We start from the raw sequence: 72089 nt of genomic DNA, 5'->3' as shown, positions 1-72089 counted from the left end.
ATGGGTATACAGATACCAAAATTATTTTAATTATGTTTCATAGTCTGCTTTAGTTAAAATTAATTTATGCATATTTCTAAATCATTACATATGATCTTTGGAAGGAGAAGAGTGGCTTGGCTGGGCACAGTGATGATCCACATGTTAATATAGGTGATACCAGGTAGTAAAGAGAAATGCTCAGAAAATGATGATTTATCTCCAACACTGCAATGCATACCTGCAGGAACTTAAAGGGAAAAGAACAACCATCTTTCCAACAAAGACTAGTTTACTGAAATTGACTTGAGATGACTCTGCACAAAGTTTGCACAATGAAGCAAAATCCAAATTGCTTCTGAGAGGCATGCACTTGCTCTTGGTAAAATTGATCTTAAAACATTATTTTTAATGCTGCCAATATCCCATTGTTCGGATATAACATAGTTTATTTAAATAATTCCTAGCCCTGGCTGGTGTAGCTCAGTGGATTGAGCACGGACCTTCAAACCGAAAGATCGCGGTTCGATTTTCAGTCAGGGCACATGCCTGGGTTGCAGGCCAATTCCAAGCAGGGGATGCACAAGACGCAACCATACATTGATATTTCTCTCCCTCTCTCCTTCCCTTCCCCTCTAAAGATAAATAAATAAATAAATAAGTAATGATAATTTAAAAAATTCCTAATATATGGGTACTTAAGTTGATTCTAAATGTATGTTATTAAATGATGTTGCAGTGAGCCTCCTTTTTAAAATTATTTTATTGTGGTTCAATTACAGTTGTCTGTATTTTCTCCCCACCCCTCCCCCATCCCCTTCAAACACACCTCCATCCCTTGCTTCCACCCTCCCCCTTGGTTTTGTCAATTTGTTCTTTATAGTAGTTCCTGAACACCCTTTTCCCCTCTGTCTCCTCCCTCTTCCCCTCTGGCTACTGTCAGATTGTTCTTAATTTCAATGTCTCTAGTTATATTTTGTGTGCTTTTCTCTTTTGTTGATTATGTTCCAGTTAAAAGTGAGATCATAGGGTGTTTGTCCCTCACCACCTGGCTTATGTGACTTCGCAAAATGCTCTCCAGTTCCATCCATTTTGTCAGGAAGGGTAGGAGCTGCTTTTTCTCTGCTTCAGAGAATTCCGTTGTGTAAATGTACCACAGTTTTTAGACCCACTCACTTACTGATGGGCACTTAGGCTGTTCTCAGCACTTGGTTATTATAAATTGTGCAGCTATGAACATTGGAGTGCATAGTGAACCTCCTTTTAAATGTGTCATTCTTTACATCATGGATTATTTCTTCACAATAATTTCCAATCTGTGAATTTGCTAGATCATAGTATATAAAGTTTTTTAAGAGTATTCACATATATTGCCAAGTTTTTCTCAAGATGATTGATGATTTATTTTTTTTATTTTTTTATTTTTTTTCAATTTTTTTATTTAATTATTTTTCAAGTACAGTTTTCTGTCTATTACTCCCATCCCGTCCCACCCCCCATCCTCCACCCTCCCTCCCATTTCCACCCTTCTCAGTTGTTGTCCATGTATCTTTTATATAGGTTCCTCTAAATCCCTCCCTTATTTCCCCTGAAATTCCCTCCCCTCTCCCCTCTGGTCACTGTCAGCCTGTTCTCTATTTCAGTGTCTTTGGTTATATTTTGCTTGCTTGTTTGCTTTGTTGTTTAGCTTCCTGTTAGAGGTGAGATCATATGGTATTTGTCCTTCAACACCTGGCTTATTTCACTCAGCATAATGCTTTCCAGTTCCATCCATGTTGTTGCAAAAGGTAGGAGTTCCTTCTTTCTTTCTGCAGCATAAAATTCCATTGTGTATATGTACCATAGTTTTTTGATCCATTCATTTATTGACGGGCACCTAGGTTGCTTCCAACTCTTGGCTATTGTAAATTGTGCTGCTATGAACATATTTTTTAAAGATTTTATTTATTTAACTTTAGAGGGGAAGGGAAGGGGAGAAGGAGAGAAATATCAATGTATGGTTGCCTTTTGTGAGTCCCCTGCTGGGAACTGGCCTGCAACCCAGGCATGTGCCCTGACTGGGAATCAAGCAGCAATCGTGTGGTTTACAGGCCCACGCTCAATCCACTGAGCTGCACCAGCCAGGGCTCAAGATGATTAATGGTTTATAATCCATTATCAATGTATATAAGTGCCAATTTCACAATATTCTTTCCAGAACTAACTATATATTAAAAATCACTTTGTAGTTTAATAAGAGAAAAACTGTATGCTGTTATTGAATAGGATTTTGGATTATTTGGAGGGTAAATATTTTTTAAAGATTAATTCAAAATGTTCATAAATTGTCTGTTTATGCAGCCTTTTAAATTTTCTTCTAAAATGCCTGATGTTTTCTAATTTACATGCTTGTGATATTTATATATTAAAGATATTAACATTTTTCTGTCATTTAATTATTTATTTCCCCAAGTTGTCATTTTTATTTTGTCATTCATTATCTTTCTAAATTGTGTTTAGTCATATCTACCAATTGTTAAAATTTTTCTTGCATGTATTTTTTTAAAGATTTTATTTATTTATCTTTACATGGAAAGGAAAGGAGAGAGGGAGAGAAATATCAATGTATGGTTGCCTCTCGTGCCTCCCCTGATGGGAACTGGCCTGCAACCCAGGCATGTTCCCTGACTGGGAATCGAACCTCAGTTATTTGGTCCGCAGGCCCACGCTCAATCCACTGAGCTAAACCAGCCAGGGACAGAAAATAAATTCTTATTATTTTTCTCTTTAATATACTTTATTGATTATGCCATTACAGTTGTCCCATTTTCCCCTTCATTCTCCTCCACCCTGCACACCCCTCCCCGACTACCTCCCCCTTTAGTTTATGTCCACGTGTCACAATATCTTTAGATTCTATATTTCCCATACTATTCTTGCCCTCCTCTATCTATTTTCTACCTACCATCTATGCTACTTATTCTCTGTACCTTCTCCCCCCTTCTTCTCCTCCCACTTCCCTGTTGCTAACCCTCCATGTGATCTCCATTTCTGTGGCTCTGATCATGATCTAGCTGTCCTCTTAGTTTGCTTTTATTTTAGGTGTGGTTGTTAATAACTGAGTTTGCTGTCCTTTCACTGTTCATATTTTTTCTTATTTTTATCTTATTCTCCCCAATGCCCCACACATCCCTGATTCCCACCCTGGAACCTACCCCCTTTGGCTTTGTCTATGTGTCCTTTATACATGCTCCTTTATGACCCTTTCTCTATTATCTCTCTCCACCCTCCTCTCTGGTAACTGTCAGTTGGTTCTTTACTTCAATGTCTCTGGTTATATTTTGCTTTCTTGTTTGTTTTGTTGATGAGGTTCCACTTAGAGGTAAGATAAAAAAAAACTGCTATGCATTTATGTCATGGAATACTATGCAGCAGAAAGAAAAAATGAGCTTCTACTCTTTGCAACAGCATGGATGGAACCGGAAAACATTATGCTAAGTGAAATTAATCCAGGCTGTGAAGGAGAAATACCATATTTTTAAGTTGTAGTTAATTTTATTTTTTCATCCCCCCCATAACTTCCTCTTCTTTCACCCACTGCCCTACCTCCCTCTAATCACCACACTCTTGTCCATGTTCATGAATTCTTTCTCTCTTTTATTTTCTTTTTATTTAATTCCTCCATCTCCCAAGTTTGGAAAATAAACTATTAAGTAATATAAATAATAAAGTTGAAAATTTACAGTTCCTTGAAGTTTTAAAGCAAATCGGCCATAAAACCATTTGGTCAAGAGGTATTTTTCAGGTAATTGCTTTAAACTTTTCATCTGTTATGGTTATTTGTTAATTTTGAGCTTTTTATTTTGAAATAAATTTTAACAATTTATATTTTATTATAGAAATAGGCCCATTTCATCCAGAGACTCAATTTTATTAGTATGAGTCTTAACTTAGTGTTGGTCTTATTTATTTATTATTTGCTTTGTTTATGAGGATACATTCCTTTTTTCACTTTAAATAATTTTATTTTTTCTTTTTTTAAATATATTTTATTGATTATGCCATTACAGTTTTCGCATTTCTCCACTTCATTCCCCTCCACCTTGCACACACCCTCCCCTCCATTCCTCTCCTTTAGTTAATGTCCATGTGTCATAAGTCCTTTAGCTTCTACATTTCCCATACCCTTCTTGCCCTCCCCCTGTTCATTTTGTACCTACCCTCTATGCTACTTATTCTCTGTACCTTCTCCCCTCTTCTCCTCCTCTCACTCCCCTGTTGCTAACCCTCCATGTGATCTCCATTTCTATGGTTCTGCTCCTGATCTAGCTGTCTGCTTAATTTTCTTTTGTTTTAGGTGTGGTTGTTAATAAATGTGAGTTTGTATCCTTTCATTGTTCATATTTTTTATCTTATTTTTGTTAGATAAGTCCCTTTAACACTTCATATAAGAAGGGCTTGGTGGTGATGAGCTCATTGAACTTGACCTTATCTGGGAAGCACTTTATCTGCCCTTCCATTCTAAATGAAAGCTTTGCTGAATAAAGCAATCTTGGATGTAGGTCTTTGGATTTCATGACTTGGAATACATCTTTCCAGCCCCTTCTTGCCTGTAAGGTCTCTTTTGAGAAATCAGCTGACAGCCTGATGGGCACTCCTTTGTAGGTGACTGTCCCCTTCTCTCTTGCTGCTTCTAGGATTCTCTCCTTCATTTTAATCTTGGCTTATGGAATTATGATGTGCCTTGCTGTGTTTCTCCTTGGGTCCAACTTCTTTGGGACTCTCTGAGCTTCCTGGACTTCCTGGAAGTCTATTTCCTTCACCAGATTGGGGATTTTCTCCTTCATTATTTGTTCAAATAAGTTTTCCACTTGTTGCTCTTCCTCTTCTCTTTCTGGCACCTTATAATTCAAACATTGGAACGTTTAAAGATGTCCTAGAGATTCCTAAGCCTCTCCTCGTTATTTTGAATTCTTATTTCTTCATTCTTTTCTGCTTGGAAGTTTCTTTCTTCCTTCTGGTCCACTCTATTCATTTGATTCCCAGTTTCCTTTTCATCACTATCAGTTCCCTGTGCATTTTGCTTCATTTCACTTAGTGTAGCCTTCATTTTTCATCTAATTTCAACTAAAATCAACCAGCTCTGTGAGCATCGTGGTCACCAGTGTTTTGAACTGTGCGTCTGATAGGTTGGTTCTCTCTTTCTTGTTTAGATGTATTGGTCCTGGGGCTTTGAGTTGTTCTTCTGCTTGAGCCATAATATTTTAGTCAGGTCTTGTGTATTACCTACGAGGGGTGGAGGCTTAGGTATTCACCAGGGCGGGTTATGCCGGTTGCTGGGTGGTGACTGGGGGTAGGGTCAGAGAGGGGGAAATGGTGTTTGTTCTGCTCTTTCTGGGATTTCAGTCCACTCTGCAGCTTCCCACAAGAAAATTTGGCCCTTCTGTTGCTGGTTCCTGGTTGGGTGGGCTTGTGTATTTTCTAGGACCCTATGGGTCTCTCCAACAAACTCTCCTATGAGGATAGAAGCCTCTCCCCCAGCATATCAACCTCCAGAAGGTTTTTCAATCAGTGCTTTTAGGCTTTATTTCCCGGTGCTGGGCCCTGCATTGCATGGTCTGTCTCACCATCTATTTTTCCACCTGGTTTATGTGCAAGTGAATGTGTGACCGCAGTCAGCCAGCCGCCTTGCATCCTCACTGGGTCTGCCCATTGCCACACTATGCCTGGGATCTGCCAGCCACTGCCTGTGCACCTGCATTGGTCCAGCAGCCACCACTTTTCTCTGCTGAGACACCTCTCTGGTAGCCTTCGACTCTGGCCCTCTTAAGGGTCTGGATGAATGGTACCTTGTTGTCAGACTTAGGTAGAGTTCAATTTTTCTGTATGTTTTGGTTGTGTTTTTGTTTCTAAATCTTTGTTGTCCTTAAATTTGGTTGTGCGAGAAGGTACAGTATTTCCACATATCCCTCTGTCTTGGCCAAAAGTCCGGTCTTATTTATTAAAAAAATAATTGAAAGAGAGCTCTGGCTGCTGTGGTTCAGTGTATTGAGTGCCAGCCTGTGAAACAAATGGTCACTGATTAGATTCCCAGTTAGGGCACATGTAAGGGTTGTGGGCAAGGTCCCCAGTACTGGACATATAAGAGGCAACCACGCATTGATGTTTCTCTCCCTCCCTTCCCCACTCTATAAACATAAGTAAGTGAAATACTTTAAAAATAAAAGAAAACAATGGAGAGAGAGTTTTGTCTCATTTTATTAGTCTTTTCATAAACTACTGAGAGATTTTGAGGTATATGATGTAAAAGAATGACAGCAGAAGAGGATAGTTTGAAATAAATGAGCTAAGTACCTTTATAAGTTAGGTTGACATGAAAGACTTTATGAAGTAAAAATGGTTTGAAAATTATTTTTTGTGATAACTAATGCACTTGGGAGGGGAAAACCTTTGAGTATTATCTTTAAGAAACTAGATTTCAGGAGGCTATTACCAATAAGGTACCTTATGGAAATTTAGGTAAATTATTATCAATTGGTTGGATTATTAATTATATTCTTATGGCCAAAGAACAATGCTTACCATAACCAAGGTCCTCAGTAGAGAAAGAATGTAATTGATGGTGTGATTTTTTAAACATTAATGCTATTGCAAATAATGACATCTTTTGAAAAACAAATACCTCATCTTAACAACTAACTTTTATTGAAAAATCACATTTTAAAAAATACGAAAAATACACAAAATAACATTTAGAAAAAACTGTAAGATAAGCTTCATTTTTTAGTAATCCTGGACCAAAATATTAATTATTAACCTATTATTATTGTGTTTTATTATTGTTAAAGTACTGCTGTCTCCAGTTTCCCCACACCACTCCCCACCACCCCAGCCATCCTCACTTCCCACCCTTGATCCCACCCCTTTTGGCTTTGTCCATTTGTCCTTTACATTTTCCTGACAACCCTTCCCCCCCAGAATTCCTTTTATTCTCTCCCACCTTCCCTCTGGTTATTGTCAGTTTGTTCTTAATTTCAATGACTCTGGTTATATTTTGCTTGTTTGTTTGTTTTTCTGATTAGCTTCCACTTACTGGTAAGATCATATGGTACTTGTCTTTCACTACCTGACTTATTTCACTTAGCATAATGGCCTCCATATTCATCCATGCTGTCTTGAAGGGTAGGATTATCTTCTTTCCGCTGTGTAGTATACCATTGTGTAAGTGCACCACATTATTTTTTTGATCCACTCATTCACTGATGGGCACTTAGGTTGTCTCCAGAACTTGGATATTGTAAATTGTGCCACTATGAACATTGAGTAAATAGGTCCTTTTGAATTGGTATTTCAGAATCCTTAGGGTATAATCCCAACAGTAGCATTGCTGGGTCTAAAGGCAGTTCCATTTTAAGTTTTATGATGAAATTCTATAGTGTTTTCTGTAGTGGCTGCACCGTTCTTCATTCCAGCCAACAGTGCAGTATGGTTCCCTTTTCTCCACAACCTCCCCAGCATTTGTTTGTTGATTTGTTTGTGATGGCCATTCTCACTGGTTTGAAGTATATCTCATTGTGGTTTTCATTTGCATCTCTCTGATGGCTAGTGATGCTGAGGCATCTTTTCATGTTTCTGATCTTCTGTATCTCCTATTTGGAGAAGTGCCTGTTCAAGTCCTTCACCCAGTTTTTTGATTGGGCTGTTTGTCTTCATGGATTTGAGTTGTGTGAGTTCTTTGCATATTTTGGAGATCAAACCCTTTTACAAATCTTCAAAATCTAGTGTTTGTTTACACTGATTCTGAAGTGTTATTTGCCATCTCTAAGGAATCTAAAATCCAACAACATTTAGAAGGCCAAGCATTTGCAAGAATTTATGGAACTTCCCTACTCTAGGCCAAGGATGGTATATAGAGGCCCATCCACTAAGCAAATATTTGCTGAGCACCCATGATGTTCCAGACACTATACTAGCACTGCAAACAAAAGAGATAAACAGCCATGCCTGGCATGGTTCAATTGGTTGGAGTGTCCTTCTATAGCTGAAAGGTTACAGGTTTGATTCCCAGTCAGGGCACATACTTAGAGTATGGGTTGCAGTCCTGGTATGAGCATGTACAATCCCCAGTCAGCGTGCCTACAGGAGGCAACCAATCAAGGCAACCAATTTGTTCTTCTTTTGCATCATTGTTTCTTTTTCTACCTTCCTTTCTCCTTTCCTGTCTCTGTGAAAGCAATGAAAAAAATGTCCTCAGGTAAGGATAAAAAAAAGAAGAGAGAGAGATCAGCTAAACAGACAAGATCCCTGATCTTCTGAAACTCATATTTTTAGAAATATTTTATTGATTGATTTTTAGACAGAAGGGGAAGGAAGGAGAAAGAGGGAGAGAAACATTAATGTGTGGTTGCCTACTGGGGACCTGAGCCACAATCCAGGCATGCGCCCTAGACTGGGAATCAAACCAGTGACTCTTTGGTTTGTGAAGGCTGGTGCTCAATCCATTGAGACACAAAAAACAGGGCTGAAACTTATGTTCTGATTTAACAAAACAAAATTTTATTTTTATTATTTATTTTTTCCTGAGAAGGGCTTTCTAGAACACCAGTTTAAAGATGTAGAGAGTGGTGATATGATCATCCAGGTTTTATTTTAATAAGACCAGTTTCAAAGATCTGAGGCAGTTTGAACAAAGGCTTCTTTTGGGAAAAATAAGTAAGAGGAGCAAGTATAAACTAAGCTTGTTTCATTACAGGAGAAAAATGAAATAAGTTGAAATGTAGTACAAGAGATAAGAAAAATATGCATACACCTGATACTAATGTAGTAATGTATGTCAAGTATAACTGAAAAATAAAAATAATTTTAAAAATAAAAATAAGTTACTATTAAAAATAAATGAAATAAGTGCTCACTTTGACAGCACATATACTAAAATTGGAGCAATACAGAGAAGATTAGCATGGCCCCCGTGCAAGGATGACGTGCAAATTCATGAAGCATTCCACATTTTTGATAATGGGACAGAAGGTGAAGGGTCATCACGGAATATGTATAAATGACCTGTGGAAAAACCAAAGGGGGTAGAATTAAGGGTGGGAGGTGGGGTTTGGTAGGGTGGGGAGAGCAATGGGGGGAAATGGAGATAATTATACTTGAATAACCATAAAACATTAAAAAAATAAAATAAGAAAAAACATGTACCACTTTCCTAAAACTTATTCATGTTATCAAATTAAACCTAGCCATATATATTTGTACATATATATATATATATATATATATATATATATATAATTTATATATAGATATACACACATATATAATTTATTTGTACACACACATATAATTTATATACATATATAATTTATATATGTGCACATATAATCTCTCTATATATAATTTTTATATATGTAAATTATTAAATGAGAAGTTTGTAGTTTAACCAGTTGGAGATCATTTAATAATTTTATTTATAGTAATTATTGAGCTCCCGTTCTGTGCCAGGTATTATACTAGGGATACTATGGAAAATAAAACATACTAATTCCCTGTCCTCCATCCTGGGATAAAAATGAAGTATATAGAGCATAACAATGGAAGTACAGGGGTCTATAAGGGTAGATATTAGAGAGTTCAAGTAGTTTTAAGGGTAAGGGAAGCAAACTTTTTAAAGAAAGTAACACTTTATTTGAGGTTTGAAGAATGTGTTAGGAAGGTAAGGAGACTGGGGAAAGACTGTTTTAAGATGATGGAATAGCATATGTGAAGGCCTAATCTAAGGGAAACGACATGACACACTTCAGGAATAGTTAAGAAAATAAAAGTATTGGAGGAGTTAAGGACAAAAGAGACATTTTTAATGGAGTATAGAATTATAGGAGTAACATGAAGTGTTGCTTTAGATACCCCTTCCCCTGTTAATGAACCTTGGATGATGTGATTGGAATGCATCCATAGCTACCTGTCTTAAATTAAACTTCAGTGTCCTTGATTCTGGATCCCAACTCTTAATATCAACATACATTAATCTATTCTAAACTTAGAAATTTAGGGGAGATCCAAGTCATTGTCAAAATGTATTAATTCATCAACAAATTCAAGAACGTCTACTCCAACACAGGCACTCTTCTAAGTATTAAGGATATAGCTGAGAATAAGACAGCAAGGCCCCACTTTCACTAGGCTATATTGTAGTGAGAAGAGACAGACATTAAAAACAAGATAATTCTAGGTGGAGATAAATTATATGAAAAAGAACTAATATGATAAAGAGTGATTGTCAGTAATTGGGTAGGATTTAATAAGCCTAAGCATGCCATTAGATTGAGTAATCAAGGAAGGCCTCTCGATAATGACAATATTTGAGTTGTGGACTGGGTAAAAAGAACCACATTATCCAAGATCAGAATACGTACTATTCTCAGTAGCAAGAAAGGGCCCTTACAAGAGAATGAATTTTATGTGTCTGAGGGGCAGAAGAGTGAAATTGGCTGGGTTTTAGTGAGCAAAGGATAAAAGTATAGGAGGAGATGAAGTTGGAAAGGTATGCAGGGATCAGATCATCTAAGGTTCATTTTAAGTATTTGTGGATTTGTTTTAAGTATGATGCAAACCCAGAACAACTCAACTCTTTTCTTAATTTTTTCAGTTACAGTTGATGTTCAATATTATTTTATATTAATTTCATCTGTAAAACATAGTGGTTAGAACTATCCTTAAATTTCCAGTCTATATCTACCTAAAAATTGTCATCCACTCTTACCTGGAAGTTTTTGTATTAATAGGAATACAAGGAATCAGTAATAGGAAACATAAGTCTGTATATCTACATCCAATCAAACCAAGGTCTCTAGGAACAACAAAGAGACCAATAATAGCCAGTTCAAGGTCAATTTGCAATAGTGACATGTGTACTTGGGTCTGAAATGAGCTTATGCTGACTTCATGTAAATTCAAAGGGCTATTAGAGAGCAACTGCACACACATGTAATCTACAAATTTGGATCCATGTTTTGAAAGGTGCAACAGGCTCCATTTCAGGTAATCCTTTAGATACAGGGTTGTCTAACCTGCAGTCTGTGGGCTACATATAGTCCAGGATGGCTGTGAATGTGGCCCAACACAATTATAAATTTACTTAAAACATTAAGAGATTTATTTTTGTGATTATGTGTCACGATCTATTTAGTGTATGGCTCAAGACAATTCTTCTTCCAGTGTAGTGCACATGCCATAGGTTATACACCCATGCTAGAATAATCATCAGTCGAGTCATAGGGCATTTAATTGTCTAACAAATGACGTAATTTCACACTGGTCAGAAATCACTCTTTAAATTGTTTTCAGAATTTTGATTACAGAGTTTTAACTGTCCAACTTCCAGCATTTAGAAAAAGAAGATTGCCTATATGCAGCATAGCAAAGTAAAATATACCAAAAACAATCATTACATAAAAACTTACCATATTTCTTGACTATAAGATGCACTTCCCCCTGAAATTTGCTAGAAAAATGGGGATGTGTCTTATAGTCTGAATGTAGCTTACTTGGCTCTCTGTGGAGGGGCAGCAGATATGTTATTTATGTTATTAAATATTTTATCACATTTTTGCTTCAAAATTTTTCCTATTTTCCTCCATTATAACCTAGGTGTGTCTTATGGTCTGGTGCATCCTTACGGTCCAAAAAAATTTAGTACTTTACTTCTGATACAAGGAAAAGAAAAAACTTTTCCCCTTTGGAGAAAATTATTTTGTGGCCATGAGCATATGTAGTAAATAATTTTCTTTTTCTAATTTTTAACACTTTAATACAGACCAGCATGTCTGGTGCATTTCAACTCTCTCAATGCCAAACCTAGGGGAAGGGACTGCTTCAGTTTCTCAGCCTTCTCTTTGTCTGCAATGACCAAGGTATAAAGGTATTTGCTTCACTGGACTTTAAACTTCACACTGTCTTTATTTTTCTTGATCTTGCAGATTTGGCATCCTTGCCTAATTCTGAGCAGGGAGTCCTTGATTTCTCCAGTTTTTAGAGGTATGGCTAAGAGGTAGAGAGCAAATAATTTTCTTTGTTGAGAATAATAATAGATTAACTAAGCCAATGCAAAATAGGCAAAAAATCAGAAATTCCTGCGACTAGAATTGTCCTTGCCCTTGCTTACTTTCCTCAGAAAGTTAGCTTCTGTTTAGACAGTCATTTAAATTTGCCTATTCTTACTTGTCTTGATCCTTTCCTTTAAAAAATCATTTTTTCCTGTGACTGTCAAACCTTTGCATTCTGTCAGTCTAAATTAGTGTATTGTTAATACTTCCTTTGAAAGATGGCAACAAAGACCACCACTAAATATATGACAGGAGTTATATAAATTGGGGATAGTGATAGTATTCCCCAATACAACTAAGTTTCATTCATTACCTGGTTACTGGTTAGCAGGCACTTTCCCAGCACATCATTTGGAAATCTTTGGAACTGTTTAAACTAGAAATTATTAGTTTTGCTAATAAAATGTGCACATATTGAGTGCTCAACAAACATTTGAGTATGTCATCACAAGCATGTCTAATCAAATAATTAAGCAAGTGAGGTTTACCAGTGTTAACTTATCCAAATTTGCATAATTACTAAGCAGTGGAGCTTTAATTTGAGCTCAAGTCTAATTCCAAAACACATGCTATCTCTATCACTACTTACTAAATAAATGAATAAATGAATGAAAAATAATTCAATAAGAGAAGTCTTCCATTAGAAAGAAAGCATTTTGTTAGGTAATGTTCGGGGCTGTATTGGATAAACTTAACCATTTAATTTATCACAAAGTATACAAACTACAAGTCTTGAATTCTAAAAAATTTCTGCTCATAACTAGATTTCTGTCAAAAATTAATGTATATGTTCCTCATTTTTATATTCTATCATTGTTTAGTAATTAATTTCGGAATAACAATAAAAGGTGTGCCAAAAAGGTACTAAGAAATCAGAAAATGCTTTTAAAATATGCCTTCAGCCACTAATACAAAAGATGGGGAAGTTTTTTCCCCTAATTTTACATTTCAAATTATGCAGACATTTCTACAAATATATATTCATACTGCACATCTTCAACTGTAATGTATTTAATTAGACTGGCAGTTGAAATTTTGCAAATTTAATTAGCTCCGAGTATCTTTAAATTCATGTTTTTATGTTCTGTCAAGAGTTCAAAGAATTTGGGGATAGTAAGAGAGAAGATATGATCATAAGAGACAATAACACAAAAACAAGCTTATCTGGTGGGGTTTGGATAGGGTTTCATTAGAGTTAATGTCCTTCACAGCAGGAGTCTGTCCAGGAGCAAAGGTGAAGGAGTCTCTACTCAGAAAGAGGAGGATAAGGAAACCACTTGAAGGAGAAGAGGATAAGAGAAATGACTTAGATATCTAGGTGATGTAGTTCAGCAGCAAGGCTGGGAATCTCTGGGGGCTCCAAAGGGCCACAGCAGCCTAGGGTCTTATAACAATAAATCTTTATCTTATCGATGAGCCACTAGCTAATATGGGGTGAGGTTTCACAGCATATGTAAAGCAGGGAGGCCATAAATGGCTAAAATATGCTTTGGGGGCCTATTTTAAAAGTAATTGGATATGTACAAATTGAATTTAGTGCCATCAGGCTTTTGAGTTAATGAGTTTAAGACTTCAGTGAAAAAATAAACAACCTAGGGAACAATAAACATGAAGGAAAACTTTGGCTCACTTTTAAAAATAATAACAATCAGAACCAATGAGCAAAACATTGAATATCTTTGTATAAAATATATAACCACTATTCAAGAGTTTTTATTATTTCAATATTCCTACACATATACATATACATAGGTGAATATTTAGATAGTAGAGACAGATATAATCATGTTTCCAATGCCTTCAAACTAAATTTAAAAACAAGTCCATAATTTAAATTAAGGGCACATTTAATGCACTGAACATTTTTGGTAATTTGGAAAGAAAAATAATTGTTTCAATCAGGCGATAAGGAACCATGCAAGTACACAGTTTCAAAGAAAATGGTTTTGACATAACTATGTACACTCATTTTATTTTAAAGATAAACATATGAGAGTGGCCCAGACACGGAATTATTTTTAAAAAATACATATTTATTCTTACATGTTTAAACTTCAGTCACCTTCAAAGTACTCTTCAATTGATGTAATACACCTACTGAGATGTTTTCCATCACTCAAAAACAGTTTTGGACTCATCCATACTGATGGATTTTACGGGCTTCTGCCATTTTTTGTTCCATTTGTTGTACATTGGCAAAATATTTCCCTTTCAGGACGTTTTTTATTGTTGTCCAATTACAGTTATCTACATTTCCCCCCAATTACTATCCCCTACACTACTGAGCCACAACTCCCACATGCAACCTTCCCCACCTCTGTTGTGTTTGTCCATGGATCCCTTATACATGTTCCTTGACTTGACCCTTCCCCTTATTTCTCCCATATCCCCTTCCCCCTTCCCAGTGGTCACTGTCAGTTTGTTCTTTATCTTCATGTCTCTGGTTCTATTTTGCTCACTTTTTTGTTTTGTTGATTATATTCAACTTACAGGTGAGATCATATGGTACTTGTCTTTCACGGCCTGGCTTATTTCATTTAGCATAAAGCTCTCAAGTTCCATCTATGCTGTCAGGAAGGGCAGGAGATCCTTCTTTCTTTCTGCTGCATAGTATTCCATTGTGTAAATGCACCACAGTTCTTTAATGCACTCATTTATCGATGGGCACTTAGGCTTTTTCCAGCACTTGCCTATTTCAAATAGCACTGCTATGAACATTGGTGTGTGTAGGTTCTTTAAAAGTGGTGTTTCAGAATTCTGAGGGTATAATCCCAGAGGAATTACCAAGTCAAAAAGTAGTTCCATTTTTAGTTTTCTGAGGAAATTCCATGCTGTTTTTCACAGTGGCTGCACCAGTCTGCATTCTCACCAACAGTGTACTAGGGTTCCCTTTTCTCTACAACTTCTCCAGCACTTGTTGTGTGTTGATTTGTTTATGATGGCCATTCTGACCAATGTGAAGTGGTCACTTATTGTGGTTTTACTTTGCATCTCTCTGATGGCTAGTGATGCTGAGCATCCTTTCATATGTCTATAACCCCTCTCTATGTCCTCCTTGGAGATGTGTCTGTTCAGTTCCTTTGCTCATTTTATCAAATTGAATTGTTTGTCTTCTTTCTGTGGAGTTGTGTAAGTTCTTTTTTATATTTTGGACATCAAATTCTTGTTCAAGAAATCATTGATAAATATATTTCCCCATACAATCGGTTCCCTTTTCATTTTGCTGATGTCTTCTTTAGCCGTGCAGAAGTTTTTATTTATTTATTTAGATGAAGTTCCATTTGTTTATCCTTTCCTTTATATGCCTCCCTCTAGGGACATATCAGTGAAAATTTTGCTGGGTGGAATATCTGAAAATGTCTTTCCTATGTTCTTCTCTAGGACTTTTATGGTGTCATGACTTATTTTTAAGTATTTTATTCATTTTGAGTTTATTTTTGTATACAGTGTAAGCTGTTGGTGGAGTTTCATTTTTTTGCACGTAGCTGGTGAGCTCTCCCAACACCAGTTTTTGAAGACATTATTTTTACTTCATTTTGTGGAGTAATGGTCAAATATTTTTACCTTTTGGAGTAATATTTTATGGTCAAATATCAATTGACCATAGAGACATGGGTTGATTTTTGGGACCTCTATTATGTTACACTTATCTATGTGGTTGTTCTTATGTCATTACCAGACTGTTTTTTTCTACTTATATACCTTTAAATTTTTTTCTTTTAAGATTATTTTCTATAATGTATTCATTTGTAAATTGTATTTATTTATTTTTTAAACAGAGAAGAAAGGAAGTAGAGAGGAAGAGAAACACCAATATGTGTTTGCCTCTCAAACACTCCCTACTGGGGACCTGGCTGGCAACCCAGGTGTGTGCCCTGATTGGGAACTGAACCATGACCCATTGGTGTGCTCATGACCTGAGCTCAATCCACTGACCTACATGAGCCAGGGCTCATTTTTTAACATTGTTGTTTAACTTCAGTTACTCCATTTTGCCCCCACTACTCTCCCCCAACTCACCCACCCAAACTCCCACACTCAATCCCACTCGCCCTTTGGCTTTGTCCATGGGTCCTTTATACATGTCCCTTAATGATCCTAGAGGCCTTGTAATATGGTTTGATGTCAGATATTGTGATTCCTCCTACCTGTTCTTTTTTCTCAAAATTGTTGAGAATATTTGGGGTCATTAATTGTTTCATATACATTTTGAAGTGTTTGATCTAGGTCGGTGAAATATGCCATTGATACTTTAATAGGTATTGCATTGAATCTGTACATTGCTTTGGGTAGCATGGACATTTTGATGATATTAATTCTTCCAATCTATGAATACGGTATATGCTTCCATTTATTTGAGTCTTCCTTCATTTCTCTCTTCAGGGTTGTGTAGTTTTCTAACGATAGTTCTTTTACATCCTTGGCTGGGTTTATTCCTAGGCACTTTATTTTTCTTGTTGGTAGAGCAAATGGAATATTTTCCTAATTTTGGTTTCTGATGTTTTATTGTTGGTTTATAAAAATGCCTTTTATTTTTTAATATTGACCTTACATCTCTCTGTTTTGCTAAGTTCACTTATTAGGTAAAATAGGTTTTTTTGGGGGGGGGATGGAGCTACATGGTTTTCTATGTACACTATCATGTCTTTTGCAAGCAATGACAGTTTTTCTTCCCCTTTTCCAATTTGGATGCTTTTTATTTCTTGTTCTTTTTAGAGCCCTGTGGCTAGAGATCCCAATAATATTTTGAAGTGGTGAAAACAGACACCCTTCTCTTGTCCCTGATTTTAGTGGGAAAAATTTTCATTTTTGCCCATTGAATAAGATGTTGGCTGTATGCTTTTTTATGTATGGCCTTTATTATGTTGAGGTATGCACCCTTTATTCCCACAGACTATCTTTATCTATTTTAGGGATTAGAGTGATGGTGGCTTCATCAAAAGAGTTTTGGGGTCTTCTGTCTTCTTGGATTTTTTGGTGTAGTATCAGAAGTATAGGGGTTAGCTCTTCCTTAAATGTTTTGTGAAATTTTCATGTGAAACCATCCAATCCAGGGCTTTTGTGTGCCAGGATATTTTTTTATTACTGCTTCAATTTCACTAGCTGTTATTGGTCTTTTTGGATTTTATTTTCTTCTTGATGAAATTTTTGAAGATTATATGCTTTTAAAAATGTGTTCATGTCATCCAGGTTTTCAAATTTCTTAGCATATGGTTGTGCATAGTAATTTCCTGCAATCCTTTGTACTTCTGTGGTATCAGTTTTAATTTCTCCCCTTTCATTTCTGATTTTATTTGTTTGGGTTCTATTTTTTCTTGATGAGTCTGTTTAAAGCCTTGTCAATTTTGTTTATCTTTTCAATGAATCAACTTCTGAATTTATAAATCCTTTGTATTATTCCTTTATTCTCTATGTCATTTAATTCTGCTCTGATCTTGATCATTTCCTTCCTTGCACTTGGGCTAGGCTTTGTTTCTTGTTGTTCCTCCAGTTTTTGTATATGTAGGGTTAAATTGTTTATTTGAAATGTTTCTATCATTTTTAGGAAAGTCTGTATAGGATTGAACTTCCCTCTCAGGACTGCTTTTGTTCTATGTCATACATTTTGAACTGTTGTGTATTCACTTTTATTTGTTTTCAGAAACATTTTGATTTCTTCTTTGGTCTCATCATCAACCCATTCATTATTTAATTGAATGCTATACAATCTTCATATATTTGAGTGCTTTTTTAATTTTTTTCTTGAGGTCAGCTTGTAGTTTCAGGCCTTGTGGTCTGAGAAAAAGCTTGATATGATTTCTATTTTCTTGAATTTTTTGAGGCATGTTTTGTGTCCTATCATGTGGTCTATCTTTAAAAATGTTCCGTGTGCATTTGGAAAGAATGGGTATTTTGCTTCTTCGGGGTGAAAATTTCTACATATATTCATTAAGTCCATTTGATGTAGTGTATCTTTCAGTGCCACAATATCCTTGTTGATATTTTGTTTGGAAGAGCTGTCCATCGTTGGAAATGGCATGTTAAGATTCCCTAGTATAAGTGCATTGCTGTCTATGGCTTTAAACTGGAGGTTGAAATCCTCCAGTATTTTCCTTATATATTTTTGTGCTCTTATGTTGGATGCACAGGTGTTTACAATGGTTATGTTTTTTTTTTCTTTTTTCTTTTGCCTTTTTTCCAAGTAGCTGATGGGCAGAGGTCTGTTAACACATCTTCTGTTATCAGATGCCCTCCTACAACCTACCAATATGAGGATGTGTCCACCTGACTTGGGTGCTCAGAAGGCAGCTGTGTTCAGATAGTCTTAAAGAAGCTGCCCAGCTCTGTCCTAGCTCCTTCTGATGAAATTTTTTAGACTCCTATTCTTTAAGTTGTACTTGGATCCCTACAATGTCTGGGAGCTCACTTCCTCTTGATCCAACCTGGCCTGGTTGGCTACCTGTTAGAAACTTGCGGTTGATCACTCAGAATAGCCAGTGCCCACATGTCACTGTGCTGAGGTGCACTTTTCTTGTGCATCTTTCTCACCCAAATCCCTACCCTCAGACCACCATTACTGGTGACAAAGCAAGTTCTTCCTGGTCTGTGGCAGTGCAACTAATTAGAAGCACCATGGTGAGTTGTCACATGTAAAGCAGGGAGAGAATACATGTATTCTATGCAGAGGACCTCCTTGTGTTTGCAGTCTCATTCTTCCAGCTTTTGGGGTGTTCAAGGGAAGACATTCCATAATAATAGGGCTAGTAGTTTTTTGCCATTTCTCTTCCCTCGATTGGAAAAATTAAAAATTAAATGTTGGTGATCCTATGTGGATTCCACCCCTAAATACTGGTAGGGACAAAAGTAGGTCTACTGTTGTTTGTGTGGAAAATAATACAATAACTCATAAATAATAATATAAGAATTAACTCTGTATTTTGTGTACTCACAGCTGTAAGCCTACTTGTGCTCCACCCTGCACATACACAAAGATTTTTATGATGCATGACCCCAGCGTCTACCCTGTGGAGGAAATAGCACTAAGCTCTCTGCTCCTGCCTTTTGCTCACCTTCATTCATTCTTGGGATGGTGGTTGGCAGGGATACTGTCCCACAGGGGATGTGGCTCCTAGAAGCAAACACCATATTTCTTTCTTTATCTTCCCTTCCACCTCTCACCATCTTTGGAAAAAAGCCCAACATTTTATTTTCCAACAGTTCCTGCCAGAAAAGTGTGTTTGGTTATGTTTTCTTCATTGATTCTTCATCTGAGTATTATAAAGTGTCCCTCTGTGTCTCTGTTTATGACTTTTGTTTTGTCTAATTTGAGTGGTATAAGTATTGTTATGCCAGGTTTTTTTTTTTCTGTCCATTTGCTTGGAATATTTTTTCCAACCTTTCATTTTCAGTCTATGTTGGCTTTTTGTTCTGAGATTGGTCTCTTGTAGGCAGCATATGTGTAGGTTGTGTTTTCTTATCTATTCAGCTACCTTATTTCTCTTGATTGGAACATTTATTCAATTAAAATTAAGTTTATTATTGATAGGTACTTGTTCATTTTAATTTTTCCTTTTGAACTTGTGTTCCTTTCTCTCTCTTTTTCTTCATCTACTTAAACCAGTCCCTTCAGCATATCTTGCAAAGCAGATATGGTGTAGATGTATTCTCTTAAACTTTTGTCTGGGAAATTCCTTGTCTCACCTTCCATTTGAACATAAGCTTGCTCAGTGGAGTAGTCATGCTTGGATGCCTTTGCTTTCCATTACTTGCCATATTTCTTGACATTCCCACAGACCTGTAGTGTTTCTGTTGACAAGTCAGCAGCTAGTCTTTTTGGAGCTCCCTGGCATGTCTCTGTGTCTCTGTTGCTGCTTTTAAGATTCTCTGTCTTTAAAATTTTGCATTTTATTTTATTTTTTTATCACAAATAACCCTTTTTATTTGTGACCATTAAATGTGTGAATTTTAAACAGATTCTTGGACTGGGAGCTCATGTCCACCAGCTCAATGAACTTTAGTGGCTGTCTCATCCCCAGTAGCTTTTCCAGAACCATACCTCCACCATGAAGCTCCATGATTTTTCCCAATTCAAACTTGGGCTTCTTCAGCACTTTGACTTTTCTAACAAAGACATCATGAAGCAGATAAATAGATTGGCAAGCCTTTTCTATCTCTTTTTTTATGCTATCTGGAGTCATTTTCTTGACCATTTTTTCAAGTCATTTGTCTGTCCCTCTAAGGTCGTGATTTTCATCATCTTCTATATTTGGAGGACCTGTTGATGCTGAGGATAAGAGGTCTTCTGAATCTGATTGTTGTGTTTTTTTTTAAGAAAACCAACACAGAATATATGAAGCAAATATCCATCAGTAGTCCTGACATCAACGTGAGCTCCAATCATGATCTGCCATTTTTTGACCACGGAGCACATTTTGTCACAAGTAAGATCTACGCCATTGAAATTAGTCAGGCAGTTTTTGACCTGAACATCCTCAGTAATTAGCTTGAATTTTCCAAATGTAACTTCATCATTCTGCAAATCAGTTAAGCTCACTTCATATACATGACCCTTCAGATCATCCATTGAGATTTTCATCCCTTGAGTTCTCATGACTAGTGTTTTTTCAATATTTCTTATATTGAACATAGCTGGTGCTTTCACATCATACCAATCTTTCTTAGAAAATGGATCAACCACTTTCTTCATTGCTCCCTTTTTGCTGCCTTTCACAAGGTGCTTGTTCTTGTCTACTGCCAGGGTGCTGCTCAGAGAGCCAAAAGGGTAAAATTCGGCATTTTAATTAAGATCATGTGAGTTCTTTATATACTTTGGACATTAAACCCTGTCTGAAGTATCATTGGCAAATATGTTTTCCCATATGGTTGATTTTCTTTTCATTTTAGTGCAGTTTACTTTAGCTGTGTGGAGGTTTTAATTTTGATGAGATCTCATTTGGTTATTCTATCCTTTATATCCTTGCTCTAGGGGACATATCAGTGAAAATATTGCTGAATGGAATATCTGAGATTTTCCTGCCCATGTTCTCCTCTAGGACGTTCTCCTCTTTATAGTTTCATGACTTATATCCCAGTCTTTTATCAACCTTGAGTTTATTTTTGTGTATCGTGTAAGTTGGTGTTTGGTTTCATTTGTTTTCCATGTAGCTTTCCAGCTGTCTCAATACCATTTGTTGAACAGGTTATTTTTACTTTGTTTTATGCTTCTGCCCCCTTTGTCAAATATTAATTGACATAGAGAATTTGGTTTATTTCCAGGCCCTCTAATCTATTCCATTGGTCTATTTGTCTGTTCTTATGCCAGAACAAGGCTGTGTTGACTACAGTGGCCTTGTAATACAGTTTGATATCAGGTACTGTGATTCATCTTACTTTGCTCTTCTTTCTCAAAATTGCTGCAGCAATTGGAGTCATTTATAGTTCCATGATAATTTTTGAAATGTTTGTTCTATATCTGTGAGATATGTCATTGGTACTTTAATAAGGAATGCATTGAATCTCTTAATTGCTTTGAGTAATATGGACATTTCAATTATGAAAATTCTTGCAATCCATGAACATGGTACGTGCTTCCATTTGTTTGTGTCTTCCATAATTTTTTTCTTTAGTGTTGTCTAGTTTTCTGAATAGAGGTCTTTTACATCCTTGGTTACCTAGGTTTATTCCTAGGTACTTTATTTTTCTTATTGCTATATCAAATGGGATTTCTTTCCTGATTTCTGTTTCTGATATTTCATCATTGGTATACAAATATGCCTTTGATTTCTGAATATTGACTTTCTATCTTGCTGCTTTGCCAAATTCACTTATTAGGTCAAGTAGAGTTTTTATGGAGTCTATAGTATTTTCTATGTATGATATCATGACATTTGCAAATGACAACAGTTTTTCTTCCTCCTTTCTGATGTAGGCCTTTTATTTCTTCTTGTCTGATTGCTGTGGCTATGATTTTCAACACTGTGTTGAAGAGAAGTGGTGAAAGTAAATATGCTTATCTTGTTCCTGATATTACTGGGAAAATTTTTAGTTTTTGCCCATTGAGTATAATGTTGGCTGCAGGTCTCTTGCACATGGCCTTTATTATGTTTAAGAATGCTCTCTGTATTTCCACTTTGCTGAGTGTTGTCATAAACGGGTTCTGTACTTTACTAAATGTTTTTTCTGTATCTACTAATATGATCATGTGATTTTTGTTTTTCCTATTTTATGTGATGTATTAAGTTTATTGATTTGTGAATATCATACCATCTTTGTATCCCTGGGATGAATCATACTTGATTATAGTGTATGACCTTTTTAATGTATTACTGAATGTGGTTTGCTCATATTTTGCTAAGGGTTTTAATGTCTATATTCATCAGCAATATTGGCCTGAAAATTTCTTACTTTGTTATATCTTTATCTGCTTTTTGGATTAGGGTGATGCTACCTTCATAAAAAAAGTTTGGGAGTCTTTTGTTTTCTTGGGTATTTTGAAATGATCTGTGAGAGATAGGGGTTAGCTCTTCCTTAAATATCTTGTAAAATTCTCCTGTGAAACTGTCCAGTGCAAGTCTTTTTTGTACTGGCAGATTTTTTATTACTACTTTGATATTGTCAGCTGGTTTTGGTCTGTTCAGGCCTTCTGTTTCTTCTTTATTAAGTTTTGGAACATTATATTTTTTCTAGAAATTTGTCCATTTCACCTAGGTTTTCAAGTTTCTTGTGAAATATCTTTCTTCTTCATAGTAATTTCTTATGATCCTTTGTATTTCTGTAGTATCAGTTTTAATTTATCCTCTTTCATTTCTGCTTGTTTTTATCTGGGTCCTTCCTTCCTTCCTTCCTTCCTTCCTTCCTTCCTTCCTTCCTTCCTTCCTTCCTTCCTTCCCTCCCTTCCTCCCTCCCTCCCTCCCTCCCTCCCTCCCTCCCTCTCTCCTTCCTTCCTTCCTTCCTTCCTTCCTTCCTTCCTTCCTTCCTTCCTTCTTTCTTTCTTTCTTTCTTTCTTTCTTTCTTTCTTTCTTTCTTTCTTTCTTTCTTTCTTTCTTTCTTTCTTTCTTTCATGATGAGTCTGCTTAAAGGCTTGTAGATTTTGTCTATTCAAAGAACCAGCTCCTGAATGTATTGACCCTTAGAATTATTCTTTTAGTCTTTATGCCATTTAATTATGCTCTGATCTTGGTTATTTCCTTTCTTCAACATGCTCTGTGTTATCTTTGTTGTTGTTTCTCAAGCATGCTATTCAATCTTTGTGAATTTGAGTATGTTTGAGTTTTTCATTGAGGTTGGTTTCTAGTTTCAGTCCCTTGTGGACAGAGAAAATGTTAGATATGATTTCAATTTTCTTGAATTTGTTGAAGCGTGTTTTGTGTACTATCATGTATCTATATTTGAAAATATTCCATGTGCATTTGAAATGAATGTGTGTTTTGCTTTTTGGGGATGAATGGGAATATATACATATTCCATTTGATACAAGACATTGTACAATACAGTGATATCATTGTTGGTATTTCACTTGGAAGATCTTTAAATTTTTTATAGTATTGGTATTAAAATCCCCAGTGTAATTGTGTTGATGTCAATAGTTTTTAAGTCCTCCAAGAGTTTCTTTATATATTTGGGGAAATATATTTTTATGTATTTTTCCTTATATTCCTATGTTGGGTGCATATATATTTACAATATTTATGTCTTCTTGATGGATTCTTCCCTTGAGTATTATGAAGTGTCTTTCAAGGTCTCTTTTTATGGTCTTTATTTTGACGTTTATTTTTTTCTGATATGAGCATTACTACCTCAGCTTTTGTTCCTTCTCCATTTGCTTTGGATATTTTTTCCATCCCTTCATTTTCAGTCTGTGTACGTCTTTTGTTCTGAGGTGGGTCTCTTGTAGGCAGCCTATAAAAGGTCATGCTATTCTATGTCTTTTTATTGGAGCATTTAATCCTTTTGCATTTCAGGTAATTATTGACAGGTACTTATTTATTACCATTTTATTTTTTCCATTCCCTTGTTCCTCTCTTTTTCATTATTTTTTTAGAGCAGTCCCATCAGCATATCTTAAAGTGCTGGTTTTGTGGAGATGTATTCTCTGATCCTTTTTTTTTTCTAGGAAACTCCTTATTTGGCCTTTCATTTTAATTGAGAGTCTTGCTTGGTAGATTAGTCTTGGTTCAAGGCCTTTGCTTTTTATTACTTGGAATATGTCTTGACATCCCCTTCTGGCTGTTTGTGTTTCTGTTGAGAATCAGCTGCTAGTCATATCAGAGCTCCCTTGTATGTTACTTCATTTCTCCCTCGCTGCCTTTAAGATTCTCTCTTTTTTTGGGATTTTGCCATTTTAATTATTATGTGTCTTGGATTGGGCCTTTTTGGGATCCTCTTGATTGGGATCTTCTTTCCTTCCTGTATTTGTGCGACTTTTTCTCTCATAAAATTAGGAAAGTTTTCCATTATTACTTATTCAAACAGGTTTTTTAAAATATTTTGCTCTTCTTCCCCTACTTCTGCTATCCTTAATATATGGATATTATTACATTCCATGTTGCCCTGCAGTTCCTATAACACCTTTTTTCTGTTTTTTTTTTCCTTTTTCTTGCTATTTCTGGGAGTTGTTTTCTACCTTGTCCTCTAGCTCTATATTTTGATCCTCTGCTTCACTGAGCCTGCTTTTAATTCCTTCTAGTGCGTTTTTATTTACTTTTCATGTTTTTTAATTACTTTATTGCTGTTCAATTACAGTTGTCTGCATTTTCTCCTCACCACTCCTTCCCCATCCCAACCAAAACCATCTCCCTCCCTTGCTTCCACCCTCTCCTTGGTTTTGTCCATGTATCCTTTATAGTAGTTCCTGACAACCCTTCTCCCTTCTGTCACCTCCCCCTCACCTCTGACTATTGTTACAATGTTCTTAATTTCAATGTCTCTGGTTATATTTTCTGTGCTTTTTTCTTTTGCTGATTATGTTCCAGTTAAAAGTGAGATCATATGGTATTTGTCCCTCACCACCTGGCTTATTTTATTTAACATAATGCTTTCCACTTTTATACATGCAGCTGCAAAGCATAGAATTCCATTGTGTAAATGTATCATAGTTTTTGATCCATTCATTTACTTATGGGTGCTTTGGTTGCTTCCAGCACTTGGCTATTGTAAATTGTGTTGTTATGAACTTTGGGGTGCATAGGTTCTTTTGGATTGGTGTTCAGGGCTCTTAGGGTATAATCCCAACAGTAGCATTGCTGAATCAAAAGGCAGTTCATTTTTAGTTTCCTGAGGAAATTCCATACTGTGTTCTTCAACTCAGAAATGGAATTCTTTATTTCTTCTTGGTCTTTGTTGATAGTTTTTATTTCCTTTTTCATGTCGACATAGTTTGCAGTGAATTCATCATAGCTTTCCTGTAGTTTTTTTGGTAATGTCTGTGAGCTTATTGAGTGTTCTTATAATCATTGCTTTGAACTCAATATCTGATAATTGACTTGCCTCTATTTCATTTGTCATTCTTTTTGGGACTTCCTTGTGTCCTTTTGCTTGGGTTTTGTTTCTTTGTGTTCAAATTACTTGTAAGACTCTCCTTGTGAGTCTGTATTTCTTAAATTGACTGAGTTTGTGGTGTGAACTTCTCTGGTAAGAGAGCTGTAAGATTCAGTTATGCAGACTCCTTGATCTCTTGAGGTTTCCCTGAAATGGCCCTTTATGCCATTTATGTTGGCTCTCTGGATGTATTTGGGTGTTGATTGTTGGGTCTTTCTTTGGTTAATCCTTCCCTCTAGCTGTTTGAATGAAGGTCACTCCACCCACCACATCTTATATGCTGTTGTGCAGGTGCTGCCAGAAGAAAACCATAAAGCCCAAGGAATAAAGCCACATCTGCAAAATAGCTCTCCCCCTCAATCTCAGTATCAACAGCAAATGAACCAACATTAATAAGGGTGCAAAGAGATTCAGACTATTATAAGAGAGAAGAGCAATAAAGTGTAGTATAAATTCTAGTGATTTAATATGCACAAACTTGCTGGACAAGAAATGAATGTTAAAAGGTATGGAGGAGGGAAAATCTCACTAATCATGGAGAAGACCACAGTGGATTTTGTCTTGGTAGCCTTTAGTATTGACCACTATTTTTTTCTTTCTGGATCTGCCTCTGGTGGTGTCAGATGTTGCCTCCATTTGACCTTAGGCAGCCTGCTTTGAGACAGCCAGAGATCTGCAGTCTATACTTGTCTCCTTCAGTTTTTAATCTAGTCACTTTATAATCAGCAGTCAGGTTTAAGCCCCATAGGGTGGGGAAGAATTCCTCCTGGTGTTCGAGCTACTATTTCTCCTCAGGCTGCTGCTGCCTAGAGGGGAGTGGTCTGCCTGAACAGGATGGCGCTGTAGTATGGGTGATGATTCTGCACCAGGATCTTGGTGGCTTCTCTCAGTTCTCTCCCTCAAGCCTCCATCCCCAGTCTCTCCTCTAGTGTCTCTAGTCCACTCTGCCCCACCCTTTTGCCAGGAATCTATGTCTGTGGCTGTCTCATGAATCTGGTACCTCTGCACTCAGTAGTCAGGCTTAAGCACCACAGATCCAGGGCAGAATCTCTCTTGGAGAGGGCTTTTATTTCCCTTCAGGATGGTGCTGTTCAGTGGAGAGTGGACTGCCTCAGTATAATGGTTGCCACTCTTTGGGGGATGACTCAGAACCCACTTCCCTGTGACCACTCTCTCCACTCTCTCTCCATAGCTTCTGACCCCAGTCTCTCCTCAGGCATCTATGGGCCACTCCACTCCCTCTTTAATTGGAACCTCGGGTAAGTGACAGGAAATGAAATTTGTGTGTTAGCCCTATAAATACCTCTTTGTGTTTGTTTCTGGCAGAGAGCAACCCTGCCACTTTTTACCATTGGTTGTTATCTGTGCACATTTTAGGCTCTGGTGTTCTAGGCTGAGAATTCCAGCTTAGGATTTGGACCACATTCTTCTTGGGTGGATCCAAACTGCTTCTTCATTATCTCTCCAGCACTGCTGCCTGTGGGCCCCCAGCTAGCCCTCTTGAGTTTCCACTATACTCTTGATCAAATAGGTTGTGCTAAAGCTGGTTGTGCTAAAGCTTCTCTCTTTTACTTGGTTGTTTGTTCTGGGCAATTTCTACACAATTTAGTTGTAATTCCAGATTAGTCCTGGGAGATGGTTAGTGTGACTTCCATTCACTCCTCCATCATCTTGCCCACCCACTACACTTTAATCACTTATTTTCTTGAAGGATTTCATATATCAAAATTATTTTCTTTTCTTTTTTAAGTATTTTTTGATTATCTTATTGCAGTTCTCCCTTTTTTTCTCCCCTTTATTCCTCTCCACCCTGCACACAGTCTCCCTCCAGCATTCCTCACCACTTTAGTTTGTCCATGGGTCATTTATATATGTTTTTTGGCTTCAAAACTTTTCCTATACTACTCTATTTCCTATGCTACTCTTAACCTCCCTTGTTTACTTTGTACCAACCATTTATGCGTCTTATTCCCTGTACCTTTCCATCCATTCTCCCCCTATCCCCTCCCCACTGATAACCCTTAATGTGATCTCCATTCCTGTGATTTCTGTTCCTATTCAAGCTGTTTGATAAATTTCCTTTTTTCTTTTTAGGTTCAGTTGTTTAAGTTGTGAGTTTTTTGTCATTTTACTGTTCATAGCTTTGATCTTCATTTTTAACATTTCATATAATAAGGTTTTGGTGACAATGAACTGCTTTGACTTGATCTTATCTGGGAATCACTTTATCTGACCTATTCTAAATAATAGCTTTGCTGGATGGACTAATCTTGGATGTAGGTCCTTGTCTTTCATAACTTGGAATACTTCTTGCCAGCCCCTTCTTGCCTGCATAGTTTCTTAGAAGAAATTAGCTGACAGTTTTATGGGAAGTATTTTGTAGGTAACTTTCTCCTTTTCTCTTACTGCTTTTAGGATTCTTTCCTTATCTTTAAACTCTGGTAACTTAATGATGATCTGCCTTCATGTGTGCCTCCTTGGGTCCAGCTTCTTATTCCCAGATATTTTATTTTTGTTTTTGCTATATCGATTGGGATTTTTTTCTTGATTTCTGCTTCTGCTGTTTCATTGTTGGTATACAAAAATGCCTTTGATTTCCGGATATTGACTTTGTATCCCGCTGTTTTGCCAAATTCATTTATTAGTTCGAGCATTTTTTTGGTAGAGGCTATAGGATTTTCCATGTACACTATCATGTCATCTGCAAACAATGACAGTTTTGTTTTCTCCTTTCCAATTTGGATGCCTTTTATTTCTTTTTCTTGTCTGATTGCGGTGGCTAGAACTTCCAATACTATATTGAATAGAAGAGGTGAAAGTGGACAACCTTTTCTTGTAACTGATCTTAGTGGAAAAGCTTTTAGTTTTTGCCCATTGAGTATGATGTTGGCTGTAGGTCTTTCATATATGGCCTTTATTACATTGAGGAATGCTCCCTCTATTCCCACTTTGCTGAGTACCTTTATTATAAATGGGTGTTGTACCTTATCAAAAGCTTTTTCCGCATCTATTGATATGATCATGCAGTTTTTCTCTTTGCTTTTGTTTATGTGGAGTATTACATTTACTGATTTGCGGATATTGAACCATCCTTGCATCCCTGGGATGAATCTCACTGGGTCGTGGTGTATGACCTTTCTGATGTATCGTTGGATGCAATTTGCCAATATTTTATTGAGGATTTTAGCGTCTATGTTCATCAGGGATATTGGCCTAAAGTTTTCTTTCTTTGTTGTGTCTCTATCTGGCTTTGGAATTAGGATGATGCTGGCTTCATAAAAACAGTTGGGGAGTTTTCCCTCCTTTTGGATTTTTTGGAATAGTCTGTGAAGAATCAGGGTTAGTTCTTCCTTAAAAGCTTTGTAGAATACTCCCGTGAAACCATCTGGTCCAGGGCTTTTGTGTGATGGGAGTTTTTTGATTACTTCTTCAATTTTGTCTGCTGTTATTGGCCTGTTCAGGTTGTCTGCTTCTTTTTCATTGAGTTTTGGAAGAGTATATTTTTCTGGAAATTTGTCCATTTCACCTAGGTTTTCAAATTTATTGGCACAAAGCTCTGCATAGTAATTCCTTACAATCCCTTCTATTACTGTGGTATCAGTTGTAATCTCTCCTCTTTCATTTCTGATTGTGTTTCTTTGGGTCCTCTCTCTTTATTTCTTGATGAGCCTACTTAAAGGTTTATCTATTTTGTTTATCTTTTCAAAAAACCAACTTCTGTATTCATCGATCCTTAGAATTGTGCTTTTAGTCTCTATGTCATTTAATTCTGCTCTGATCTTGGTTATTACCTTCCTTCTACTTGCTCTGGGCTGTCTTTGTTGTTGTTCCTCAAGTTCTTGGAGATGTTGGGTTAGGATGTTTTTTTGAAATGTTTCTATTTTCTTTAGGTAAATCTGTATTGCTATGAACTTCCCTCTCAGGACTGCCTTCACTGTGTCCCATAAGCTTTGGGTTGTTGTGAGTTCATTTTCATTTGTTTCCAGAAACTTTTTTTATTTCTTCCCTGATTTCTATCTTGATCCATTCATTGTTTAATAGCATACCATTCAGTCTCCATGATTTTGGGTGTTTTGGGTTTTTTCCTGTGGGGTTAGTTTCCAATTTCAGTCCCTTATGATCAGCGAAAATGCTTGGTATGATTTCTATTTTCCTAAATGTGTTGAGTCTCGTTTTGTGTCCTATCATGTGGTCTATCTTAGAAAATGCTCCATGTGCATTTGAAAAGAATATGTATTTATCTTCTTTGGGATGAAGGGCTCTCAATATGTCAGCTAGGTCCATTTGATCTAGGTTGTTGTTTAATGCTGCAGTAAGTTTGTTGATATTTTGTTTGGAAGATATGTCCATTTTTGACAGTGGGGTGTTAAAATCCCCTACTATAATTGTGTTGCTGTCAATATCTTTCTTGAGGTCCTCTAGGATTTTTTTTATATATTTGGGTGCTCCTGAGTTGGGTGCATATATATTTACAATGTTAATGTCTTCTTGGTGGATTCTTCCCTTGAGTATTATGAAGTGACCTTCTGGGTCTCTCTTTATGGCTGTTTTTGAAGTCTATTTTGTGTAATATGGGAATTGCTACCCTGGCTTTTTTTTTCCTTGCCCATTTGCTTGGAAAATTTGTTTTCATTCTTTCACTTTTAGTCTGCAGTGGTCTTTTGACCTGACGTGGGTCTCTTGTAGGCAGCATACGTGCGGGCCATGCTGTCTTATCCACTCAGCTATTCTGTGTCTTGTAATTGGTGCATTTAATCCATTTACTTTTAAGGTTATTATTTAAAGGTTCTTATTCATTGCCATTTATGTACCTGTGTTCCTCTGTGTCTCTCCCTTTTCCTTCCTTTCCTTGAAGCAGCCCTTTTAGTAATTCCTATAGAGCTGGTTTGGTGGAAGCATATTATTTTAGACTTCTTTTGTCTTGGAAGCTCTTTATTTGGCCTTCTATCTTGATGGAGAGCCTTGCTGCATACAGTACCCTTGGTTATAGGCCTCTGTTTTTCATTACTTGGAATATTTCTTGACATTCTCTTCTTGCTTGGAATGTTTCCATTGAGAAGTCAGTAGCCAAACTTATTGGGACCCCCTTGTATGTTACTTCCTTTTTCTCCCTTGCTGACTTTAGGATTTTCTCTTTGTCTTGGAGGTTTGCCATTTTAATGATGATGTGTCTTGCAGTAGGCCTCTTTGGGTTCCACCTGCTGGGGACTCTCTTCGATTCCTGGATTCGTGTGACTTTATCTCTCCTCAACTTAGGAAAATTTTCCTTTATTACTCTTTCAAGTAGGTTTTCTATCCCTTGTTCCTCTTCCTCTCTTTCTGGTATTCCTATTATTTGGATATTATTACGTTTCATGTTGCCTTGCATTTCTCTTAAATTCTCCTCATTTTTTTCTGATTCTCCTTTCCCTTTCTTGGTCCATCTGGGAAATTCTTTCTATCCTGGCTTCGATCTCACTTATGTGATCTTCCACCATATCAATTCTATTCATTCCTTGTACTGTGTTCTTCAGTTCAGAAATTGTATTCTTCATTTCCTCTTGGCCTTTACTGATGGTTTCCATTTCCTTTTTCATTTTGGTATAGTTTGCAGATAGTTCATTGTAGCTCCCCTGTAGTTTCTGGTAGCTCGTTGTAGGCTCTTTGAATTTCCTGATAACCAGTGCTTTGAATTCCATATATGATAGTTGAGTTGCCTCTATTTCATCTAACATTCTTTCTGAGACTTCCTCCTTTTCTTTCATTTGGGGATTGTTTCTTTGTCTTCCCATTGTTTGTGATACTCTTCTTGTTGGCCTCTGATTCTTAAATTGATCTGATCTGGTTCCCTGGGTTTATGGTGTGAACTTCTGTGGTAGGATACCTGTGAAATTCAGTGGTTCAGCCCCCTGTAGGTATCTTGGTGTTCTCTGCTTCCACCTACTTCTTTCTTTATTGTGCATGTGTCATCTGTTGGAGGGGGAGGCAAAATGGTTTATGATAATAGAAGATTATTATATGTTATTTACAGACACAATTGGCAGAGAAGAAATAGACAATCTTTTGGCTACGTATAGAGTTAACCGTGCTCTTTGACCCAGCTTGCCAGTTTTAGGAATGGATAGACATAAGTTAAGTCTCTTGTTGGGAAGTGGGGGCTTGTTAGTTGTATCTGCAAAGCAGTATGGTTGTGGATGGTCAGATTTGAGGTAAGGTGAGAGTACAGGTTAGTAACTGGGCGTAGCGTGTGAGTAAATAGAGTAATAGAATTCAGGCACCTATAAGGTGGTCTAAGTTCTGAGAGATGTGTTATGAAGTATTACTGTTGTATAGAACACCTCCTATTTACAATAGTATCAGAGCAACACTCACATGATAGACTCTATGTGATCTGTCTAAATGGCGGTTATAGAGCTTGGGTAGTATGGCAAAGGAAAGCAAGTGAAGTATAGAAAATTAGCAATACACTGTGGAGGAAAGAGCAGTGGTAACCTGTCAGGTAGTACAATATAACCAGCCAGGACTAAGAAACCTGTACAGAAAGAGGAGGGATACAAAGATATTCTTAAAATAAAAAAAAAGAAGTAAGAATAATGCAAAGAAATAATAATACACCTAAAAGAAAACTAAGGAACACACAAACAAACAATCCAACACACACACACACACACATAAACACACACACAGCCAAAAGTCAGGATAAAAGAGGAATAAGCAGAAAATTTGGGAAGAACGGAAGGACTAAAACCGGACAAAAAGAAAAAGAAATGAAGGACAGAGTATTGAAAGATAGAGCAACAATACAGTTTAAAAGATATACGATTGCTTTCAAAAGAAGTTGAGAGAGAGAAAAAAGGGGAGAAGGGCAAAAGAAAACCACAGACACATATTTTTTAAAAAGCACCCTTCCTTTGTTATTTTCAAAGTGTCTAAACCAGTTTTTCTGGTTGAAGCAGGACCTCTCTGTGAGCTGGTATGCAGGCACCCATCCCAGGCTACCGAATTAGGTGTGTGTGCCCGCACCCCCGGCAGGCTGCCTGGGTCCCGTGGTATCCGGCACTGTCCTTCTCAGTCCCGTGGCGGGACCCAGGTGTTCCTACCTCTCCCCTGGATGGCCGCTGGGTGGCTGGGCCCTGAGGCAAGCTGCTGTCTCAGAACACTTCAGTTCACTTTCCAATAGATACTTATCTACAAAGCCTGCCTCTCAGCCCAGCCCAATCCCAAAATACCGGCAATGACAGTGTCCTTCTCAAATCCCCCGGGTTGGTGGGCTGGTGGGCTGGCAGGCTGGCAGCCTGGCGACCACAGAGTCCGAAGTTGAACAGGGCCCTCTGCCCCTGCCACCCTTTACGTTAACTTAAGCCCACAGGTCTCTGCCCGGTGTTATTCAGACTGCCTTGACCGGGAAGGGGGGAGTCATTTCTCTCCCACAGACCCTGTAGCAGGCCCAGCTCCCAGGGAATCTGTTGCCAGCCCACCGGGTGCCAGGCCTCTGGAGTTCCCTCTGCCACAGGGGCCCTGGCCCTGGATTCAGACGGGGCTTCTGTTTCCCGCTGATGGTGCCTGCCCAGATTGTCTCGGCTTCTCGTCCGTACTCACGCTCCACCAGAGGTCACCGGCCTTGGGCTCCCAGCAGGCGCAGCCCCCAGCCCAGGAGGCCACGGGCGCAGCTGCTTTTGTCCTCACTCGCCTTCTGGAGTCCTTGCCAACCTGTAGGTGTCTGGTTCCTCTGTCACACCCTCTGGTTTCTTATTTTCATAAATGTTGGGGAATTGTTGGTTGATTATGCTGTTCTTCGGTAGATCCACCTGGATTTTCTACCAGATGCACGGGAGCTGGGTTCCCTCTGTGCTACTCTGTCGCCATCTTAACCTCGGTCCAGTATCAGCATTTTTAAATGTGTCTTTTACCTCATAGCAACAAGCCATGCATTTTATCATATAGTAGGTATTTTAATATTGTATTATTTGCTAAAAGTAGAAGATAGTTAATGTCTTATAATGGCTTATACTACCCATGTAGCCTTTGAATTTAAAAAAAATCTAATCATCACAATGTAATTGCTAAAAAAGCTATATTATATATTTTGGCAGAGGGAGCAAAGAATCTTTTAATATCCATAAAACACATCCAGCATAAAGTTCACTTTAAACTGGGTGAGTATTGCTGACAGGAAAAAAATGCTAACTAAGTGGAGATGACACAGTAAGGCACCATGCCTCTGGCTGAACTGAGAACCAAGTTGAGTAATACAGGGACAGCCAATAGTGGATGGAGGAGAACTTTAAAACACAAAATGATTTATTGAGATTTTTGTCATGATTCACAAAACATATGTAAGGAACTAGGGAAAATTTAACTTGTTGATGGAAAAAAAAAGGAAACTATGTAGGAAAATACCACTATTTCATATGTAATGTCTTCCTATGTGAATTTCCAATTTTAGTCAATACATGTTGTATTTTACAGGTAATAATGTACTTGAAATGAATCATTTAAGTAAGGAAAACTTGTACAATGACACTAGCTTGCCTCCTTCAGTAGAGGTGAAGCACCTCTTTACTAAGAGGTGCTAAATTTCCAATCCTGAAATTGTATATCTTTCACAATCAAATGAAACTACCACAGATCTAGTGCCAAAGACTATTCTTGAATTAGATTTTTTCAATCTATTTAAATCATTAGAATTATTTCTCTTTGTTATTCAAGTGTTATTGATTTTAACCTTCTTGAAGAATAATTTTCCTAAGAAATATTCATGCATTCATAAAGATGCAATATAATTTAAGAATTTTCAAAACAAACAGAAAACTTTTATCACAGCGTGTTTAATAAAGACACAGATTTATATTACACAATTCACATTAAATATGATAAAATAAAGATATACATAAAAGTGAAGAGATTGAAAAAACACACAACTTTTAATGAAAGTGAACCTAATGGCATGTAGGAGACAGTTCTGCATTGCATAGGTCCAGTTTCCACTGGGATATGCATAGGACCCACACCCATGGATAGGTTCTCCCATGGGGATCAGGCATGCTATGGACCTAGGCCACTTTGAGTCTTCCTTTTTGCTGGGAACTCCCTCACCTGGATTTGTGGCAAACATTTACTGCAAAGTAACTTCCTAGAAACCATGTTAAAACTTCCAAGGATCAGTGTAACTGGTTGGACCACTCTTGCCTTTTCATTTACAAATATCCCACTTCTGTGATGTGATTGCTGGCATCCTCTCCTTTGTTTTCTGTGAAAGGTAACCACCTAAAGCAAAGCTGTGCATAGTAAACAAGGATCATTATGTAATGTGCTGAGAAACCCAATATAAAGGCCAGTTGTTGTAGACCACTCTGCCTGGTTTTAGCAATTGTATCTGTACCCCTCGTGGCTAAGGGCAAAGGACAAACTTTGGAATGCAGGCCACAGGAGACAAAGCTTGTCTCTAGTAGCAAATGCTGCTTCAGTTTCCTCTCTCTGCCACCAAAGCTTGGCCGGAAGTCAATGATGGGTAAGATCCCTTATAGTGGGGGACAACCTGAGCCAGACTTGATCACTTGGGAGGCCTTCATGGAAGGACTCAGGAGGCTGCAAAAAAGAGCAATGGACTCTCACCCCCTGGTTTNTTCTCTGGGAGAAGCACTTCCTGGCTCTAATCCCCTTAAGCCTGAATACCTGTTGGGGACAGGTGCAGCTCCTTGCCTTGCTAGAGAATGGCCTGGGGAAAAATCTGGCATCACAAAGACTTGCTTATAAACCTGTGAAATCTGCTCTGCTAAGAGTGCTTTCATTCATATGATAAGGGTCCAAGCAGGAAATGAGTATGTCTTCCAAAGTTTCTGCAACTCTCTTCCTGACAGACACTGACTCAGACTCTGAAGCCCTCAGATATCTTTGAAATGTTATCTACTGTTTGATCCTTGATGCCCTGTATTCCTGTGTATTACAACCCAATAAAAGGCTATGGAGGAAGGCACTTGGAGCCTTTTTCTCCTGAGAGAAACTGAACACTGCTGGCCTTTGTCTCCCATGAGAAACTGGCCACAGCCCACTCCTCCTCCCCAAACAGATCTCAGCATATCTTGGCCATTATTCACTTTCATCCATGGTACCTGGGGGGACTTGCGAAAGAAGTCGCTCCGACAGCCAGTCATGTCAAGAGCCATGGCTTTTGCTCCCTTTGAGAGATAAAGCCATGCTGTCCCTTTTCCTCCACTGGACTTGGTAGTCCATGTGAATGTCTCATTTTATTCACAATGATGCAGATACTGTGGGCTGGTGTTCACATCAATGGCATATAAAAAATTCCTAGAAGTGAAATCCCTCCAATTACAATTTTCATGGGCCAAACTAGCTAGCTTTCTCAAGGAAAATAACACAGAGTTATGAAGAACATATGTCTTGAATTCTTCTGGAATTTTCTTATTTAATGTAATCTAAGGAAGTAATTGTGTCTATTAAAAAGGAACAGGCTGTGGATACAGATATATCTTGGTTTAAATTCTGGCTTTACTATCTGTACATATCAGTCATATGAAATTGACCAAGTTATAAGACCTTTGAAAGCCTCAATCCCATTATCTGTAAAATAAGTATAATACTTTTCACACAGGCTGTTGTGGCAATAAATGAAGTATTCATAGGAAAGCATCTACCATATAGTAGTCACCCAATAAATAATCATTATTATAAGTTGCCAAGCTGTATTTCTCTCTTTTGTCATAGGTGTAATAACTGACACAAGCAATATCTCAAATTTATTCTCATTTTATAAAATTATATTGTACAACTTAAAGAATAAACTACAGATAGGGAAAATGCTCATTAAACTTACACTTATGAAGTCTTTCCAGATGTATCCAGTCATGCAATGTGAAAAGTAGAGACATTTATTGAAGAAGACAAAACACACAAGAAACTTTGTACACGGGACAATGATGCCTCTGCCCCTTTCAAAACTAGGTACCTTGAGACCTCACACAGTTCTCCCAATCACCATCAGCTGCCCCATCATAGTTTCCTAAATCTGATCAACCGTCAGAAATCTTTTCCATTTCAGATGTGATTTTAGTTTGGGGAAATGCCAGAAGTCACAGGAACCAAAATATGGGCTGTGGCGGGGGGAACCATCACCCATTGGTGATTTGATGTTTCTTAAAAAAAATTGCATGAGACCTGATACATGAGTGAGCACATGGTTATGATGAGGCTGCCAATCACCAGTTGCCCATAGCTGCAGCCTTCTGAATCATCCAAATAGTTTCCATGGAGGATGTTCAAACTTAACGCAAAATCTGATGTAGACTCGTTGTTCTACTTCATCAGTCATTTTGAATTTGACAGCTACACAGTACATATGTTCACTCAATGACATCTACTGCCCCCACTGACTAGTACAAAGAAGTCATCATTGTTCACACATGTGTATTCCAGTCCACTCTCCTTGGCTGCCAGGTTACATTGATGGTAAACAGTTCTTGTTATGTTAAGAATGGTTGGACTTTTTCTAGACAGACCTCATATATATGAAGTTCGCTAGAATTGTTAATACTTAAATGTAATCTTCTTAAAAGATGCCCAGCATCAGTAGCCATCAAAGAGATGCAAATTAAAACCACAATGAGATACCATTTCACATTGGTGAGAATGGCCATCATAAACAAAGCAACAAGCAGCAAGTGTTGAAGAGGACGTGGAGAAAAGGGAACCCTAGTACATAGTTGGTGGGAATGCAGACTGGTACAGCCACTGTGGAAAACAGTATGGAATTTCCTCAGAACACTAAAAATAGAACTGCCTTTTGCCCTGGCAGTTTTACTGCTAGGATTGTATCCTAAGAACTCTGAAACACTAATTCATAATAACCCCTGCACTCCAATGTTCATAGCAGCACAATTTACAATAGCTAAGGGCTTGAAACAAGCCCAATCAGTTAAGTGCCGATCAGTAAATGAACAGATGAAAACTTATGGTACATTTCCAAATGGAATACTATGCAGGAGAAAGAACGAAAGAGTTTATTACTTTGCAAAAGCATGAATGGATCTGGAAAGCATCATGCTAAGTGAAATAAGCCGGGCAGTGAAAGACAAATACAATATGATCCCACCTGTAAGTAGAACCTAATCAACAAAACAAACAAAATAACAAAATATACCTTGGCTGGTGTAGCTCAGCAGATTAAGCACGGACCTGCAAACCACATGATTGTGGTTCAATTCCCAGTCAGGGCACATGCCTGGGTTGCAGGCCAGTTTCCAGCAAGGGACTCATAAGAGGCAACCATACATTGATATTTCTCTCCTTCTCTCCTTCCCTTCATCTCTAAGGATAAATAAATAAAATCTTAAACAAAATATAATCAGAGACACTGAAATAAAATCAAGGTGGATAAAAGACTTAAATATAAGCTGTGATGCCACTAAAGTCCTAGAGGAAAACTTTGGTATGAAAATATCAGATATTTCATGTAGCAACATTTTTATGGACATGTCCCCGAGACCAAGGGACATAAAGGAAAGAATTAACAAATTGGATCTCATCAAAATAAAAAGCTTCTGTATGGCTGAAGAAAACAGTATTAAGATTAAAACAGAACCAACTGTTTTGGAAAACATATTTTCCAATGATATCTCAGACAAAGGTTTAATCTCCAAAATATACAAAGGACTCACATGACTCTACTCCAGGAAGACAAACAACCCAATCAAAAAATGGGAAAAGGACTTGAACAGACACTTCTCCAGGGAGGACATACAGAGGATCCAGAGACACGTGAAAAGATGCTCAATATCGCTAGCTATCAGAGAGATGCAAATTAAAACCACAATTAGATACCACTTTACATCGGTCAGAATGGCTATCATAAACAAAGCAACAAACAACAAATGTTGGAGAGGTTGTGGAGAAAAGGGGACCCTAGTTCACTGTTGGTGGGATTGCAGACTGGTACAACCACTATGGAAAACAGTATGGAATTTTCTAAGGAAACTAAAAATGAACATGCCTTTTGACCCAGAAATTCCACTTCTAGGATTATATCCTAAGGACCCTGAAACACCAATGCCAAAGAACGTATGTACTCCAAGGTTCATAGCAGCACAATTTATAATAGCCAAGTGCTGGAAGCAACCTAGGTGCCCATAAGTAAATAAATGGTTCAAAAATTATGGTACATTTACACAATAGAATTCAATGTAACAGAAAGAAAGAAGAATCTCTTGCCCTTTGTAACAGCATGGATGGAACTGGAAAGCATAATGCTGAGTGAAATAAGCCAGGCGGTGAAAGACAATTACCATATAATTTCACCTTTAACAGGAACCTAAACAAAACAAACAAGCAAGCAAATTGTAACCAAAGACACTGAAATAGAGAACAGACTGATGATGACCAGAGAAGAGGGGAGGGTATTTCAGGGGAAAAGGGGAAGGGTTTACAGGAACAAGTATAAAGGACACATGGACAACAACTAAGATGGGTGGAAATAGAAGGGAGGTGGGGAGCACTGGGGGGTGGGCTGGGATGGGAGTAAAAGACAGAAAACTGTACTCGAACAACAATTAAATAAATAAATTTAAAAAAAGAGCAATCTGACAGTAACCAGAGGGAAGGTGGGAAGACAGAATGGGGGAAAAGGGGGAATGGTTTCAGGAACAACTATAAAGGACTTATGAACAAAACAAGGAGAGGTGGAGTCATGGTAGAAAGGTGGGGATGGCTGGGGTGGGGGGATTCATGGGGGGTAAATGCAGGTAACTGTACTTGAACAGCAGTAAAATAATTAAATAAATAAGTAAATAAAAAGACCTAAATGCAATCTTTCACACAATCTCTCTTTGAGTCTCTACTCAAATCTTACTGATACCTTTGTGTAAAATACTCCTACCACCACACTGACCTGCTTCTTAATATCCTTATCAAAGTTTATTTTTCTCTATAATACTTCAAACCTGGTACAATATATATAATTATATTTTTGTTTATTGTCTGTTTCTTTTTAAATATTTTATTTATTTAAATTTAGAGAGGAAGGGAAGGAAAGAAGGAGAGAAATATCATTGTATGGTTGCCTCTCGTGAGTCCCCTGCTGGGAACTGGCCTGAAACCCAGGCATATGCCCTGACTGGGAATCGAACCGCGATCGTGTGGTTCGCAGGCCCGTGCTCAATCCACTGAGCTACACCAGCCAGGGTCTGTCTGTTTCTTTTATTGGAATATTAATTCTATTAATGATGCACTTTACCAGTTTTCTTCACTCCCCTGTCTCCAGTTCCTAAAATAGTCCTCAATCAATTTTTTAATTTGTTGAATAAATGAATTTAATAGGCAATCAGAAAATGTTATTTTTATTCTTTGTTTTCTTTTGGGTCAGAAATTTTAGCTTTTGAGATTATTTGAACTTACCTTATCAGGGGCTTATTTAAATGTTATTTATGAACATGTGAATAAAGTGGTCAGTTAATTCAAATCAGGAATTGGTTAAATTAAATAATTGTTCCATTTATTAAATTCAGTTTCATAGTTTCATGCCTATTTTCATGGTGTGGTCAACACTTGCCTCAAGATGATCTGATTATTGTTGTGGATAAGTAACCTCTATGTGGTTGACATTAGCCTCTTTTCTAAATGGAAGGGTTTTTTGCAACTCTTCTGCTTCTACAATTGTGTACTGGGCAGGTATCAGGACAGATACTTGTCTTTTATTTTTATAGGTGACAAAAACACAGTAAACTTGTTTCTTAGTTCACAGATGACTAGAACACAATGAACTAGATATGGACATATTTTATTTTTTTTACAATCATACATTTAGTTGTTACTTTTACTTTATTTTTCAATTATAGTTGAAATTCAATATTACTATTATTAGTTATAGGTGTACAGCGTAGTTGTTAGGCAACTTCATCATTCACAAAGTGATTCCCCCAATAACTAAAGTACCCATCTGGCATTATACACAATTATTATAATATTAGTGACTATATTCTTTATGATGTACTTTATATCTCTATGACTATGGGAGGAAGGTTGGTGGACTTGGTCAAAAAGGTGAATAGGTTAAGGTAGACCTGATATTTAAAAGCTATGTCACCAGATATTTTGAACATTAAGACGAAAACAATAGCTAGATGAGGCATTGGGTCTTCTCTCTTAGGAAAGAGTGAATTGTGTTCTGTGTTTGGAAAGAAAGGTGAGCAATTTATCTGGATACTCAATAAGACAGAGTTTATCAGTGACAACTATTTGTTTCCCTATGCAATACTCACTTTTTAAATAAGTAATGATCTTTTTAGCTGAACTAAATATTATACTCCCTAAGTTACGTATAGCTAGATGTCGTCATGGGTCACAGTTATGTGCAATACCACATAAGCAGATATATATCATGTGACAACTTCCAGAATTCTACCACAATTGACAATTTGGACTTGTCTATTTCAAATCTCCCTTCATCCTCCTATCTAAAATACAGATGTCACAATCTCAAAACATAAAGGCAAGGGCCATATACTCAACATGACAGGGTAATAGATTTAAAGGAACTAGTGTATCAAAAGCATATAATGGACCAAAGATGCCATTACAGTTCTGTGTTGCATCTATCTTTAAATTAATAAATAATCTATCTTTAAATTAGCTGTACTGGGGATATTTTTCCCATGGGAATAGTCAAACATTATAAATAAAAATTTTGGGGTGCAGTGCTTTTAAACATTTACCGGGACACCATTAGCTATAGTCCAAATAAGCTTATTAAAAGCAAAGCCTCCTCACATAGCTAACACTTGTAAAGCATAATATTGTGAGAGAGAGATCAATGATAAGAAGATGGGTGATTCAGAAGAATATGGCTTCTCTAATCCTCAACGTTCCTTCCCAGACCAAGCCATCCTAGTTCAGTAGAGAATGCTTGCATTGGTTTTCTCTGAATCTCATTATATTTTGAAACTCTGATCTCTCAAATCTCTATCACCAGATTTCCCATACCAGAAAATGACTGGTATGGAACTTTCTGAAACTTTTATTCTGAAACTTTTTCTCATCCAATTTTTACCCTTAAGGTGGAAAAGTATATAATTTGTTATGATTACCATTTGCCTTTACAGTATTATCTGTCCAACTTTTATTGTTGAACCAGATGAAATGCATTATTATTTTTATTTTCTAATCAAGAAGTTCTATAATATATTTATATTTGCAAGGGATCCCAAACCACTGTTTTGATTATTTTTACAAAAAATTATGGAGGTTGTTAGTGGCATTATCATCCTATTTCAGAGGATCAATCTCCAGAAAATTCAAGTTTTCTTTAACTCATGCACTAATCGTGGAGCTTATAGTAGCTCATAGAATATAATTTGCACTTGTAGACTGTTTGTCTCCCTTTTATACTTCTGTGTGCCTCCATGATGCAAGCTCATATGATGCACGTTCTTGTTCTCAGTCCTACACATACATACAGTGATAGAGACACTTAGAGTAATGAGTAATAATCAACAATAATAATAGCAGCAGTGTCAATGTATTAAATGCCTACTGTTTATTGATGCACCATTCAAGGTAATGTCATAAGGTAATTTTCCCAGAGATCCAATTAGGTATACACAATTATGCCTCTTTTTTCGGATAAGAAAACTGAAGCCCACAAAATTTAACTTACCAAAATAAGCTACAAAGCCCAATAAACAGCAATTTTAAAAGTTATACTTTAAGTTATCTGAAATTAAATTTTATAGTTAATATAAAATGTAGTAGTCCATGGACCTGTACACACGACCTCATTCACTACTCATTGTAGAACATGAGACTTTTACTATGCCCCTCTTTAAAGTATTGGAAATAGGATCCAAGACATTAAGTCAATTGCATCAGCTAGAATTCAAACCAAGATAGTAATCTGATTTCAAAACCAGGGTTCTTCATTATGTTGAGCGAAATAAGCCAGGCAGTGAAAGACAAATACCATATGATCTCACCTTTAACAGGAATCTAAGCAACAAAACAAACAAGCAAGCAAAATATGACCAATGACACTCAAATACGGAACAGGCTGACAGGGTCCAGAGAGGAGAGGGGAGAGAATCACAGGAGAAAAGAGGAAGGACTCACATGAATAAGTATAAAGGACACATGGACAATAATTAAGGTGGGGGGTGGAAATGGGAGGGAGGTGGGGAGCACTGGGGAGGGGGCAGGGCAGGGAATATAAAACAGAAAACTGTACTTGAATAAGAATTAAATTAAAAAAAACAAACAGGGTTCTTCCCACTTCAACACTCACAGATGTGGTACATAACCAGCTTTTTACTTGTTTCATTTCTCTTTACTATGAAGACTGCTTAATTATTATATTTCTTTTCTCTCTCTCTTTTTTGTCTTACTCTTTCTTGCTTCTCTCCAGCATTGGGTATTGTTTTTGCAGTATTTCTGTTAGCAGCATTTATTTACTGGCCACATATGGTACCCAGCTCCTCTGACTATAACATTTTGATAAAACAAATAGAAAAACAGGCTACATATGTTTCAGGGACTTAATGGAATAGTGATAGCACATTATTGCTGTTGACACCTTTGAGAAAGATATTCACTCAGTCTTTGTTTAGACAACAATAGGAAATGAATGAAGTATTATCCAAACTGACAAGTTTAGTATTAACATTACTGCACAGACCAGATAGATCTAACCTATTTATGACATTTCCAAAAATCTAATAATCAATATTTACTGAATACTACTATAATGCTAAATGGAAAGGTTATTAAAAATTATAAGAACATTTATTATATTCACATTTATTAGACAATGTTTCAAGTACTACAGATACTATAATGAACATGTCTGGTGCAGGATCTGCCTCATGAAGCTTACATTCTGGTGAACACAAGAGAAAGAACAAATCCAGTAAATGCAAATTAAATAAGGCTATTAAAATTACAATAAATGCCAAAAAAGAAACCAACAAGGGTCCAGTATAAAGAATGGCAGAAACGTATGGGACACACTACATTAGATGGTCAGGGAAGAGCTTTCTAAGGAATATTTAAGCACATATTCTACATGTAAGGGACTCATATATTAATTTTCTACATCACACACATTGTAAAGAAGAATGATATTTTCTTTAGAAGCTTAATATGTTAAGAACTAGAAACTGTACTGAACAGATGAACATGAAAGCAACTACATTTATCAAGTGGTAATAATAATATTTAAGATATATGATGAATATATATTTTTTCATTCTTGAATTGAGAATGATTAAACTAGCATAATCATTAATTAGGCCATGATGTTACATATATTTCAGAAACATCAAGGTATTATAAATTTGAGGAAAATGATGTAATTATAATACAAGTTTTGGGTTTTTTTTAGGTGTCGTGTTCACCTGGAAACTTATTTTCAATTAATTTCAACAGAGTGCAAGTTAACTCATTTTCCTTCAGTGTTACCCAGGAGATTCTCTTCAAATGTAATATAAAGTTGAACGATAATGCTTATCAAGTTCTACCAAATGTTAGTTGATTTTTAAATGCTATAAGGTTATTTTATTTCTATAAACTTTTCATAAAATTTGAAAAATATTATAATGATTTTCAACCCTAGCAACAAAGATGTTTCCAAATTTGAGGACAGTCATTTTCTAATTGCTTGTTTTTTAAGAGTCAGAATTGGACTTTGGAATTCTCAGTCATCTTTTTTTTCTATAATGAAATGTAGTCATGGCACTTACTATTAGAAATTGCTTATAGGAGTTGGAGCTCAATGGATATTTCCATTAGGAAAGAGTAATTGGGAAGTTAACTGGGAGAGAGTGATTCGGAAGACTGTTGATACTCTTCATTTTACACACTTTTTTTACAAAAGTGTATTCAATGAGTAGACTATGAAGCTATGCAATTTTTGGTTGGGAGGACAAGTCTGGCCTACTCTAATGTAAGGCTGCTGTGCCATATACATAAAAATAGGGACAGAGTAATAATTGAAGAGTTAATAAAAATATAATAAAACAATGTCTTAACATACATAATTAAAAGAAGTTAACCACAAAGAGTATAACTCTGTATTAAATGTTTGCATGTACATTCCAAATAGTAACAAAAACAACTCCACAAAAAACAATAATAAACATACAAGATAAAAAAGAATATATAACCTTTAGATTTCTTAGGCCCATGAGTAGAGTCATTTTGTAATATGATAGGAAGAGCTCAGATAATTTTGGGATATTCTTACCCAAGGAATTATGCATGTCAGCTGTGTAGTCTTTTACTTCTAAATTATTCTGCCTGGAGATTAAAGGACCAAATCCAATGTCTCATAACCAAGGGGAAATATTCATAAGGAAACAGTATACAGCATGTTCTCTATGACAAATAAGGTGATTTGATTAGGCCACTTATTGAGGATAAAACGGTCCAAAGAAAAAAGGAGAAGCAATTGCCATAGGCTTTCAAAATTTTGGCTAACAATTTAGAATTAAGTACACATGTCTAGTTCACTATCTGGAAAGTAAAGCCATTCAATTTTCTAATGTCATATGATCTTCATAAAGCCATTAAACAATTTCAAAATATCAACTCTTGCCTTTAAATCCTCCCAGTTAGGATTTTATGAGTTTTTGGACATACATGTTTAAAACAAACTGATGACCAAAAAAAATTCAGAACCTGAGTGAGGTAAGAATGGCAAATTATGGTAGAAGAATGAATGAAATTCACACTAACCTCCTCCCACGACCAACCTGGAATTACAGATAAATTGTTGAGAAATCACCCAGAACAAACAACTGAACAATAACTAGAAAGAAGTGTTATAGCCTTGGATGAACAGAAGAATAAGCTTCGGCGCAACCTAGCTAGTAAGGAGTGTGGTGGAAACTTGAGAGGGCTGGCTGGGCACCACTGGCAGCAGTGCCAGAGGGATAACTAAGCAGCCCATTAGATCCCCCAGAGAGGCATGAAGTCTAAACCCTAAGCTGGGATCACCAGTATAGAGCATCAGAGACAAAAAAGTACACAGATAACAACCAAGAAGTTCCAGGGCTGCTCTCTGCCAGAGACAGATGGCTGGAGATGCAAAGATCTGTTCAAAGAGCCAATGCACAGATTTTCATTTACAGCCACTTACTCTGGGCTCCCGAAAAGGATGGGAAAGAATGAGATAGAGATGCCTGAGGAGAAACTGGGGATGGAATCTCTGGGGAGAGAACTGAGAGAATAAATGCTGCAATCCCAGTGCTGAATCATCCCCCGCCACAGCAGTGATTATGCTCAGGCAGACCACTCCCCTTTGAGCAGCAATAGCCTGAGAGAAAACAATAGCCCAAACCCCAGGAGAGATTCTGCCCCCTCCATATGGTGCTTAAGTCCAACTGATGAGTGCAGAGTGACTAGATTAACATCCTAAGTAGTAAGCCACAGACAGTAGTTCCCTGGAAGTCTTGAACAGCTGCCTAAGGTCAGGTGGGGTCAACATCTGACATCACCACAGGTGGAGCCAGAAAGAAAACACAGTGCACCTGCACAGTAGCATATTAGATGTGGTGAGCAGAGTGACCCTTAGTCAATCAGCTGGAGAAAAGGACTCACCAAAGAAAGACCCAACAACAATCAAAACACAATTACATTCACAGACCCAACATAAACAGCAAAAATGGCATCCTAAGAGCATCAAGTTCAGGAGATCAAGGAGACTGCACCATTGAATCTCATAGGCCTTCTAAAATAGAAGTTCATGCCACAAAGTCAGGGAGTCAAAGCAGATAAATTTAAGAAGCAGAAACAAGCAAGAAGACCCTCACAAAGAATGAAAACAAAACAAAACAAAGAAACACCCCCAACGGAAAAGAAAGGAGGAATTCTCAGAAAGAGTACTTAATGAAATAGAGGCAAGTCAACTATCAGATATTGAGTTCAAAACAATCATTATAAGGAAGATCAATGAGCTCAGTGAGAGTTACCAAAATATACAAGGAAGCTATGGGGAACTTACTGCAAACTATATCAATATGAAGAAGGACATAGAAATTATCAATAAGAGCAAGGAAGAAATGTGGAATACATTTCTGAAATGAACACAATGGAAGGAATCAAAATCAGGCTGTATGAAGCAGAGGATCAAATCAGCAAGCTATGACAAGGTAAAAAAAACAAAAACAAACAAAAAAAAAAACAAGAAACAACTCCCAGAAAGAGCAAGAAGAGGAAAAAATACTAAAAATGAATGATGAGGGGTTAAGGATAATGCAGGAAAGCATGAAACCTAAAAATATAGATAAAATAGGGATATCAGAAGGAGAAGAAGAGGAGGAAGGGATAGAAACCCTGTTTGAAAAATTAATGATGGAAAACTTCCCGAATTTGATGAGAGAAAAAGGCCACCCAAGTCCAGGAAGCATAGAGGATCTGAAATAAGAGGAGCCCAAAGAGGCCCACTCCAAGACACACCATACTCAAAATGGCAAAATTCAAAGAAAAGAGAGAATCTTAAAATCAGAAAGGCAGAAACAAGAAGTACCATACAAAGCAGCTCCATTAAGGCTAGCAGATGATTTCTCAACAGAAACACCACAAGCCAGAAGGGAATGGCAAGAAATATTCCAAGAAATGAAAAGCAGGAATTCCAGCTAAGATGGAGGCACAGGTAGAAAACCTTTCCTTTGTTACAAAGCCAACAGGAGGATAGCAACCAATCTAAAATCAATAAAAAACAAAAAGAACCAGAAAATCAAATTGCATGGAACCACAACAACCAAGAAATTATATAAAAAATCAACCAGACCAGTGAGGCAGTGGATCATGTAGGCTGACTCAGAAAAACTGGTTTGAGCAGGGTCCTGGGCAAGTGGAGGTTGCTGCAGCAAGGCAGCATACCGCATTGGATGGGCTGGCTGAAGGCAAAACTGAGACTTGCCTCCTTAAAACTTATCAGGTACACCAAGATGAAGAAATATGACCCAAGTGAAAAAAAAAAAAACAAGCAAAACCTCAGAAAGAGAACTAAATGATGAGAACATAGCTAATTTTTCTGATGCAGAGTTCAAAACACTAGTAATCAGGATGCTCAGAGAACTGACTGAGCTCAGTCACAAAAGAAGGGAACAAATGAAGGCTACCTAAAACGAAATAAAGTGAAGTATACAGGGAACCAACAGTGAAGGGAAGGAAACTGGGACTCAAATCAATGATCTGGAACAAAAGTAAAAAATAAACATCCAACCAGAACAGAATGAAGAAACAAGAATTCAAAAAAGTGCATAGTTTTAGGAAGCTCTGGGACAACTCTAAGCATTCCAATATATGAATCATAGGGGTGCCAGAAAGACAAGAACAACAAGAAATTTAAAGCTTATTTGAACAAAAAAAATGAAGGAAAATTTCCCCAATCAGGTGAAGGAAATAGATTTTTAGGAAGTCCAGGAAGCCCAGAGAGTCCCAAAGAAGTTGGACCCAAAGAGGAACCCAGCAAGTCACGTCATAATTAAGTTACCCGATATTAAAGATAAAGAAAGAATCCTAAAAACAGCAAGAGGAAAGGAGAGAGGTATCTACAAAGGAGTGCACATAAGACCATTGGCTGATTTTTCAAAAGAAGCCTTGCAGGCAAGAAGGGGCTGAAAAGAAGTATTCCAAGTCATGCAGGGCAAGGACCTACATTCAATATTACTCTATCCATCAAAGTTAACATTTACAATGAAAGGGAAGATAAAATGCTTCCCAGGTAAGGTCAAGTGAAAGGAATTCATCATCACTAAGTCCTTATTATATGAAATGTTAAAGAGACTTATCTAATAAATAGAAGATCAAAAACTATGAACAGTAAAGTGACAACAAACTCTCAACTATCAGAAGTGAACCTAAAAAAACTACCAAAAACCAAGCAAACAACTAGAACAGGAACAGAATCGTAGAAGTGGACATCACATGGAGGGTTCTCAGTGAGGAGGGGGAGGGAAAGAATGGGGGAATGTACAGGGAATAAGAAGCATAATTGGTAGGCATAAAATAGATGGAAGAGGTTAAGAATGTTATAGTAGTCCTTTCTGCCAGTGAATGCTGCTGAGTAAACATTATTTAAGTTCCCTCTCCTGCAGTCATCATGTCTAAGTCAGTCTCTCAAAAAGTGGGAACAACTATAAAAGCTTTTTATCGGAGATTTTAGCTTTGAAACAACAGATGAGAGTCTGAAGAGCCATATTGAGAAATGGGGAATGCTCACAGACTGTGTGGTGATGAAAGACCCAAACACCAAGCACCCCAGAGGCTTTGGGTTTGTAACCTATGCCACTGTGGAGGAGATGGGTGCAGCCATGTATGCAAGGCCACATGAGGTAGATGAAAGAGTTGTGGGACCAAAGAGGGCTGTCTCAATAGAAGATTCTCAAAGACTGGATGCCCACTTAACTATGAAAAATGTTTTTATCAGTGGTATTAAAGAAGACACTGAAGGACATCACTTAAGAGATTATTTTGAACAGTATGAGAAAATCAAAGTGATTGAAATCATGACTGGGTGACGCAGTGGCAAAAAGAGGCTTTACTTTTGTAACCTTTGATGACCGTGACTCTGTAGACAAGATTGTCATTGAGAAATACCATACTGCAAATGGCCACAACTGTGAAGTAAAGAAAGCCCTATCCAAGCAAGATATGGCTAGTGTTTCATCCAGCCAAGGAGGTTGAAGTCATTCTGGAAACTACAGAAATGGTCATGGAGGGGGTTTTGGTGGGAATGACAACTTTGGTCATGGAGAAAACTTCATCAGTCAAGGTGTCTTTGGTAGTAGCTGTGGTGGTGGTGGATATGGTAGCAATAGGAATGGCTATTATGGATTTGGTAATTTTGATGATTATGAAAGAGGTGGCCTGGTTAATCTGGAGGAAGCAGAGGCTGTGTAAGTGGTAGACAGGATTATGGAAACCAGGGTAGTGGCTATGGTAGGAGCAGCAGCTATGACAGCTATAACAGTGGAGAAAGTGGAGGCAGCATAAGTGGTGGTTGTAGAAGCAACTTTGAAGGTGGCAGAAGCTACAATAATTGTGGCAATTACAACAATAAATCTTCAAAATTTGGACTTAAGAAAAGAGAAAATTTTGGAGGCAGAAGCTCTGGCCCCTATGGTGGTGGAGGCCAACACTTTGCCAAACCATGAAACCAAAGTGTCTATGGCCATTCCAGTAGCAGCAGTAGTTATGGCAGTGGCAGAAGGTTTTAATTACTGCCAAAGCTTAGCAGGAGGGGAGAGCCAAAGAAGTGACAGAGAAGTTACAGGCTACCACAGATTTGTGAACTCAGCCAAGCACAGTGGTGGCAGGGCCTACCTGTTACAAAGATGTGTTTAAGGCAATATTCGTGGGAATGGCAAAAAACTCGATGGCTGTATTTGTGGCTAATTGTATAGCAGTTATTTAGTTTCTATTCTGTAGAAAAAGCAAATAATTCTAACAAAGGGTTTTAAAGGTAGTTTTTTTTGCTATCATGCTGGTCATTGTTAAGTGTAATAGTCTGATTATTATGTTGAATAAATGTGTCTTTTTTAAAAGAAAAGAGTGTTATAGAAAAAGGGGAAGTCAAAGAACTTAGGTGTACAACCTATGGACATGACCTATGTGGGAGGAAGGCTGGAGGGTTAGGGAGTGCAGGGCAGAGGGGGGATAAAGGGGAGACAAATTTGGAAAACTGTAACAGCATAATGAATAAAATATACTAAAAATAAAAATATAAAATATATTTCAAGGGAAAATGTAAATGGATTAAATGTTCTAGTCAAAAGATATAGGGTAATTGAATGGATAAGAAAAAATGATGCACATGTATGCTGCCTACAAGAGACCCACTGGAAAAAAAAAACACCTATAGAGACTGAAAGTGAAGGGTTGGAAAAAAATATTCCAAGCAAATGGACAGGAAAACGATCCAGTGTAGCAATACTTATATCAGACAAAATAGACTTTAAAACAAAACCTGGATAAAGACACACAGAAGGCTGCTTCATAATACTCAAGGGAAAATCCACGAAGACCTACATATTTTAAACATATGTGCACTTAGCATAGGAGCACCCAAATATATAAAGAAAATATCGGGGGACTTCAAGAAAGATATAGATAACAACACAATTACAGTAGGAGATTTTAACACCCCACCGTCAACAACGTATAGATCTTCCAAGCAAAATATCAATAAGGTTATTGTGAAATTGAATGATGCATTAGATCAAATGGACTTATCTGATATGTATATAAACTTTCATCCCAAAGAAACAAATGCACATTTATTTCAAATGCACATGGAATATTTTTAAAGATAGACTACATGATGGGGCTAAAACAAGCCTCAATAAATTCAAGAAAATTGAAATAACATCAGGTGTTTTATCTGACCACAAGGGCTTTAAACTAGCAACTAGCCTCAAGGAAAAAAATCTCAAAGACATTCAAATTCATGGAGACTGGATAGTATGCTATTAAACAATGAATGGCACCCTGGCTGGTATAGCTCAGTGTACTGAGCATGGACCTGTGAACCAAAGGGTTGCCAGTTCAATTCCCAGTCAGGGCACATGCCTGGGTTGCTGGCCAGGTGCCCAGTAAGGGGTGTGCAAAAGGCAACCACACATTGGTGTTTCTCTTCCTCTCTTTCTCCTTTCCTTCCCATCTTTCTAAAAATTAAAATTAACAAAATCTTTAAAAAATAATGAGTGGGTTAGAAATAAGGAATAGACTGACAGTAACAAGAGAAAAGGGAGAGTGATAAGGGGGAAAGGTTGTTAAAGAACATGTGTAAAGGACACATGTATAAGACCAAGGGTGGTAGGATCAAGGGTGGGAGGCAGATATGGCTGGGGCTGAGGGGAGTGGTGAGGGTAAAATGGAGATAACTGTACTTGAAAACAGTATAAATAAATAAATAAATAAATACGCACACATACATACATACATACATACATAAAGAGCAATATTATATATATGCAGCATGGTGCCATGTTTTATATATATTAATTTTTTAGTTAATCCATCAAAAGCACCATGCCAGTGCTACTCAAAATATTGTCTTTCGACTGGTATTGTAAGTGAGTATTTGGTAGCGGTTTGTGATGAAATAAATGTAGAAACTGAATTTATAAATTTCTACAACTATGTAGGCATTGTCACAAACAGCTAAGAAGGTACTTATCTTGTTCAATAGGGTATTGTTCAGCTCAGGTGTCCTTGAACTCAAGTGATGAGTCACATTTGATTCAAATTGTTTTGTACTCATGTGGTCATTAGGACCACATGGCAGCAGGTGATATCTAAATATCAATTCATCAACTTAAACCAAAATGTGCATAAAATATAAAATCTATTTTCTTCATGAAAAGGCAATTTTACTCTACTTTTACAGGTTAAAATTTTGGAACTGCTTATCAATAAATACTTAAAGGTGAATTTTAAAATAGCATTATTCATTTTGAGTAAAAGTTTAAAATGAACAACTTGAGCTTTCTGAAATTGCTTTAAAATATATTTTATTTTTGTCAATGTATTTATGTGAGATGTGTTCTCTACAGTGTTATTAAAACAAAACATAGAGTTATATACACATTATTTATTGTGAGTAGCATTGCCATCAATCCAGTTTAGATTATGTTAATTAGCCAGAAATAGACTCATTTGTCACAGTAAAACTTTAGATGTTGATATGTGTAGTGTTTTTCAAAGTGTGCATATAGGAATCTAATATGGAAAATCACTATTTCGCTCATGTAACAATTAATTGCCTGTAGTTATATTTTCAATGAGTAACACACAGGTTTATTTAATGAGGTAGTTTTAAAAATATTTTATTTATTTATTTTTAGAGAGGGGAAGTGAAAGGGAAAGTGAGAGAGAGAAACATCAATGTGTGGTTGCCTGTCATGCAATCTCCACTGTGGACCTGGTCTGTAACCCAGACATGTGCTGTTACTGGGAATCAAACCAGCAAACTTTTGGTTTGCAAGCTGGCACTCAATCCACAGAGCCCCACCAGCCAGAGCAGTAACATACAGTTTTTATAATTAATTTATTTTTCTTGTAATATTTGTTCTCATTATACATAAAATTAAAACATAATTTCATGTTTGTTGAATCTAATAAGATGTAGGCTTGTATTTTATTTAATTTTTACTAATTCATTGTTATTTTATTTTCTAAAATTATTAGTCAATGATGAATTAATTTTAAAAATATCGGATCCATTATCACAGTTTATCAAGTACTCCAAAAAAATTCAATGCATATAGCAAGTTTTCAGTAATAGAAAAAATGATGATGATCATGATTCCAACTCTCATTTGACTATAGTGGAGACCCATTATAGACAGAATGTAACTGTCATTATCTTTATATGTTAGATATGAAAGCTCATATTTACATAATTTAAATAACTGGTTCAGTGCCACATGACTACTAAGTGGTACAATCAAGAATCAGGCCTAGGTCCATCCGGTTTTCAAAGCCCATTTTCTCAGCTACTACCAGTATATTGCCTTCCCTTTATACACATACATACACATATAATGTCAAACTTACAGAACATTTTAAAAGTATGGAGGTACATAGAAAATAACATTTTTCTTCCTAAACCATTGTAAAGCAAGTTGCCAACGTGATGTCCCATCAACCCTAAAAATGTTATTGTTTATCTTCTACCATGAAGGGCTTTATCCTATGTAACCATAAGACAATGATAAAAATCAGGAAATTATCATTTAATATACCCCTACCATCTATTTTTTAGACTACCTAGTGAAGTCTTCTAAGGTTTCCCAATAATGGCCTTTAAAGCAAAAGGGTTCAATTCACAATTATGGTTTTCACTTGGCTACCATACCAATTTAATTTCTTTCCCTAGAAAAATTCCTCAAACTTTACTTTTATGACCTTCATAACTTGAAAGGTTTTAGGCCAATTATTTTGTAGAATAAACTTTTATTGCATTTATTTAAACTGCTGATGTTTCATTCTTCTCATTGAATTTTCTCAGGTGGTATATAATTTCAATCTGTCCCATGACAGATGGTGCTCACATTGATTATTCAATTAGGGTGGTACCTGTGGGGCTTCTTCACTGCAAAGGTAATCTTTTTACCTTTTGTAATTAACAATTACTTTGTGAAAAATATTTCAAATTCATGTAAATATTATGGTTCTTATCACACCATTGATTTATTCATTCATTAATATTTATTAGTATATACTTATTATTATCATTACTTATTCTTATTCTGATTTTTTTTCTTACTTAAACGTGGAAATGCAACAGAAACTACCTCCAGAGTACTTTTGACAGGACCCCATTGTTATTTAAGAATGGCCTTGCTTTCTGGAGAATAAAGTGTTCCAGTTTTATCTTGTACTTTCTGTTCCCCACTTTGGAATCAGCAATTTCTCTCCAAATGTCTTATTTGCTTTGAATTAAGAATTGTATTTAGAAGAAGTGGTGCTCTGGGCAATGGAGGTACTCAGTAATATCAGATTATCACTGCTCCCAGACCATTCAGTGGACAGAACATGAAGGCATGCACATTCATGTACATTTGAGAATACACACACATCTATATTTCTGTATCTGTGTGTATATTAAAACCATGAGTTCACACTGAACACTCCAATTGCAATCCAATAACATTGTGTTCTGGCTCTCTTCTTTTCCCTTTTTATAATATCCTTCCTCAGAAGGAAGAACCTGTTTTTTGTTATTCTTAGTGTAATAACTTATTTTATCAGCCCCTCTGAATGTGACAAATTCTCCATCCCCATTGCTACACATTTCCACATTCAGTTGCTCTCCTTACCCAAAATGCATTTCAAATTTACTCAATTTTGAATCTGCTAAAATGTCTAAAAAAAAAAAACACCTCATTTCAGTCAATCTTACTCCAATTGCCCTTTGCCAACTCACTGAGTTGCCCCTCCAACTGGATGATCTTTTCACCCCACTCTAGCTCTGACACCACACACTGAATCACTCCTCATGGGAAGACCTTTTCCACCTTGTTCAGGTTCGAACTTCTCAGAGATCCCTCACATGCAGATTTTCTTCTTACCTCTTTAGGCTCCTATGCCTTCCTCTCTACCACTACAGTGTTGTCCAATCAGGCTCACGCACTTAAATTTCTGTGCCTCATGTAGAGGATTTATAACTGAGTTGTTCAAGAAGAAGGAGAGGAAAGAGAAAAAATAGAAGGGATACAAGGAGTGAACAGAGAAAGAAAAAATAAAAGAAAAATGAAGAGTGTGATATTTTATCAAAATATCATAATCATATACTTTGCATAGTGTTTCCCTCAGTATTTCCAGTACCCCACCTGGTGCCATGCATAATTATTGCAATATTATTGAAAGTATTTCCTATGCTATATTTTGCATCCCATGACTATTTTATAACAGCTAGTTTGTACTGTTTTAATTCCTTTACCTTTTCTCCTGTCTCCCAATCCCTTTCCCTTCTGGCAACCAGCAGTTCAATCTCTGTCTCTATGAATGTGTCTCAATTTTGTCCATTTAGTTTGTTTTTTAGATTTTATGCATATGATTTTCTAACCAATAAGCTGTACACATGAAGACAATACAAAATAAAATATAAGAAGAGCTGACAAAACAGAAAGAAAGCTCATTGAAACCTGAATGTGATTGTACTATAAAGGTCATTTATCATATTTTTTGCCCTGGCTGGTATAGCTCAGTGGATTGAGCGCGGGCCTGTGAACCACACAAATGTGGTTCGATTCCTAGTCAGGGCACATGCCTGGGTTGCAGGTCAGTTCCCAGCAGGGGACTGACGAGAGGTAACCATACATTGATATTTCTCTCCTTCCCTCCCCCTCTAAAGATAAAAAAATATTTTTTAAAAGAAAACTTAAAAAATGTCATTTATCCTATTTTATACACTTAAAGATAACCATGCTTCTAGGAATGCATACTTGCTTTGAACTTGGAGAAACATATATTTCCAGAGAGACAGAGAAAGAGAGTGAGAGATTGAGGGTGTAATCATAGCTGTTATCAAAGTATAATAAGTAGTTAAGGAAAATGCCTGAATTCAAATCTAACCCCATCACCTGTTGGCTTCGTGCAAAAGTGGGCAAGAAAGTTGACTTCTTATGTTCTCATATCCTCATCACTTGAATGGGGATAATAAATAATACCTAATGCACAGAGCTTAAGAATTAAATGAAGTAATACAGACAATGTGAGAAATAAAATAAAAATATTACAACAAAATTATGAAATTTGTGAACAATATAAGCACATATATTCCATAACCACTTTTTCACAAATTACAAACACACTGTTTCATTATGAAATTATTTTCCCGAAGTGAAGGACAGCTTTTTTTTAATTGTTGACACTATTAGAGATGGCCCCCATTTTCCAATATTGCCCACTTCAGCCCAACCCCCCTTTCTTGGCCTTCACCACACTAACATCTGTGTCCATGGGCTATGCATACATAATCTTTGACTAAGCTCCTCACCTTCTTTTATCCAGTCCCTGCCATGCCTTTGTCTCTGAGATCTGTATGCCTGTGTCATGTATCTTTGCCCCTGGTTCTTTTTTGTTCATCTGTTTATTTTGCTCATCAGATCCTGCACATAAGTGATATCATATGGTATTTTTCTTTCTCTGACTGGCATTTATGCTTAGCATAATAATCTCCAGTTCTGATTTGGGAATATGGTGGCAAGGTAGGTGAAAGTGGAGCCCAGTTTGCCCTGTGCCCAGCTGGAACACCTAGCTGATCTTCTGAAGAACAGAGTGAACAGCCAAAAGAATCCCAGCTTATATGAAATTTGGAGGCAAAAAATTGCAAAGGACATTGAAAAACAGATGGTGAGGAGATTTGGCTAGAGTGGTAAGGTCCCTAGGATCTGCACAGGGACCAAAACTGCTGCAGCCCCCAGCCTGGTGCCTACCCCAGGATACAGGGAGGAGATTACCAGCTCCATTTCCTACCAGAGCAGCTATAGCAGCCCAGCACCAGGAAAGACCTAGATGCCGGAAGTCACTGGGGGAATAGGGAGGAAGTGGGAGTCACACAGAGGCGGTACACATCTGCTGGGACTGAGGGTCCCAGCACCAGAGAAATTGGGATGCTGGGAAACACCTGAAGATGGTAGGAGTTGGGCTGTGTCAGACCCTGACTCAGATAGTCTTGGAATGATTGGAAAGTTGGGCTGTGTGAAAAGCTCTGTGCTTATTAAGAACAGAAGGTAGCTGCTTTGTATGGAACTGTCCAGCAGCAGATGACTCACCACAAGGGTGATTTCAGCTGCATGCCCCAAAGACTTTGTAGCTGAGCAAAACCACATATACCCAGCTTGTCTCAGGCTCTACACTGGAAATTGACTCATGCTGTTAGCAGCTGAGTGGCAGATTTGAGCCTGGAACCTCACAGAGGAACGGGGCCAGAGGCCAGGAAACTGTGAGTATTGCAACCCAGACATGGTCTCTATCCTCTCAAAACCATAGGAAGGGAGAAAAGCAAAATCCAGCCCCCGTCTTCCTGTTGCATCTAGGAAGACCAGCAGAATTCACTGAACAGGTTTAAAATCAGCAGGAGGCTTAATATTATTTTTTCTTTTTGGATTGTCTCTCCTTTTTTTCTTCCTCCAAGTGAGATAATAAGAAGGGGAATTAGAAAAGGTCCAGAAAAGATAAAAAGGGGAACACAAGGCTAACCCCCAAAACTGAGAAAATGAGACAAATGTCACTTTGTTTTCCCATAGAGCTGGCATATTTATTGATTATTTGTTTTATTATAATCTTGTCATTATTTTTGCCACTTTTCTTAGTATTTTTTAATTTATTTTCCTTATGTTTAGTGTTCCTTGTTTTATTTATCTGTTTAATTGCACTGCTTGACTGATTTTTCTTCTTCTCTTTATTGTATTTTAATTTTCCTCCTTTTACTTCATCCATGTTCCGATAGGACACAACTCTTGATCCAGTACTTTCTATTCTGGTTATCCAAATCATATATTTCTTGTCATACTATTGTTGTTCCAGTACTATTGTATAAGTAATTGTAGTCCCATACAATTGTACATACTATATAGCAAGCCTCCATGATTTTAGCCCACTTCACTTTAATTCTGAACATTATTATTGTTGCAGTTAACTCTATTCTTTCACATACTACATCTACTTTCTATAATTTGATCTCAGTATATCTCATCATCTAACCTTGCACAAGCACTCTGTTTACTAGATTCAGCTCACAGTCATCCTCCCCTCTAACAAGTCTTATCTCTTTTTCACCTTTTATAAAAAGTGGCTCATTGGGTGAAATATCACAGTTAACTCTATACTTATCCAAAGAACCTCCTATCTCTTTACTACTTGCTGGTACTTTAAATCCAATGAAATACTCTTCCTTTGTCTAAAACAATTTTACCTAACCCCTGCCAATGATCACATACAATAATAGGTGGGAGCTGAAAACATCATTATACCTGCTGCAGGAGAAAAACCACCAACAAATGAACCATCAAAAAGTAAAACAAAACAAAACAAGTACAACAAGACAGCACACATGAACAGAAGAAAGGGGAAAACCTAGAGTGTCCAAACTAGGAGAACAAAGAGACCACACCACTGAATCCCATATAATTCCTACCATAGAAGTTCACCCTGCAAAGACAGCTAGCAAAGTGAAACATCAGGAAGTATAGAAATAAACAAAAGGAGTCACCTAAAATGGGGAGACAAAAATAACATGCAATCAAAAGAACTGAAAGACTCCCCACTAAAAGGGTTATAAGAAATGAAGGTAACCAAACTATCAGATGTAGAATTCAAAATAATGGCTATAAAGATGTTCAAGGAATTCACAGACAACTGCAAGGAATTGAGTGAGAAGGACATCAGCATGAAAAAGAGAATAGAGGGTATAAAAACAGGAAAAATGAACAATAAAATCACAAAAATAAAAAAGACAATGGAAGAAATCACAAGCAGGTTTCATGAAGAAGAGGATTGAATTAGCAAGTTGGAGGACAAGCTAAATAGAGCAAGAAAAGGAAAAGAAACTGAGAAGAAATGAATAGGTGGCAAGGGAGCTGCAAGACCACATGAAACATAATAATATCCATATAATGAGGATACCAGAAGGAGAAGAAGAAAAACTCTTAGGGTTAGAAAAACCCTTTGAAAAAGTAATGATGGAAAAGTTCCCTAAATGATGAGAGAAAAAAGCCATACGAATCCAGGAGACACTGAGACTTCCAATCAAGAGAATCCAAAGAGGCCCACTTCAAGACATACCATAATTAAAATGGCAAAATTCCAAGCCAAAGAGAGAATCTTAAAGGCAGCAAGGGAGAAAAAGGAAGTAACATACAAGGGAGCCAAGATAAGTTTAGTGACTAACTTTTCAATGGAAACGCTCCAAGCAGGAAGATAATGGTAAGAAATATTCCAAGTAATGAACACCAGAGGGCTGCAACCAAGAGTATTCTACCCAGCAAGGCTCGCAATAAAAATGAAAAGCCAAATAAGGAGCTTCCCAGACAAATATGTCTAAAAGAATACATCTCCACCAAACCACCTCTGCAAGAGATGCTAAAGGAACTACTTTAAGGAAGGAAAGGAAGAGATATAGAGAGAGGAACACAGGTATGAAAATGGCAATGAATAGGTACCTATCAATAAAACCCTAAATGTAAATGGATTAAATACTCCAATCAAAAGACATAGAATAGCTGAATGGATAAGAAAGCATGACCCACATATATGCTGCCTACATGAGACCCACTTCAAGACAAAAGGCCTAGACAGACTAAAAGTGGTGGGCTGGAAATAAATATTCCAAATGGATAGGAAAAAAAAGCCAAGATAGCAATACTAATACAGACAATACAGACCTCAAAAAAAGAACCATAAAGAGAAACCCAGAAGATCACTTCAAAATACCCAAGAGAAGAGTCCATCAGCAAGAAATAAACATTGTAAATGTATATGCAACCAATATAGGAACACTAAAATACATAAAGAAAATCTTAGAGTACTTCAGAAAGATATTGCCAGAAACACAATTATAGTAGGGGATTTCAACATCCCACTGTCAAAAATAGAGATATCTTCTGAACAAAATATCAACAAAAATATTGTAGCATTGAACAATGTCCTAGATGAAGTGAACTTAACTGATATATATGTGTGTGTGTGTGTGTGTGTGTGTGTGTGTGTGTAGTAATTCATTCCAAAGAAGCAAAATATACATTCTTTTGAAATGCACATAGAACATTTTCAAAGACAGACCACATAATAAGACACAAAATAATCCTCAACAAATTCAAAAAATTTGAAATTATATCAAGCATTTTCTCTGACCACAATGGACTGAAACTAGAAACCAACTTCAAGGAAAAGAAAGAAAAACACTCAAACTAATGGGATGTGAATAGCATGCTACTAAACAATGAATGGGTCAAGAATGATCAAGGAAAACATAAAAAAGTTTCTGGAAGCAAATGAAAATGAACTCACAACAACCCAAAACTTATGGGTTCATAAGGACAGCAAAGGCAGTCCTCAGAAGTAAGTTCATAGCAATATAGGCCTGCCTATAAAAGATAGAAACATTTCATATAAACAGCCTAACCTTACACCTACAAGAATTCCAAGAACAACAACAAAGACAGCTCAGAACAACTAGAAGACAGGAAATAACCAAGATCAAAGCAGAATTAAACAACATAGATTCAAATACCACAATTCTAAAGATGAATAAACCAAGGAGCTTGTTCTGCAAAAAGGCTGACAAAATTGACAAGCTTTTCAGCAAACTCAAGAAAAAAGAGAGAGGACCAAAATAAATGCAATCTGAGATGAAAGAGAATAGAATACAAATAATACCACACAACTGCAAAAATTGTAAGAAATTACTAAGAAGAACTCTATGCCAAGAAATTTGAAAACCTAGGTGAAATGGACAAATTTCTAGAAAAATGTGATCTTGCAAAACTCAATGAAGAAGAAGCAGAAAGCATGAACAGACCAATAACATCTGACAAAATTGAAGCAGTAATAAAAAAATTCCTGACACACAAAAGCCTTGGACCAGATGGTTCCACAGGAGAATTCCACAAAGCATTTAGAGAAGAGCTAACCCCTATTCTTCACAGACTATTCCAAAAAATCTAAGATGTAAGACTTCCAAATTGTTTTTAGGAAGCTAGCATCATGCTGTTCTTAAAACCAGATAAAAACACAACAAGGAAAGAAAATTTTAGGCCAACATTGCTGATGAACATGGACACTAAAATGTTCAACAAAATATTGGCAAACCACATCTAGGAATACATTAAAAAGATCATACATCATGATCAAGCAACATTTATTCCAAGGATGCAAGAATAGTACAGTATTTACAAATCAATGAATGCAATACATCACAGCAACAAAAGACAGAAATCACATGTACATATGAATAGATGCAGAAAAAGCATTTGATAAGGTACAGCAACCCATTTTTTATAAAGACCCTCAACAAAGTGTGATTAGAGGGAACACTTCTCAATATAATAAAGGCCATATACAAGATACCTATAACCAACATCATACTCAATGGGCAAAAACTAAAAACCTTTCCACTAAGATCAAGAAAAAGACAAGGTTGTCCACTTTCACCACTTCTATTAAACACAATATTGGAAATCCTAGCTACAGCAATCATACAAGAAAATAAAATAAATGGCACACAAGTTGGATAAGAGGAAACAAAACTGTCAGTGTTTGTAGATGCCATGATTGTGTACATAGAAAATTCTATTGACTGCACAAATAAACTGCTGAACCTAATAAATGAATTTGGCAAAATGTAGGGACAGAAAGTCAATACTCAGAAATCAAAGGCACTTTTGTATACCAGCAATGAAACATTAGAAATAGAAATCAGGGAAAAATCTATTTGATATAGCAACAACAAAAAAAATTAATAAAATACCTAGGAATAAACCTAACTAAGGAGGTAAAAGACCTGTATACGGAAAACTACATAACACTGAAGAAAGAAATCAAGGAAGACACAAACAAATGAAAACACATACCATGTTCATGGATTGGAATAATTAACATAATCAAAATGTCCATAGTACCCAAAATCATTTATAGATTCAATGCAATACCTATTAAAGTACTAATGGCATGTTTCATAGATATAGAACAAGCATTTCAAAAATTTGTGTGGAACCATAAATGGCCACAAATAGCTACAGCTATTTTGAGAAAGAAGACCAAAGTAGGATGGATCACAATACCTGATATCAAACTGTATTACAAGGCCACTGTAATCAAAACACCTTGGTACTCTCATAAGAACAGACACATGGGCCAATGTAATAGAACCCAAAGCCCAGAAATAAACCCAAGTCTCTATAGTCACTTAATATTCTACAAGAGTGGCAGTAGCATAATTAGAGTAAAAATAGCCTATTCAACAAATGGTGTTGGAAGACCTAGACAGCTCCATGCAAAAACATGAAACTTCATCACCAACTTACACCGGACACAAAAATAAATTCCAGGTGGATAAAAGATTTAAATATAAGCCATGACACAATTAAAATCCTAAAGAAAAACATAGGCAGGAAAATCTTAGATATTCCATGCAGCACTATTTTCAATGATGTGTTCCCTATAGCAAGGGCCATAAAGGAAAGAATAAACAAATGAGATCTCATCAAAATAAAACGTTTCTGCACAGCTAAAGAATACAACATTAAAATGAAAAGTGAACCAACTGTATGGGAAAAACATATTTGCTGGTCATACTTCAGACAAGGATTTGATCTCTGAAATATAGAAGGAACTCACAGGACTTCACTCTTAGAAGACAAGCAACGCAATTAAAAAATGGTCAATGGACTTGAACAGATACTTCTCCATGGAGGACATACAGAGGATCCAAAGGCATATGAAAAGATGCTCAGTATTGGTATACATCAGAGAGATGCAAATTAAAACTACAATGAGATACCACTTCACACCATTGAGAATGGCCACCATAAGCAAAACAAGAAACAATAAGTTTTGGAGAGGTTGTTGTGAAAAGGGAAGTCTAGTGCACTGCTGGTGGGCCTGCAGACTGGCACAACCAGTATGGACAACAGTATGGCATTTCCTCAGAAAACTTAAAATGGAACTGCTTTTGACCTGGCAATTCCTCTTCTAGGATTATACACTAAGGACTCTGAAACACCAATCCAAAAGAACTTATGCACCCCAATGTTCATAACAACATAATTTACAATAGCCAAGTGCTAGAAGCAACCTAGGTGCCCATCAGTAAATGAATGGATAAAAAAAAAACTATGGTACATTTACAGAATGGGATTCTATGCAGCAGAGAAAAAGAAGGAGATCCTATCCTTAGTTACAGCATGGATGGAACTGGAGAGCATTATGGTAAGTGAAATATGCCAGGCAGCAAAAGACAAATACCATATGATCTCACCTTCAACAATAACCTAACCAAGAAATCAAACAGGCAACAACATATAGCCATAGACACTGAAATTGTGAACAGGCTGACAGTGACCAGCAGGGAGAGGGGAGGGAATAATGGGGGAAAAGGGCGAAAGATTTACAAAACAATTTTAAAGGACACATGAACAACAACAAGGGTGGGGTGAAAAAAGGGGAGGGATGTGGGGACGGCTGCAGTGGTGGGCAGCAGTAGGGAGAAAAGACAGAAAACTGTACCTGAACAACAATTTAAAGAAGGACCAAAAATTTAAAAAATATATATTTATTCAAAAAAAGAATCTCCTGTTTTGCCCATGTTGTTGCAAAGAGTAAAATTTCCTTCCTTTTTACTGTCATGTTGTATTCTATCGTGCAAGTGTACCAGAGCCTTCTTACCCATTCATCTACTGACTGGCACTTGGGGTAATTTGAGGTTTTAGCTTTTGTAAATAATGCTGCTATTAATATAAGAGTACATATATTCTTTTTGATGGGTATTTAGGCATTCTTAGAGTATATATTCCCAGAAGTGGAATTGCTGGGTCAAAAGGACGTTCCATTTCTATCTTTTTGGGGAAACTGTATACTGTTTTCCAGAGTGACTGCACCCGTCTGCATTCTTAACAACTGTGTACAATGGTCCACTTTATCTACATCCTGCTAACACTTGTTGTTTGTTAAATTATTGATGGTTGCAATTCTGACAGGTTTCAGGTGAAATATCATTGTGCTTTTAATTTGCAACGTTCTGATGAATACAAAAAGAAAAGTCTATTTGTCATCTGTATGTCCTCATGGGAGAAGTGTCTATTCAGTTATCCCCCCCCCCCATTTTGAAGGATTTTTATTTACTTACTTTTAGAGATGAGAAGGGAGAGACAGAAAGAGAGGCAAACATCAATGTGTGGTTTTCTCTCATGTTCCCCCTACTAGGGACCTGCTCCAAAACCCAGGCTTGTGCCTTAGACTGGGAATCAAACTGGCATCTCTTTGTTCCACAGGCCAGTTTTGGCTGTTTTTATTTGAATAGTTGTCTTCCTTGTTGAGTTGTATAAGTTCTTATATATTTTTGAAATTAATACCTTATCAGATGTATCACTGAAAACTATGTTCTCCCATACAGTGGGCTCCTCTTTCATTTTGTAGATGGTTTCTTGTGCTGTACAGCTTTTCATTTTGATGTAGTATTATTTGTTTATTTTATCTTATGTTTCCCTTGACCTAGGAAATATATTGGCAAAAATGTTACATGAGATGCCTGATATTTTGCTGTCTATGTTTTCTTCTAAGATTTTTTTAAAAGATTTTATTTATTCATTTATCTTTAGAGGGGAAAGAGAGAGGTAGAGAAACATCAATGTATGGTTGCCTTTTGTGCATCCTCTGCTGGTAGTTAGCCTGCAAGGAACCGGCCTGCAACCCAGGCATGTGCCCTGACTGGGAATCCAACCGCGATCGTCTGGTTCGCAGGCCCGCACTCAATCCACTGAGCTACGCCAGCCAGGGCTTCTTCTAAGATTTTAAAGGATTGGTTTGAAGTATTCAAAGTAATGAAAAAAAAGGTTCAGAAGCCAAGATTACTATTTCTAGGAAAGCTATCATTTAAAATTGAAGGCAAAATAAAAAGTTTACCAGACAAAAATGGGTAAAGGAGTTTATTACAACAAAACAATCATTGCAAGGAATGTTAAAGGGAAGGCTTTAAAAACTATATATATATAAAGAGAGGAACATAAGTTTAAAAACAATAAGTAAATACCTATCAATAATAACCACAAATGTAAATAAATTAAATGCTTCAATTAAAAGACAGAGTAGCTTAATGGATAAGAAATCATGACCCACACATATGTTGCCTACAAGAGACTCACCACAGAATAAAAGATTCACACAGGTTGAAAGTGAAAGGATGGAGGAACATATTTCATGCAAGTGGAAAAGTAAAAAGAAAGCTTGGGTAGCAATACTTAAGAAGTCTGTCCAGAAAATGTCCAACCATTGTTAATATGATGAGAACCATTTGCATGACATTGATGTAACCTGGAATACAAGGAAATTGGACTGGAATGTGCAAGTGGGAACAACGATGCCTTCACTATACTAGTCAGTGGAAATGGTAGACACCAGTTAGCATGTGACCTGCATGGTTGTTGCATTTAAAATGACTGAGTGAGTAGAGCGAAGAATTCACATCAAATTTTGAGTGAAGTTTGAACATTTCTTTAAGGAAAGTATTTGGATGATTCAGCAGACCAAAGCTATAGACAACTAGTGATTGGAAGCTTCATCATGACAACATGTCTGCTCAAGCATCACATATCACGCAGTTTTTTAGTGAAAAATCAAATCACCTAGGCGGTTCAGCCCAACTACAGGCATGATTTAGTGCCCTGTGATATCTTGCTTTTACAAAAACTAAAAGCACTTTTGAAAGAGAACAGATTTCAGACCATCAGTGATATTCAGGAAAATATGACAGGGCAGGTGATGGCAATTGGGACTGTATGAGGTCCCAATGGACCTTCTTTGAAGGAGACTCAGACATTATTGTCTTATGTACAATGATTCTTGTATCTTCTTCAGTATATGCCTCCATTTTGCATATTACATGGCAGGATACTTTCTGGACATACCTCATATATCTTATAAAATAGACATCAGGAGGGAGAAGATGGTGCCAAGTAGGTGGATGCTGAATCCACTTGCTCTGGGCCTCAACTCTTCTTATCTTCTGATCAACTCTGCCGATCTTCTGACAAATAACCTAAACAATAAACATAATCTTGGCTAAAATAAAAATTTTAAAACCATTTTAGATTTATTTTTATTATTTTTTAGAGGGGAAGGGAAAGAGAGAAGGAAAGAAACATCAATGTAAGGTTGCCTCTCGTGAGTCCTCCACTGGTAACCAGCCTGCAACCCAGGCATGTGCCATGACTGGGAATTGAACCATGATCATGTGGTCCACAGGTTCATGCTCAATATCTTGCTTGAAGCAAGATAAGGAGTACAGAAGACAATTCACAATGTGTATCAGCTCACATTCTTTTGCCCTTTTTATAATATTATTATGTTCTTCCCACTTTTATGAATTCATGTTCTTTGGATGGATATTGTAGTTTTTCCTGCTTTTCTTTAATTTTATTCCTATTTTTTATTTCAAATCTCATAGGTTACTCTCCCCCTGTCTGACTCTATTTTGCCTTCTTCCTTCCCTTGCTTATTTGAGTTTAGGATTTTATTTTTCCCTTTCTTAACCTGGATTCTATTCCTTATTCTTACTGTTTCTCCTCCCTCTATCCTTTCAAAAATATTTTCTTTACTGTAGACATCTCATATTCTCCTTTCTCTTATAATGTTCTTATTCTCTGTTTACCTTTATTAATCGTGTCTAATCTGTAGTTGTTGTTGACCCTGTTGTGGTTTTTCTTCAAATTTTTTCCTGTTGGTTCACTGTTTCTTTTTTAATTTCAAACTTCATATTATACTCTTCCCTTTTCTTAATCAATTTCACCATCTCCCTTCCTTTTTTTACTTACATTTAAACTTTTATTTTCTCTCTTTTTTTTTCACCTTGTTTCTATTGCCTACTCTTATTATTTCTCCTCGTGTTTCCTTCTCAAAATCACATTATTTCCTTTAGTGAATTAATATAATTTTTTCTTATAATATACTTAATCTACTTCTACATTTATTAATCTTTGTATATCTGTTGTTGATATTGCTGATGTGGTAGGAGGCAATGTGGTGGTGTGGGTTTGGTTTTCTGGGTATATTTGCTTTGTTCAGCCAGCACCTGTGTCACAGCATGCAAGACATGTTGAGGATTGTGACTCTCAGTCAGCTAGCTAGAGGGGAGAAACCACCAATGAGTGAGTCAGCAATAACCAAAACCCATGTACAACAAAAGAACCCACATAAACATGCCTAGAGCATCCAACTCAATAGATAAAATAGACTGAGCCACAGAGTCTCACAGAACCCATACCACAGAAGGCCAGCCTACTAAGGCACAGAGTCAAACAGATAAATTTAATATGCAGAAACAAACAAAAAAGTCATATAAAATCGGGAGAGTAAGACACAAGCCCCGATCTAAAAAGAGGAGGAATCTACAGAAACTCTGTTAAATGGATTTGAGGCAAACAGTCTCTCATAGACAGAGTTCAAAGTAATGGGTATAAGTATGTTCAGGTAACTCAGTGAGAATTATACGGAATTTTGTGGGAACACAATCAGAATGAAAAAGGACATAGAAACTATGAATAAGAGACAAGGGAAGATGAAGAATACAATATCTGAAATGAGTAATACACTAGAAGGAATTAAATCAGACTAGATGAAGCAGAGGATTGAATCAGTGAGTTGGAAGACAAGTTAGAAAAACAAAGATGCTATCAGAGCAACAAAGGGAACAAAAGGGCTCAAAAAGAAAGAAGATAGTTTATGGAAGGACATGAAAAATATCAATATTTGCATCATAAGGGTATCAGAAAGAGTAGAAAAGAAAAAAGGGATAGAAATTCTCCTTGAAAAAGTAATGACAAAAAACATCCCTAACTTAGTGGAGGAAAAGGTCACAAAAGTCTTGGAATCAGAAAAGGTCTCAATCAAGATAAACCCAAACAGGCCCACTCCAAGATACAGCATAATTGAAATGGAAAACTTTAAAGACAAAGGGAGAATTTGAAATCATTTTATTTGTTTATTTTTAGAGAGAGGGGAAGGAAGAAAGAAAGAGAGGGAGAGAAACATCAACATGAGATTGACTATGTCATGTACCCCTACTGGGGAGTGGCCCACAACCCAGGCATGTGCCCCGACTGGGAATCAGTATGATAACACTTTGATGATCAGGCCAGCACTCAATCTACTGAGCCACACCAGCCAGGGTGACAAAGGGAAAATATTAAGTACATCAAGGAAGAAACAGTTAGTAATATACAAGAGAGCTTCAATAAAGCCATCAGCTTATTTCTCAACAGAAATACTGCAAGCAAGAAGGGACCAATGTGAAATATTTCAAGTATTGTAAAACAATGACCTTCAACTAAGACTATCTAAGAGCTAGGCTCTCACTTAAAATAGAAGGCAAAATAAAGAGCTACCTAAACAAAAGAAAGCTAAAAGAGTACATCTCCACCAAATCAGCATTGCAAGAAATGTTAAAAGGACTACTTTAAGAAGAACTCTCTCTATCTTTATACACACACACACACACACACACACACATGTACAGAGAAACAGAGAGAGAGGAACAAAAGGAAAATAAGTGTCTGTCAAAAAAAAAAACAAATGTAGTTGTGTAAATATTCTAATTGGAAGAAATAGGGTAGCTGAGTTTATAAGAAATTGTGATCTGGATGGAGACACAAGATGACAGAGGAGTGAATGGAAGCCACCCTAACTTTCTCCCAGGGCCAATCAGGAAATACAAATAAATTGTGGAGAAATCATCCAGAACAAACAGCTCAACAATAGCAAGAGTGAAGACATATAACTTTGGACAAACAGAAGAATCAGCTTCAGCACAACCTGATTGGTTAGTACAGCGGAGACTTGAGACGGCTGTCTGGGCACCTACAGATGGCAGTGCTTGGGGGAATAATTAAGCAACCAATTGAATCCTCCTGAGAAGTATGGGGTATAAACCCTAAGCTAGGATCACCAGGCTAGAACACCAGAGCCCAAATAGTACACAGGTAACAACTAGGAAGCTATCTCTGTAGGGTTGCTCTCTGCTAGAGATAGACAGCTGGAGATGCAAAGAGCCATTTAAAGGGCCAACACACCGTTTTTCTTTCTTTTTTTAAAAAAAGATTTTATTTATTTATTTATCTTTAGATGGGAAGGAGAGAGGGAGAGAAACATCAATGTATGGTTGGTTGCCTTTTGTGCTTCCCCTGCTAGGAAATGGCCTGCAGGGAACCAGTCTGCAACCCAGGCATATGCCCTGACTGGGAATCAAACCGATATCCTCTGGTTCACTGGCTCATGCTCAATCCACTGAGCTACACCAGCCAGGGCTGCCAACACACAGATTTTCATTTGCAGCCATTTACTCTGGCCTCCAGCAAATGCAGGGCCAGAATGGGCTAGTGATGCCTAAGGAGAGATTGGGAATGGAAGCTTTGGGGAGAGGACTGAGAGAATAGATGATGGGACCCCAATGCTGAGTCATGCCCCATACTGTAGCAGCCATCACGCTTAGGAAGTCCACTCCCCTCCAAGCAGCAGCAGCCTGAGGGGAAACAATAGCCCTGACCCCCAGGAGGAACTCTGCCTTTTCTCTGTGATGTTTAACCTGACTGCTAAGTGAGAGTGACCAGATTAACATCCTAAGGAGTAAGCCACAGAGAGTAGATCCCTGGCAAAGTGGGGGTGGACTGGAGACAGAGATGAAAGCTTTGGGGACAGAACAGAAAGAGCATCAGGTAATGAGTTGTCACATAGAAGGCAGCAACCATTCTGCTCAGGCAGACCACTCCAATCCATATAGCAGCAGCCTGAGGGAATGAAAAGGCATTAAAGGAAATGTAGAACAATGTGAAACACAATAATGTCTGTATAATAGGGATAGCAGAAGTAGAAGAAGAAGAGCAAGGGATAAAAAGAAGTTTAGAAAATGTAATGATAGAAAACTTCCATAATTTGATGAAAGTTACACAAGTCCAAGAAGCACCGAGGGTCCCAATCAAGAGAAACCCAAAGAGGTTCACTCAAAGACACATCACACTTAAAAAGGAAAAATTCAAAGAGAAAGAGAGCATCTTAAAAGCAACAAGTTGAAACAAGAAGTAACATACAAGGGAACTCCCACAAGGCTAGTGGCTGATTCTTCAACAGAAACACTATAAGCCGGATGGGAATGGCAAGAAATATTACAAGTAATGAAAAGCAAAGACCTGCAATCAAGTCTACTCTAACTGGCAAAACTCTCAATTAAAATGAAAGATAAAATAAGAAATTTCCTAAACAAAAGTAGTCCGAAAGTACATACCTCCACCAAACCAGCCCTGCAAGACATGATAAAGGGAGTGCTTTAAGAAGAGGGACAAAATGAGTGAGCAAGAGAAAGAAACACAAATACATAGGGGAAAATGAATAAATGCTTATTGATAATAACCTTAAATTTTAATGGACTAAATATTTCAATGAAGATATATAGGGTAGCTGAATGGATAAGAAAACATGATCCGCAAATACACTACCTGCAAGACACCTACCTCAGAAAAAAATATCTACACAAACTGAAAGAGAAAGGTTGGAAAAAATATTCCAAGCAAATGGGAAAAAAGGTGAGGTAGCAGTACTTATATCAGACAAACTTCAAAATAAAATCCATAAAAATACACAGAAGAATACATAATAATTTTCAAGGGAGTAATTTGTCAACGAGATGTAAATATTACAAACATTTGTGCACCCAACATAGAAACACCCAAATATATAAGAAAAACCTTAGAGAACCTCAAGAAAGATAGACAGCGACACACTTATCCAACGGGATTTTAACACTCCACAGTCAAACAATGGAGGGATTTTCCAAACAATATGTAAACAAGGATATTGCAGCATTGAAGAATGTCCTAGATTGAATGGACTTAACTAATATATATAATCTTTCATCCCAAAGAAACAAAATACACATTTTTTATAAAATAAAGAAGTAACATTTTCAAAGGTAGACCATATAATAGGACAAGATACAAGCTTTGAGGAATCAAAAAAACTGAAATCATATCAAGCATTTTTTTTTGGACAACAACAGGTTAAAACTAGAAACTAACCACAGGTAACAAACTCCAAAGTGCTCAAATTCATGGAGACTGAACAGCATGCTGTTAAACAATGAAGGGGTTGATAATGAGATCAAGGAAGATTTCAACAAAGTTTCTGGAAACAAATAAAAATTAACAAACAGTCCAAACTTAAGAGACACAGGAAAGGCAATACTGAGAGGGAAGTTTATAGTGATGCAGGCCTGCCTAAAACAGATAGAATTGTTTAAAATAAACAACCTAACCTTACATCTACAAGAACTGGAGGAACAACAACACACAAAGCCCAGAGGGAGCAGAAGGAAGGAATTAACCAAGATCAGATCAGAATGAAAGACAAAGAGACTAAAAAATTCAAGAATAAAAAAATCTCGGATCTGATTCTTTGAAATGATGAACAATATTGACAAGCCTTTAACCAGACTCACCAAGAAAAAACTAGAGATGACCCCCCCAAATAAAATCAGAAATGTAATAGGAGAGATTGAAACTGCTACCACAGTAATACAAAGGAGTATAAGAAATTATTTTGAACTATATGCCAATAAATTTGAAAACATTTGTGAAATGGACAAATTTCTAGGACAATATAATCTTCCAAAACTGAATCAAGAAGGAGGAAGTTTGAATGGAACAATAACAGTTGGTGAAATCAAAGTCATAATCAAAATGCTCCTGGCACACAAAACTGGAATGGAGGGTTTCAGAGGTGAATTTCATAAAACATTTAAGAAATAATATATTTAGCAATATATTAAAAAGATCATGCATTATTATCAAGTGGGACTCAACCCAAGGATGCAAGTATGGTACACTATTTGCAAATTAATAAACATAACACATTACATAAATAAAGGACAAAAATCACATGATCATTCCAATAGGTGCAGAAAAAGCATTTGATGAGATACAGCAGTCATTTATGCTAAAAACACTCAGCAAAGTGGGAGTATAGGGAACATACCCCAACATAATAAAGCCCACATGTAAAAAACCTACAGACAATATCATATTCAAGGGGTGAAAACTGAAAGATTTCCCACCAAAATCAGGAGTAAGAAAAAGATGTCCATTTCCAGCACTTCTATTCAACGTAGTTTTGGAAATCCTAGCCACAGTGATTAGATAGGAACAATAAACAAAAGCCATTAAAATTGTAAAAGAGGAAGTAAAACTGTCACTGTTTGCAGATGACGTGATAGTTTACATAGAAAACACTACAGACTACACTAAAACATTACTTTTCATAATA

General features: G+C 36.9%; 1 non-coding gene and 2 pseudogenes across 1 annotated transcript; 2 read left to right on the top strand and 1 right to left on the bottom strand.

Annotated features, from left to right (window-relative positions):
* Positions 1 to 8862: 8862 nt before the first annotated feature.
* Positions 8863 to 8969, top strand: LOC118980749 (U6 spliceosomal RNA). The gene has a single exon (XR_005065210.1). It is a non-coding gene; the product is annotated as a U6 spliceosomal RNA (small nuclear RNA).
* An 11037-nt stretch (positions 8970 to 20006) lies between these two features.
* Positions 20007 to 30283, bottom strand: LOC118980730 (40S ribosomal protein S3a-like; annotated as a pseudogene).
* An 18489-nt stretch (positions 30284 to 48772) lies between these two features.
* Positions 48773 to 49714, top strand: LOC118980737 (heterogeneous nuclear ribonucleoprotein A1-like; annotated as a pseudogene).
* The last annotated feature ends 22375 nt before the right edge of the window (positions 49715 to 72089 follow it).

This window comes from Sturnira hondurensis, unplaced genomic scaffold (assembly GCF_014824575.4).
Source record: "Sturnira hondurensis isolate 20B ecotype Veracruz unplaced genomic scaffold, ASM1482457v3 Scaffold0023226, whole genome shotgun sequence".
NCBI lineage: Eukaryota > Metazoa > Chordata > Mammalia > Chiroptera > Phyllostomidae > Sturnira > Sturnira hondurensis.
The sequence above is the reverse complement of the archived record's forward strand: the minus strand, read 5'-3'. Positions and strand labels throughout refer to the sequence as shown.